General features: G+C 36.3%; 2 protein-coding genes and 2 non-coding genes across 15 annotated transcripts; 1 reads left to right on the forward strand and 3 right to left on the reverse strand.

Annotated features, from left to right (window-relative positions):
• Positions 1-5,786: 5,786 nt before the first annotated feature.
• LOC148563848 (small nucleolar RNA R71) lies at positions 5,787-5,894 on the reverse strand. Its single transcript, XR_015884158.1, has one exon. It is a non-coding gene; the product is annotated as a small nucleolar RNA R71 (small nucleolar RNA).
• A 9,000-nt stretch (positions 5,895-14,894) lies between these two features.
• LOC148563849 (small nucleolar RNA R71) lies at positions 14,895-15,002 on the reverse strand. Its single transcript, XR_015884160.1, has one exon. It is a non-coding gene; the product is annotated as a small nucleolar RNA R71 (small nucleolar RNA).
• A 12,848-nt stretch (positions 15,003-27,850) lies between these two features.
• LOC107640418 (pectate lyase) lies at positions 27,851-31,715 on the forward strand. The gene is made up of 4 exons (XM_016343940.3): positions 27,851-28,180; positions 28,526-29,186; positions 29,263-29,505; positions 31,386-31,715. The coding sequence occupies exons 1-4, from the start codon at positions 27,951-27,953 to the stop codon at positions 31,605-31,607; spliced, it is 1,356 nt and encodes a 451-aa protein (XP_016199426.2). The 5' UTR covers positions 27,851-27,950; the 3' UTR covers positions 31,608-31,715.
• Positions 31,716-31,991: 276 nt separating this feature from the next.
• On the reverse strand, positions 31,992-46,413 carry LOC107643409 (protein NRT1/ PTR FAMILY 4.6). Of its 12 annotated transcripts, none has more exons than XR_015883640.1 (6): positions 46,084-46,413; positions 45,882-45,990; positions 45,345-45,562; positions 34,294-35,583; positions 32,837-32,970; positions 31,992-32,475 (listed from the first exon to the last, which is right to left on the reverse strand). XR_015883640.1 is itself a non-coding variant. In XM_088488625.1 (6 exons), exons 1-5 carry the CDS (start codon positions 46,084-46,086, stop codon positions 32,874-32,876), a joined length of 531 nt encoding a protein of 176 aa, XP_088344751.1. In that variant the 5' UTR covers positions 46,087-46,412; the 3' UTR covers positions 31,992-32,475; positions 32,837-32,873. The 12 variants fall into 12 exon arrangements, 4 of the variants coding, with proteins under 4 accessions (XP_088344751.1, XP_088344750.1, XP_088344752.1 ...); XR_015883639.1 differs by having other exon boundaries at positions 32,837-32,976; XR_015883638.1 differs by having other exon boundaries at positions 33,114-35,583.
• Between the last annotated feature and the right edge of the window lie 25,676 nt (positions 46,414-72,089).

The raw sequence follows: 72,089 nt of genomic DNA on the forward strand, positions 1-72,089 counted from the left end.
AAGGTTGATAAGGATGGACCACTCTATAATGATGCATAGGATATTGTGGCAATCCTAGTTTCTTGGTTATGGCTGCACCTACAACTTCCGAAACTTCTATTCCTGGTGTGTTGGTCTTTTCTTTTAATGTTCCTTAAACTAGAGTGATCTCTTCAGTCTGAAAATAAATTAAAATTTTTAAATAATTACGATACAAAATTTAAAAAGGAAACTAGTAAGATAAACTAGAGTCAAGTATGTAAGACTTTCTCAAAGTTTTGATCTCACTCTCTTTTAATTTCAAAGTTTCACTTATGCTATTGGATTAAGACAATCTAAAGTCAAATAAGACTTTAATTTTCTTTTTTGAACACCCTAATATAAATTATTAGATATGTGATATGTTACCTTTTGTCAACCTTTTTTGCCATTTACTCTAACCTTCGATGTAGCTTTCAATTTAGATGCAAACTTCTTGCTTTCACTCCACTTGAATTTTTTGTTACAGAAAAAGAAGAAATAATATAAGCACTATGACACGTTTCTAATGACTGGTTTAGAATTTTCGAGAAATCAAAACTCAAGCTCGTCGTAATTATAGTTCCAAACTGGTAACTAGCACTATCAAAGTTTAGTTTGGTTGTTACAAGTTCAACCCAATTCAAATTAAAATAGCCGAGAGTATTACTCCCGGGTCATCTTTCCTAGGATGTGCAATTGTGTAAATCAAAGTTGGTTGAGATAATCGGGGTTGATAAGCATAAACAACAAATTAAACTAATGAAGCTAAATATGCGAGAAACTTAAATTGCAAGAAACTAAAGTAAGGATGATGGAATTATCAACTGAGCAATTATGGAGTTAACAAGGCAAGACATGAATTAAAATCAATTCTAAAAACTAATTAAACTAACTAGAGATAGGTAAAACAAAAAGTGATCAAAGAAGGTTTTTGGTTTTTAGTATAAGTGTAAAAGGCTCTCGGCTAAGGTATGGGAAAAAGGGGTCACCATCCTTGTCTAACAATCATGTAATGACAATTGTGAGGAATCAATCCCATTAAGTTTACCTCTATACTTGAGAAAAGTCAAATAGGATAGTCAACATCAATCCATAAATCCTAATCTAACTACTAATTGACTTAGTAGAAGATTAGTGTCAATGGGTGTCAATTTAACAAACAAGGACCCCACATTATCGATCCAATTAGACACAATGACTCAAGATCACCTAATTTCCTTAACCTAGGCCAAGAGTGTGAAAAATTACTCCATAATCAAATGAAATATTTCATCAAATACTTGGTGTGCACTAAATAAAGACATGTGTAAGTTGCAAAATAAATGGAAATTGAAACTGCCAACTACATATAATCACTATCAAAGGCTATACTAGACATGGAAGGAACATAAAACTCAAATCCAATTAAAGAGAACTCAATATTCACAATAATATCAAACTATGGTCATAAGTAACAAAAATGAGTAACTAACAAGTAAACTAGGTAATTGAGAGTGTAATGGATACAAAATTAAGAAGAGAACTAAAATTAAACAAGATCCAAACCACAATTCAGTGGCAAAGTATTGATAACCTTAAGAAAAACTAGAGAAAAGGAGAAATTTTTCTCCGAAAAAAAAAACTTAGAACAAAAACTAAAAGGTTTCCTATGTATGTGAGTGTGTGTGTGTGTGTGTATGTGTCTGATGAGCGGATAATTTATACGCTTTTTGACATTGTTTTTAGTATGTTTTTAGTAGGATCTAGTTACTTTTAGGGATGTTTTCATTATTTTTTATGTTAAATTCACATTTCTGGACTTTACTATGAGTTTGTGTGTTTTTCTATGATTTCAGGTATTTTCTGGCTGAAATTAAGGGACTTGAGCAGAAATCAGATTCAGAGGTTGAAAAAGGACTGCTGATGCTGTTGGATTCTGACCTCCCTGCACTCAAAGTGGATTTTCTGGAGCTACAGACCTCGAAATGGCGCGCTTCCAATTGCGTTGGAAAGTAGACATCCAGGGCTTTCCAGCAATATATAATAGTCCATACTTTGGCCAAGAATTGACGACGTAAACTGGCGTTCAACGCCAGCCTTCAGCCCAAATCTGGCGTCCAGCGCCAGAAAAGGATCCAAAACCAGAGTTGAACGCCCAAACTGGCACAGAAACTGGCGTTCAACTCCACAAATGGCCTCTGCACGTGCAACACTCAGGCTCAGCCCAAACACACACCAAGTGGGCCCAGGAAGTGGATTTATGCATCAATTACTTACTCATGTAAACCCTAGTGACTAGTTTATTATAAATAGGACCTTTTACTATTGTATTAAGCATCTTTGGATGCCTGGTTCTTAGATCAGAGGGGCTGGCCATCTCGGCCATGCCTGGACCTTCACTTATATATTTTCAACGGTAGAGTTTCTACACTCCATAGATTAAGGTGTGGAGCTCTGCTGTTCCTCAAAGATTAATGCAAAGTACTACTGTTTTCTATTCAATTCTTCTTATTTCGTTTCTAAGATATCCATTCGCACCCAAGAACGTAATGAAGGTGATGATTATGTGTGACGCTCATCACCATCTCCCCTATGAACGCGTGCCTGACAAACACTTCTGTTCTACATGAATTAAGCTAGAATGAGTATCTCTTAGATCTCCTAACCAAAATCTTCGTGGCGTAAGCTAGAATGATGGCGGCATTCAAGAGAATCCGAAAGGTCTAAACCTTGTCTGTGGTATTCTGAGTAGGATTCAATGATTGAATGACTGTGACGAGCTTCAAACTCGCGAGTGCTGGGCGTTAGTGACAGACGCAAAAGGAGGGTGAATCCTATTCCAGCATGATCGAGAACCGACAGATGAATAGCCGTGCCGTGACAGGGTGCGTGAGCATATTATTCACTGAGAGGAGGGGATGTAGCCACTGACAACGGTGATGCCCTTGCATACAGCCAGCCATGGAAAGGAGTAAGACTGATTGGATGAAGATAGCAGGAAAGCAGAGGTTCAGAGGAACGAAAGCAACTCCATTCGCTTATCTGAAATTCCTACCAATGAATTACATAAGTATCTCTATCCCTTTTATTGTTTATTTTAATCTAATAAAGTATCATGTTTAAATCAGCCTGACTGAGATTTGCAAGGTGACCATAGCTTGCTTCATACCAACAATCTCCGTGGGATTCGACCCTTACTCACGTAAGGTATTACTTGGACGACCCAGTGCACTTGCTGGTTAGTTGTATCGAAGTTGTGACAATTATGAATTAAGATCAAAGCACCAAGCTTTGGAGCCATTACCAGGGATTGTTCGAGCCTGGACATCACAATTTCGTGCATCAAGTTTTTGGCGCCGTTGCCGGGGATTGTTTGAGTTTGGACAACTGACGGCTCATCTTGTTGCTCAGATTAGGTAATTTTCTTTTTGTTTTCTTTTCAAAAAATTTTCAAAAATATTTTCAAAAAAATTTTCATCTGTTTTCGAAAAAAATAAAAATTTTTTCAAAAATTTATTCAAAATTTTTAAGAATGAATTCTAGTGTTTCATGAAGCATGTGAAGCCTGGCTGGCTGTAAAGCCATGTCTAAATTTATTTGGACTGAGGCTTGCAATTTGTTATCAAGAGCAAATTAGTTGTTGCTCATCCACCCGCTGCTGATCCATGATCACCTGCTGAAGCTTGGCTGGCCATTGGCCATGTCTAGTGTTTTGGACTGGAGCTTTCATTGAAAGCTTGGCTGGCTAATGAGCCATGTCTAATTCCTGGACTGAAGCTTTAGACTAACATGGCAAGATTCCTGGAATTCATATTAAAAATTTTGGAATCCTTATTTTTTTCTTTTTCATACTATTTTCGAAAAAAAAATCCAAAAAAAATTAGAAAATCATAAAAATCAAAAATATTTTGTGTTTCTTATTTGAGTCTTGAGTCATGTTATAAGTTTGGTGTCACTTGCATATGCATCTAGCATTTTTCGAAAATATCATGCATTCATAGTGTTCTTCATGATCTTCAAGTTGTTCTTGGTAAGTCTTCTTGTTTGATCTTGATGATTTTTTGTTTTGTGTCTTTTCATGTTTATCATATGCATTCTTGAATTCTTAGTGCGTAAGAATTAAAGAATTCTAAGTTTGGTGTCTTGCATGTTTTCTTTGCATTAAAAATTTTTCAAAATTATGTCTATGATGTTCATCTTGACATTCAAAGTGTTCTTGGTGTTCATCTTGACATTCATAGCATTCTTGCATGCATCACATGTTTTGATCTAAAAATTTCATGCATTGCATATTTTTCATGTTTTTCTTAAAAATTTCAAAAATAAAAAATATATATCTTTCCCTTTTTCTCTCATCAAATTCGAAAATTTGAGTTGACTTTTTCAAAAAATTTTAAAATCAAGTTGTTTCTCATGAGTCAAATCAAATTTTCAATTTGAAAATCTTATCTTTTTCAAAATCTTTTTCAAAAATCAAATCTTTTTCAAAATTCTTAGTTATTTTCGAAAATTTCAAAAATATTTTTCAAAAATTTTTTCTTATTTTTATACCAAATTTTCGAAAATAACAATAACAATTAATGTTTTGATTCAAAAAAATTTCAAGTTTGTTACTTGCTTGTTAAGAAAGATTCAAACTTTAAGTTCTAGAATCATATCTTATGATTTCTTGTGAATCAAGTCATTAATTGTGATTTTAAAAATTAAATCTTTTTCAAAACTAATTTCTATCATATCTTTTCAAAAATATCTTCTTATCTTATCTTTTTCAAAATTTGATTTCAAAATATCTTTTCTAACTTCCTAACTTCCTATCTTTTCAAAATTTGTTTCAACTAACTAACTAACTTTTTGTTTGTTTCTTAACTTTTTCAAAACCACCTAACTAACTCTCTCTCTCTCATTTTTCGAAAATATCTTCCCCCTTTTTTCAAAATTTCTTTTTAATTAATTAATTATTTTTAATTTTATTTTTAATTTAAAAAAAATTTCGAAAAAAAAAAACACTAACAATTTTCAAAAACTATTTTCAAAAATCACTAACTCTTTTTCAAAATAATTTTCGAAAATTATCCCTCCCTCATCTCATTCTATTTATTCATTCATATCCTAACATCTCATCTCACATCTCTTCCATTGGTACAGTTGTGTTTCTTCCTTTACATCACATCCTTTATCTCCCCCTCTTCTTCTACTTACAAAGGGATCCCTATACTGTGGTATAAAGGATTTTCATTATTATTATTATTTTTCTGTGCCTTCTTCTTTGTCATATGAGCAGGAGCAAGGATAAGAACATTCTTGTGGAAGCAGATCCAGAACCTGAAAGGACTCTGAAGAGAAAATTAAGAGAAGCTAAAATACAACAATCCAGAGATAACCTTTCAGAAATTTTCGAACAGGCAGAGGAGATGGCAGCTGAAAATAATAATAATGAAAGGAGGATGCTTGGTGACTTTACTGCACCTAATTCCAATTTACATGGAAGAAGCATCTCCATTCCTGCCATTGGAGCAAACAATTTTGAGCTGAAACCTCAATTAGTTTCTCTGATGCAGCAGAACTGCAAGTTTCATGGACTTCCATCTGAAGATCCTTTTCAGTTCTTAACTGAATTCTTGCAGATATGTGATACTGTTAAGACTAATGGAGTAGATCCTGAAGTCTACAGGCTCATGCTTTTCCCTTTTGCTGTAAGAGACAGAGCTAGATTATGGTTGGATTCTCAACCTAAAGACAGCCTGAACTCTTGGGATAAGCTGGTCACGGCTTTCTTAGCCAAGTACTTTCCTCCTCAAAAGCTGAGCAAGCTTAGAGCTGATGTTCAAACCTTCAGACAGAAAGAAGGTGAATCCCTCTATGAAGCTTGGGAAAGATACAAACAGTTGACCAAAAAGTGTCCTTCTGACATGCTTTCAGAATGGACCATCCTGGATATATTCTATGATGGTATGTCTGAGTTATCTAAGATGTCATTGGATACTTCTGCAGGTGGATCCATTCACCTAAAGAAAACGCCTGCAGAAGCTCAAGAACTCATTGACATGGTTGCTAATAACCAGTTCATGTACACTTCTGAAAGGAATCCTGTGAATAATGGGACGCCTATGAAGAAGGGAGTTCTTGAAGTTGATACTCTGAATGCCATATTGGCTCAGAATAAAATATTGACTCAGCAAGTCAATATGATCTCTCAGAGTCTGCATGGAATGCAAGCTGCATCCAACAGTACTCAAGAGGCATCTTCTGAAGAAGAAGCCTATGATCCTGAGAACCCTGCAATAGCAGAGGTAAATTACTTAGGTGAACCTTATGGAAACACCTATAACTCAACATGGAGAAATCATCCATATTTCTCATGGAAGGATCAAAAGCCCCAACAAGGCTTTAATAATGGTGGAAGAAACAGGTTTAGCAATAGCAAGCCTTTTCCATCATCAACTCAGCAACAGACAGAGAACTCTGAACAAAATGCTTCTAATTTAGCAAATCTAGTCTCTGATCTATCTAAGGCCACTGTAAGTTTCATGAATGAAACAAGGTCTTCCATTAGAAATCTGGAAGCACAAGTGGGCCAGCTGAGTAAAAGGATCACTGAAATCCCTCCTAGTACTCTCCCAAGCAATACAGAAGAGAACCCAAAAGGAGAGTGCAAGGCCATTGACATAAGCGCCATGGCCGAACCTGAGAGGAGAGGAGAGGACGTGAATCCCAAGGAGGAAGACCTCCTGGGACGTCTAGTGGTCAATAAGGAGCTTCCCTCTGAGGAACCAAAGGACTCTGAGGCTCATCTAGAGACCATAGAGATTCCATTGAACCTCCTTATGCCCTTCATGAGCTCGGCTGAGTATTCCTCTTCTGAAGAGAATGAGGATGTTACTGAAGAGCAAACTGCCAAGTTTCTTGGTGCAATCATGAAGCTGAATGCCAAATTATTTGGCATTGATACTTGGGAAGTTGAACCTCCCTTGTTCATCAATGAACTAAGTGATCTGGATCAACTGACATTGCCTCAGAAGAGACAGGATCCTGGAAAGTTCATAATACCCTGCACCTTAGGCACCATGATCTTTAAGGCTCTGTGTGACCTTGGTTCAGGGATAAACCTCATGCCCCTCTCTGTAATAGAGAAACTGGGAATCTATGGGGTGCAAGCTGCTAAAATCTCACTAGAGATGGCAGACAGCTCAAGAAAATAGGCTTATGGACAAGTAGAAGATGTATTAGTAAAGGTTGAGGGCCTTTACATACCTACTGATTTCATAGTCCTGGATACTGGAAAGGAAGAGGATGAATCCATCATCCTAGGAAGACCTTTCCTTGCCACAGCAAGAGCTGTGATTGATGTTGACAGAGGTGAAATAGTCCTTCAATGGAATGAGAACTCCCTTGTATTCAAAACTCAAGGATCTCCCTCTGCAACCATGGAGAGGAAGCAGGAAAAGCTTCTCTCCAAGCAGAGTCAACCAGAGCCCCCACAGTCAAACTCTAAGTTTGGTGTTGGAGAGTCTCAACAAAGCTCTGCACATCTGTGAGGCTCCCTGAGAGCCCACTGTCAAGCTATTGACATTAAAGAAGCGCTTGTTGGGAGGCAACCCAATGTTTATCTAATTCTTATTTTTATTGTTTTTCATGTTTTCTTAGGTTCATGATCATGTGGAGTCACAAAATAAACAAAAAAATCAAAAACGGAATCAAAAACAGCAGAAGAAAAATCACACCCTGGAGGAGCATCTGTCTGGCGTTCAAACGCCAGAACAGAGCATAGTTCTGGCGCTGAACGCTCAGAATGGGAGCATTCTGGCGCTGAACTCCCAGAACAAGCATGGTTCTGGCGTTCAACGCCAGAAATGGCAGCAAATGGGCGTTGAACGCCCAAAATGGGCACCAACCTGGCGCTGAACGCCCAGAGTTGTGTGCAAGGGCATTTTGCATGCCTAAATTGGTGCAGGGATGTAAATGACTTGACACCTCAGGATCTGTGGACCCCACAGGATCCACTCAGGATCTGTGGACCCCACAGGATCATCTCAGGATCTGTGGACCCCACAGGATCCCCACCTACCTCTACTCACCTCTTCTCACCACTCTCTTTCACACAACCCCATAAACACTCTTCCCAAAAACCCTTCACCAATCACCTCAATCTCTCTCCCCCACTAAACCTTCACCACTCACATCCATCCACTCTTCCCCATAAACCTACCTCATAAACTCCACCTACCTTCAAAATTCAAAACCAATTTCCCACCCAAACCCACCCATATGGCCGAACCAATACCCCCCCCCCTCCCTTCCCTATATAAAGACCTCCATTCTTCACCACATTCCCACAACACACCCCTCTACACTCTCCTTGGCCGAAACCACCTCTCCCTCTCCCTCTCCATATTTCTTCTTCTTCTTCTTCTTCTATTCTTTTGTTTATTGCTCGAGGGCGAGCAATATTCTAAGTTTGGTGTGGTAAAAGCATAGCTTTTTTGTTTTTCCATTACCATTGATGGCACCTAAGACCGGAGAATCCTCTAGAAGAGGGAAAGGGAAGATAAAAGCTTCCACATCCGAGTCATGGGAGATGGAAAGGTTCATTTCCAAAGCCCATCAAGACCACTTCTATGATGTTGTGGCCAAGAAGAAGGTGATCCCTGAGATCTCTTTTAAACTCAAAAGAAATGAGTATCCGGAGATCCGACATGAAATTCAAAGAAGAGGTTGGGAAGTTCTAACAAACCCCATCCAACAAGTCGGCATCTTAATGGTTCAAGAGTTCTATGCCAATGCATGGATCACCAAGAACCATGATCAAAGTAAGAACCCGGATCCAAAGAACTATGTTTCAATGGTTCGGGGAAAATACTTAGATTTTAGTCCGAAGAATGTGAGGTTGGCGTTCAACTTGCCATACATGGAAGAGAACGCACGCCCCTACACAAGGAGAGTCAACTTTGATCAAAGGTTGGACCAAGTCCTTATGGACATATGTGTAGAAGGAGCTCAATGGAAGATTGACTCCAAAGGCAAGCCGGTTCAACTAAGAAGATTGGACCTCAAGCCTATAGCTAGAGGATGGTTGGAGTTTATTCAATGCTCAATCATTCCCACTAGCAACCGGTCTGAAGTTACTATAGACCGGGCCATCATGATCCATAGCATCATAATTGGAGAAGAGGTGGAAGTTCATGAGATTATACCTCAAGAACTCTACAAGGTGGCTGACAAGTCCTCCACCATGGCAAGGTTAGCCTTTCCTCACCTCATTTGCCACCTATGCAATTCAGCTGGGATTGACATAGAGGGAGATATCCTCATCAAAGAGGACAAGCCCATCACTAAGAAAAAGATGGAGCAAGCAAGAGAGCCCAGTCATGGAGCTCAAGAGGCGCAAGAAGCTCACTTCCATGAGACTCCGGAAATGCCTCAAATGCACTTTCCTCCACAAAACTATTGGGAGCAAATCAACACCTCCCTAGGAGAATTGAGTTCCAATATGGGACAACTAAGGGTGGAACATCAAGAGCACTCCATCATGCTTCATGAAATAAGAGAAGATCAAAAAGCAATGAGGGAGGAGCAACAAAGACAAGGAAGAGACATAGAAGAGCTCAAGGACATCATTGGTTCCTCAAGAAGGAAACGCCACCATCACTAAGGTGGATTCATTCCTTGTTCTTGCTTTCTCTGTTTTTCGTTTCTATGTTATGTGCTTATCTATGTTTGTGTCTTCATTACATGATCATTAGTAGTTAGTAACTATGTCTTGAAGTTATAAATGTCCTATGAATCCATCACCTCTCTTAAATGAAAAAACTGTTTTAATTCAAAAGAACAAGAAGTACATGAGTTTCGAATTTATCCTTGAACTTAGTTTAATTATATTAATGTGGTGACAATGCTTCTTGTTTTCTGAATGAATGCTTGAACAGTGCATATGTCTTTTGAAGTTGTTGTTTAAGAATGTTAAATATATTGGCTCTTGAAAGAATGATGACTAGGAGACATGTTATTTGATAATCTGAAAAATCATAAAAATGATTCTTGAAGCAAGAAAAAGCAGCAAAGAACAAAGCTTGCAGAAAAAAAAAATAGAAAAAAAATAGGCGAAAAAAAAATAGAAAGAAAAAGAAAAAGCAAGCAGAAAAAGCCAAAAGCTCTTAAAACCAAGAGGCAAGAGCAAAAAGCCAATAACCCTTAAAACCAAAAGGCAAGGGTAAATAAAAAAAAGGATCCCAAGGCTTTGAGCATCAGTGGATAGGAGGGCCTAAAGGAATAAAATCCTGGTCTAAGCGGCTAAACCAAGCTGTCCCTAACCATGTGCTTGTGGCGTGTAGGTGTCAAGTGAAAACTTGAGACTGAGCGGTTAAAGTCAAGGTCCAAAGCAAAAACAAAGAGTGTGCTTAAGAACCCTGGACACCTCTAATTGGGGACTTTAGCAAAGCTGAGTCACAATCTGAAAAGGTTCACCCAATTATGTGTCTGTGGCATTTATGTATCCGGTGGTAATACTGGAAAACAAAGTGCTTAGGGCCACGGCCAAGACTCATAAAGAAGCTGTGTTCAAGAATCATCATACTGAACTAGGAGAGTCAATAACACTATTCGAAATCTGAAATTCCTATAGATGCCAATCATTCCAAACTTCAATGGATAGAGTGAGATGCCAAAACTATTCAAGAGGCAAAAAGCTATAAGTCCCGCTCATATGATTGAAGCTCTGTTTCATTGATAGTTTGGAATTTATAGTATATTCTCTTCTTTTTATCCTATTTGATTTTTAGTTGCTTGGGGACAAGCAACAATTTAAGTTTGGTGTTGTGATGAGCGGATAATTTATACGCTTTTTGACATTGTTTTTAGTATGTTTTTAGTAGGATCTAGTTACTTTTAGGGATGTTTTCATTAGTTTTTATGTTAAATTCACATTTTTGGACTTTACTATGAGTTTGTGTGTTTTTCTGTGATTTCAGGTATTTTCTGGCTAAAATTGAGGGACTTGAGCAGAAATCAGATTCAGAGGTTGAAAAAGGACTGCTGATGTTGTTGGATTCTGACCTCCCTGCACTCAAAGTGGATTTTCTGGAGCTACAGAACTCGAAATGGCGCGCTTCTAATTGCGTTGGAAAGTAGACATCCAGGGCTTTCCAGCAATATATAATAGTCCATACTTTGTCCATGAATTGACGACGTAAACTGGCGTTCAACGCCAGCCTTCTGCCCAAATCTGGCGTCCAGCGCCAGAAAAGGATCCAAAACCAGAGTTGAACGCCCAAACTGGCACAGAAACTGGCGTTCAACTCCACAAATGGCCTCTACACGTGCAACACTCAGGCTCAGCCCAAACACACACCAAGTGGGCCCAGGAAGTGGATTTTTGCATCAATTACTTACTCATGTAAACCCTAGTGACTAGTTTATTATAAATAGGACCTTTCACTATTGTATTAGGCATCTTTGGACGCCTGGTTCTTAGATCAGAGGGGCTGGCCATCTCGGCCATGCCTGGACCTTCACTTATGTATTTTCAACGGTAGAGTTTCTACACTCCATAGATTAAGGTGTGGAGCTCTGCTGTTCCTCAAAGATTAATGCAAAGTACTACTGTTTTCTATTCAATTCTTCTTATTTCGTTTCTAAGATATCCATTCGCACCCAAGAACGTAATGAAGGTGATGATTATGTGTGACGCTCATCACCATCTCCCCTATGAACGCGTGCCTGACAAACACTTCTGTTCTACATGAATTAAGCTAGAATGAGTATCTCTTAGATCTCCTAACTAGAATCTTCGTGGCGTAAGCTAGAATGATGGCGGCATTCAAGAGAATCCGGAAGGTCTAAACCTTGTCTGTGGTATTCTGAGTAGGATTCAATGATTGCATGACTGTGACGAGCTTCAAACTCGCGAGTGCTGGGCGTTAGTGGCAGACGCAAAAGGAGGGTGAATCCTATTCCAGCATGATCGAGAACCGACAGATGAATAGCCGTGCCGTGACAGGGTGCGTGAGCATATTATTCACTGAGAGGAGGGGATGTAGCCACTGACAACGGTGATGCCCTTGCATACAGCCAGCCATAGAAAGGAGTAAGACTGATTGGATGAAGATAGCAGGAAAGCAGAGGTTCAGAGGAACGAAAGCAACTCCATTCGCTTATCTGAAATTCCTACCAATGAATTACATAAGTATCTCTATCCCTTTTATTGTTTATTTTAATCTAATAAAGTATCATGTTTAAATCAGCCTGACTGAGATTTGCAAGGTGACCATAGCTTGCTTCATACCAACAATCTCCGTGGGATTCGACCCTTACTCACGTAAGGTATTACTTGGACGACACAGTGCACTTGCTGGTTAGTTGTATCGAAGTTGTGACAATTATGAATTAAGATCAAAGCACCAAGCTTTGGAGCCATTACCAGGGATTGTTCGAGCCTGGACATCACAATTTCGTGCATCAAGTTTTTGGCGCCGTTGCCGGGGATTGTTTGAGTTTGGACAACTGACGGCTCATCTTGTTGCTCAGATTAGGTAATTTTCTTTTTGTTTTCTTTTCAAAAAATTTTCTAAAATATTTTCAAAAAAATTTTCATCTGTTTTCGAAAAAAATAAAATTGTTTTCAAAAATTTATCCAAAATTTTTAAGAATGATTTCTAGTGTTTCATGAAGCATGTGAAGCCTGGCTGGCTGTAAAGCCATGTCTAAATTTATTTGGACTGAGGCTTGCAATTTGTTATCAAGAGCAAATTAGTTGTTGCTCATCCACCCGCTGCGGATCCATGATCACCTGCTGAAGCTTGGCTGGCCATTGGCCATGTCTAGTGTTTTGGACTGGAGCTTTCATTGAAAGCTTGGCTGGCTAGTGAGCCATGTCTAATTCCTGGACTGAAGCTTTAGACTAACATGGCAAGATTCCTGGAATTCATATTAAAAATTTTGGAATCCTTATTTTTTCTTTTTCATACTATTTTCGAAAAAAAAAATCCAAAAAAAATTAGAAAATCATAAAAATCAAAAATATTTTGTGTTTCTTATTTGAGTCTTGAGTCATGTTATAAGTTTGGTGTCACTTGCATATGCATCTAGCATTTTTCGAAAATATCATGCATTCATAGTGTTCTTCATGATCTTCAAGTTGTTCTTGGTAAGTCTTCTTGTTTGATCTTGATGATTTTTTGTTTTGTGTCTTTTCATGTTTATCATATGCATTCTTGAATTCTTAGTGCGTAAGCATTAAAGAATTCTAAGTTTGGTGTCTTGCATGTTTTCTTTGCATTAAAAATTTTTCAAAATTATGTCTATGATGTTCATCTTGACATTCAAAGTGTTCTTGGTGTTCATCTTGACATTCATAGCATTCTTGCATGCATCACATGTTTTGATCTAAAAATTTCATGCATTGCATATTTTTCATGTTTTTCATAAAAATTTCAAAAATAAAAAAAATATATCTTTCCCTTTTTCTCTCATCAAATTCGAAAATTTGAGTTGACTTTTTCAAAAAAATTTAAAATCAAGTTGTTTCTCATGAGTCAAATCAAATTTTCAATTTGAAAATCTTATCTTTTTCAAAATCTTTTTCAAAAATCAAATCTTTTTCAAAATTCTTAGTTATTTTCGAAAATTTCAAAAATATTTTTCAAAAATCTTTTTCTTATTTTTATACCAAATTTTCGAAAATAACAATAACAATTAATGTTTTGATTCAAAAAAATTTCAAGTTTGTTACTTGCTTGTTAAGAAAGATTCAAACTTTAAGTTCTAGAATCATATCTTATGATTTCTTGTGAATCAAGTCATTAATTGTGATTTTAAAAATTAAATCTTTTTCAAAACTAATTTCTATCATATCTTTTCAAAAATATCTTCTTATCTTATCTTTTTCAAAATTTGATTTCAAAATATCTTTTCTAACTTCCTAACTTCCTATCTTTTCAAAATTTGTTTCAACTAACTAACTAACTTTTTGTTTGTTTCTTAACTTTTTCAAAACCACCTAACTAACTCTCTCTCTCTCATTTTTCGAAAATATCTTCCCCCTTTTTTCAAAATTTCTTTTTAATTAATTAATTATTTTTAATTTTATTTTTAATTTAAAAAAATTTTCGAAAAAAAAAACACTAACAATTTTCAAAAACTATTTTCAAAAATCACTAACTCTTTTTCAAAATAATTTTCGAAAATTATCCCTCCCTCATCTCATTCTATTTATTCATTCATATCCTAACATCTCATCTCACATCTCTTCCATTGGTACAGTTGTGTTTCTTCCTTTACATCACATCCTTTATCTCCCCCTCTTCTTCTACTTACAAAGGGATCCCTATACTGTGGTATAAAGGATTTCCATTATTATTATTATTTTTCTGTGCCTTCTTCTTTGTCATATGAGCAGGAGCAAGGATAAGAACATTCTTGTGGAAGCAGATCCAGAACCTGAAAGGACTCTGAAGAGAAAATTAAGAGAAGCTAAAATACAACAATCCAGAGATAACCTTTCAGAAATTTTCGAACAGGCAGAGGAGATGGCAGCTGAAAATAATAATAATGAAAGGAGGATGCTTGGTGACTTTACTGCACCTAATTCCAATTTACATGGAAGAAGCATCTCCATTCCTGCCATTGGAGCAAACAATTTTGAGCTGAAACCTCAATTAGTTTCTCTGATGCAGCAGAACTGCAAGTTTCATGGACTTCCATCTGAAGATCCTTTTCAGTTCTTAACTGAATTCTTGCAGATATGTGATACTGTTAAGACTAATGGAGTAGATCCTGAAGTCTACAGGCTCATGCTTTTCCCTTTTGCTGTAAGAGACAGAGCTAGATTATGGTTGGATTCTCAACCTAAAGACAGCCTGAACTCTTGGGATAAGCTGGTCACGGCTTTCTTAGCCAAGTACTTTCCTCCTCAAAAACTGAGCAAGCTTAGAGCTGATGTTCAAACCTTCAGACAGAAAGAAGGTGAATCCCTCTATGAAGCTTGGGAAAGATACAAACAGTTGACCAAAAAGTGTCCTTCTGACATGCTTTCAGAATGGACCATCCTGGATATATTCTATGATGGTCTGTCTGAGTTATCTAAGATGTCATTGGATACTTCTGCAGGTGGATCCATTCACCTAAAGAAAACGCCTGCAGAAGCTCAAGAACTCATTGACATGGTTGCTAATAACCAGTTCATGTACACTTCTGAAAGGAATCCTGTGAATAATGGGACGCCTATGAAGAAGGGAGTTCTTGAAGTTGATACTCTGAATGCCATATTGGCTCAGAATAAAATATTGACTCAGCAAGTCAATATGATCTCTCAGAGTCTGCATGGAATGCAAGCTGCATCCAACAGTACTCAAGAGGCATCTTCTGAAGAAGAAGCCTATGATCCTGAGAACCCTGCAATAGCAGAGGTAAATTACTTAGGTGAACCTTATGGAAACACCTATAACTCAACATGGAGAAATCATCCATATTTCTCATGGAATGATCAAAAGCCCCAACAAGGCTTTAATAATGGTGGAAGAAACAGGTTTAGCAATAGCAAGCCTTTTCCATCATCAACTCAGCAACAGACAGAGAACTCTGAACAAAATGCTTCTAATTTAGCAAATCTAGTCTCTGATCTATCTAAGGCCACTGTAAGTTTCATGAATGAAACAAGGTCTTCCATTAGAAATCTGGAAGCACAAGTGGGCCAGCTGAGTAAAAGGATCACTGAAATCCCTCCTAGTACTCTCCCAAGCAATACAGAAGAGAACCCAAAAGGAGAGTGCAAGGCCATTGACATAAGCGCCATGGCCGAACCTGAGAGGAGAGGAGAGGACGTGAATCCCAAGGAGGAAGACCTCCTGGGACGTCCAGTGGTCAATAAGGAGCTTCCCTCTGAGGAACCAAAGGACTCTGAGGCTCATCTAGAGACCATAGAGATTCCATTGAACCTCCTTATGCCCTTCATGAGCTCGGCTGAGTATTCCTCTTCTGAAGAGAATGAGGATGTTACTGAAGAGCAAACTGCCAAGTTTCTTGGTGCAATCATGAAGCTGAATGCCAAATTATTTGGCATTGATACTTGGGAAGTTGAACCTCCCTTGTTCATCAATGAACTAAGTGATCTGGATCAACTGACATTGCCTCAGAAGAGACAGGATCCTGGAAAGTTCATAATACCCTGCACCTTAGGCACCATGATCTTTAAGGCTCTATGTGACCTTGGTTCAGGGATAAACCTCATGCCCCTCTCTGTAATAGAGAAACTGGGAATCTATGGGGTGCAAGCTGCTAAAATCTCACTAGAGATGGCAGACAGCTCAAGAAAACAGGCTTATGGACAAGTAGAAGATGTATTAGTAAAGGTTGAGGGCCTTTACATACCTACTGATTTCATAGTCCTGGATACTGGAAAGGAAGAGGATGAATCCATCATCCTAGGAAGACCTTTCCTTGCCACAGCAAGAGCTGTGATTGATGTTGACAGAGGTGAAATAGTCCTTCAATGGAATGAGAACTCCCTTGTATTCAAAACTCAAGGATCTCCCTCCGCAACCATGGAGAGGAAGCAGGAAAAGCTTCTCTCCAAGCAGAGTCAACCAGAGCCCCCACAGTCAAACTCTAAGTTTGGTGTTGGAGAGTCTCAACAAAGCTCTGCACATCTGTGAGGCTCCCTGAGAGCCCACTGTCAAGCTATTGACATTAAAGAAGCGCTTGTTGGGAGGAAACCCAATGTTTATCTAATTCTTATTTTTATTGTTTTTCATGTTTTCTTAGGTTCATGATCATGTGGAGTCACAAAATAAACAAAAAAATCAAAAACGGAATCAAAAACAGCAGAAGAAAAATCACACCCTGGAGGAGCATCTGTCTGGCGTTCAAACGCCAGAACAGAGCATAGTTCTGGCGCTGAACGCTCAGAATGGGAGCATTCTGGCGCTGAACTCCCAGAACAAGCATGGTTCTGGCGTTCAACGCCAAAAATGGCAGCAAATGGGCGTTGAACGCCCAAAATGGGCACCAACCTGGCGCTGAACGCCCAGAGTTGTGTGCAAGGGCATTTTGCATGCCTAAATTGGTGCAGGGATGTAAATGCCTTGACACCTCAGGATCTGTGGACCCCACAGGATCATCTCAGGATCTGTGGACCCCACAGGATCCCCACCTACCTCCACTCACCTCTTCTCACCACTCTCTTTCACACAACCCCATAAACACTCTTCCCAAAAACCCTTCACCAATCACCTCAATCTCTCTCCCCCACTAAACCTTCACCACTCACATCCATCCACTCTTCCCCATAAACCTACCTCATAAACTCCACCTACCTTCAAAATTCAAAACCAATTTCCCACCCAAACCCACCCATATGGCCGAACCAATACCCCCCCTCCCTTCCCTATATAAAGACCTCCATTCTTCACCACATTCCCACAACACACCCCTCTACACTCTCCTTGGCCGAAACCACCTCTCCCTCTCCCTCTCCATATTTCTTCTTCTTCTTCTTCTATTCTTTTGTTTATTGCTCGAGGGCGAGCAATATTCTAAGTTTGGTGTGGTAAAAGCATAGCTTTTTTGTTTTTCCATTACCATTGAGGGCACCTAAGACCGGAGAATCCTCTAGAAAAGGGAAAGGGAAGATAAAAGCTTCCACATCCGAGTCATGGGAGATGGAAAGGTTCATTTCCAAAGCCCATCAAGACCACTTCTATGATGTTGTGGCCAAGAAGAAGGTGATCCCTGAGATCCCTTTTAAACTCAAAAGAAATGAGTATCCGGAGATCCGACATGAAATTCAAAGAAGAGGTTGGGAAGTTCTAACAAACCCCATCCAACAAGTCGGCATCTTAATGGTTCAAGAGTTCTATGCCAATGCATGGATCACCAAGAACCATGATCAAAGTAAGAACCCGGATCCAAAGAACTATGTTACAATGGTTCGGGGGAAATACTTAGATTTTAGTCCGGAGAATGTGAGGTTGGCGTTCAACTTGCCATACATGGAAGAGAACGCACGCCCCTACACAAGGAGAGTCAACTTTGATCAAAGGTTGGACCAAGTCCTTATGGACATATGTGTAGAAGGAGCTCAATGGAAGATTGACTCCAAAGGCAAGCCGGTTCAACTAAGAAGATTGGACCTCAAGCCTATAGCTAGAGGATGGTTGGAGTTTATTCAATGCTCAATCATTCCCACTAGCAACCGGTCTGAAGTTACTATAGACCGGGCCATCATGATCCATAGCATCATAATTGGAGAAGAGGTGGAAGTTCATGAGATTATACCTCAAGAACTCTACAAGGTGGCTGACAAGTCCTCCACCATGGCAAGGTTAGCCTTTCCTCACCTCATTTGCCACCTATGCAATTCAGCTGGGATTGACATAGAGGGAGATATCCTCATCAAAGAGGACAAGCCCATCACTAAGAAAAAGATAGAGCAAGCAAGAGAGCCCAGTCATGGAGCTCAAGAGGCGCAAGAAGCTCACTTCCATGAGACTCCGGAAATGCCTCAAATGCACTTTCCTCCACAAAACTATTGGGAGCAAATCAACACCTCCCTAGGAGAATTGAGTTCCAATATGGGACAACTAAGGGTGGAACATCAAGAGCACTCCATCATGCTTCATGAAATAAGAGAAGATCAAAAAGCAATGAGGGAGGAGCAACAAAGACAAGGAAGAGACATAGAAGAACTCAAGGACATCATTGGTTCCTCAAGAAGGAAACGCCACCATCACTAAGGTGGATTCATTCCTTGTTCTTGCTTTCTCTGTTTTTCGTTTTCTATGTTATGTGCTTATCTATGTTTGTGTCTTCATTACATGATCATTAGTAGTTAGTAACTATGTCTTGAAGTTATAAATGTCCTATGAATCCATCACCTCTCTTAAATGAAAAAACTGTTTTAATTCAAAAGAACAAGAAGTACATGAGTTTCGAATTTATCCTTGAACTTAGTTTAATTATATTAATGTGGTGACAATGCTTCTTGTTTTCTGAATGAATGCTTGAACAGTGCATATGTCTTTTGAAGTTGTTGTTTAAGAATGTTAAATATGTTGGCTCTTGAAAGAATGATGACTAGGAGACATGTTATTTGATAATCTGAAAAATCATAAAAATGATTCTTGAAGCAAGAAAAAGCAGCAAAGAACAAAGCTTGCAGAAAAAAAAATAGAAAAAAAAAATAGGCGAAAAAAAATAGAAAGAAAAAGAAAAAGCAAGCAGAAAAAGCCAAAAGCTCTTAAAACCAAGAGGCAAGAGCAAAAAGCCAATAACCCTTAAAACCAAAAGGCAAGGGTAAATAAAAAAAAGGATCCCAAGGCTTTGAGCATCAGTGGATAGGAGGGCCTAAAGGAATAAAATCCTGGTCTAAGCGGCTAAACCAAGCTGTCCCTAACCATGTGCTTGTGGCGTGTAGGTGTCAAGTGAAAACTTGAGACTGAGCGGTTAAAGTCAAGGTCCAAAGCAAAAACAAAGAGTGTGCTTAAGAACCCTGGACACCTCTAATTGGGGACTTTAGCAAAGCTGAGTCACAATCTGAAAAGGTTCACCCAATTATGTGTCTGTGGCATTTATGTATCCGGTGGTAATACTGGAAAACAAAGTGCTTAGGGCCACGGCCAAGACTCATAAAGAAGCTGTGTTCAAGAATCATCATACTGAACTAGGAGAGTCAATAACACTATTCGAAATCTGAAATTCCTATAGATGCCAATCATTCCAAACTTCAATGGATAGAGTGAGATGCCAAAACTATTCAAGAGGCAAAAAGCTATAAGTCCCGCTCATATGATTGAAGCTCTGTTTCATTGATAGTTTGGAATTTATAGTATATTCTCTTCTTTTTATCCTATTTGATTTTTAGTTGCTTGGGGACAAGCAACAATTTAAGTTTGGTGTTGTGATGAGCGGATAATTTATACGCTTTTTGACATTGTTTTTAGTATGTTTTTAGTAGGATCTAGTTACTTTTAGGGATGTTTTCATTAGTTTTTATGTTAAATTCACATTTCTGGACTTTACTATGAGTTTGTGTATTTTTCTGTGATTTCAGGTATTTTCTGGCTGAAATTGAGGGACTTGAGCAGAAATCAGATTCAGAGGTTGAAAAAGGACTGCTGATGCTGTTGGATTCTGACCTCTCTGCACTCAAAGTGGATTTTCTGGAGCTACATAACTCAAAATGGCGCGCTTCTAATTGCGTTGGAATGTAGACATCCAGTGCTTTCCAGAAATATATAATAGTCCATACTTTGGCCAAGAATTGACGACGTAAACTGGCGTTCAACGCCAGCCTTCTGCCCAAATCTGGCGTCTAGCGCCAGAAAAGGATCCAAAACCAGAGTTGAACGCCCAAACTGGCACAGAAACTGGCGTTCAACTCCACAAATGGCCTCTGCACGTGCAACACTCAGGCTCAGCCCAAACACACACCAAGTGGGCCCAGGAAGTGGATTTTTGCATCAATTACTTACTCATGTAAACCCTAGTGACTAGTTTATTATAAATAGGACCTTTTACTATTGTATTAGGCATCTTTGGACGCCTGGTTCTTAGATCAGAGGGGCTGGCCATCTCGGCCATGCCTGGACCTTCACTTATGTATTTTCAACGGTAGAGTTTCTACACTCCATAGATTAAGGTGTGGAGCTCTGCTGTTCCTCAAAGATTAATGCAAAGTACTACTGTTTTCTATTCAATTCTTCTTATTTCGTTTCTAAGATATCCATTCGCACCCAAGAACGTAATGAAGGTGATGATTATGTGTGACGCTCATCACCATCTCCCCTATGAACGCGTGCCTGACAAACACTTCTGTTCTACATGAATTAAGCTAGAATGAGTATCTCTTAGATCTCCTAACCAAAATCTTCGTGGCGTAAGCTAGAATGATGGCGGCATTCAAGAGAATCCGGAAGGTCTAAACCTTGTCTGTGGTATTCTGAGTAGGATTCAATGATTGAATGACTGTGATGAGCTTCAAACTCGCGAGTGCTGGGCGTTAGTGACAGACGCAAAAGGAGGGTGAATCCTATTCCAGCATGATCGAGAACCGACAGATGAATAGCCGTGCCGTGACAGGGTGCGTGAGCATATTATTCACTGAGAGGAGGGGATGTAGCCACTGACAACGGTGATGCCCTTGCATACAGCCAGCCATGGAAAGGAGTAAGACTGATTGGATGAAGATAGCAGGAAAGCAGAGGTTCAGAGGAACGAAAGCAACTCCATTCGCTTATCTGAAATTCCTACCAATGAATTACATAAGTATCTCTATCCCTTTTATTGTTTATTTTAATCTAATAAAGTATCATGTTTAAATCAGCCTGACTGAGATTTGCAAGGTGACCATAGCTTGCTTCATACCAACAATCTCCGTGGGATTCGACCCTTACTCACGTAAGGTATTACTTGGACGACCCAGTGCACTTGCTGGTTAGTTGTATCGAAGTTGTGACAATTATGAATTAAGATCAAAGCACCAAGCTTTGGAGCCATTACCAGGGATTGTTCGAGCCTGGACATCACAATTTCGTACACCAGTGTCCATCTCCTTCCATATCCCAGTCAATTAGCTTCAGCTTGGGCTTGAAAATGGGTCCAAAGAGCTCCAGAAATCGCCACTCACGTGTTCCTTTAATGAGGCACACTTTTGGTGTTCTGCACACGCAGCAGAGGTCTGCGTGTGCGAGATTACCAAAATTCACATCATGCATACGTGGCGATATCTCACATACACGAGACTACTAAAACTCCCAAACTTCAAATCTTCATGATTCCTTGCTTTTGCATGCCCTCTTCTTCACTTTTCCAAACCATCCTTGTCCTATAGGTCCTAAAACACTTGAACATACATATAAGGCATCGAATGGAGTCAAAAGTGAAATAAATTAATCAGTTAAAGGCCTCAAAAAGTATGCTTTAGTCATTTAAGTACAATTAAAAAGAAATTATAAAAACATACAATTTCAATGAATAAACGTGAGAGAAGTCGACGAATAATCTACTGCAAATTTGGATTGAAATGATGATAAAATTGATACATGGTATAACATAGACAAGTGCTTACTTTAAAATTGTTGTTATTGTGCATCCATGAATTTTTAACTGATTTTGTGTCCTGAGAATGAGTCTGTTTACTAGTCTCACATTCCTCAACTTGCCAAAAAAAGAAAAAATTGCTCAAAATATAGCATTATTTGATAGTTCTACAAAAGACACTAAAATAATAGATAAGAATAAAGTAACTAATAAAAAAAAGCATTAACGTAATATCATTAGTTCATCTTCTGTATTTGAGTATTTAGTAGGTGAGTCCTCACTGAAAAGTAATGGATATTCCTAATGAAATACCTTTTCTTGACTAACAATGTACATATCTTCGCCTCTTTTAGCCTTTCAGAACCTTCCTTGGAGCACCTTATGACTTCACAACAGCTAGATCACCTATTAGCGTTGACGTGGGGGAAAGACTCGCTTGTGCATCACTTTTTTTTTACGCACCTTTGAAATTAGCTTAAGTAACTCACTTGAGGTTTTTCTATAGTCGACTGAATTTTTTGAAGAAATATCACAAAGCTTCCAACAAATTGAAGCCATTGCACCGCATCTAAGTGTGTGCACTATATCATCAGCAGAGTCTTGCTCTCCAATTGAGCATATAAAACTACTATTTCCATCTCTTGTCCATCTTTTCAAGATAAGAGATCTAGGGGCGTACTTTACATTGTGATGCTTTAAAACCCCAAAGATGTGGGAGCATAGTAATCCACGAGTCTCAAATAGCTTGCACTCACATGCAAATAGGTCCTTGTATTTATTATAAGATACTTTAAATAGTCAATTGTTGATTAAAATACTCACTCGTGTTGCACTCATCAATATCTCCATTGTTTGGGCATTCAGTCACATTTAAGACACCTGCTGCTTCTATCTCATCTTTTACAAGTTTGAAAATATTTCTAGTATAAACTTCAGTAGCTTGTTTCTTAAAACTTTTCAAGCACGTAGCCAAAACATGACACTTATAAAAGGTATCAAAGTCAGTAGTAAGATGGTTATTTCGGTAATGTCTTAGTACTTCACTGAATTTATGCATGAATTCAAGGAGACTGGTTTTACTATCAACATAATTCTTCAATAATGAATGAATTTCCTTACACTGTGATGTAGTTCTTATGCGGCCAAAGAAGTGCTCTGTCAAATATGTGGTAGCCCACTTCATTTTGTCATTATAAATGTCCTGGACCCATTCATTCTTAGCAAGTCCATATTTCTATATGATATTGCTCCATTTCTTTTCAAATATTTTTGTAGTAATCTGTCCATACAATAATACATTAAAGCCATCCCCAAGACGCTTGTTTTTTATATTCTGTACCGCATTATTATGGAGATGCCATGCACAAAGGCGGTGTGGTATAACAAAAAAACTTCTAAGATGACCTCTTTCATAGCGCGGTCCCCGTCTGTCACAACGCCTCCGGGTAGTTTTCCTGACATGATTTCCAAAAATTCTTTCAGTGCCCACTTAAAAGTTTCAGACCTTTCATCCAAAAGTAAGGCGCATCCAAAGATAGTTGTTTAGCCATGGTGGTTGGTCCCTGAAAATATGAGTAAGGGCATGTTGTAGACATTTTTCTTGTAAGTGGTGTCAAAAGCCAGTACATCGCCAAAACATTCGTAATCAACAACGCTTTCTCCATCAGTCCATACTAAATTATAGAGATGCCATGTACAAAGGCGGTGTGGTATAACAAAAGAAACTTCTAAGATGACCTCTTTCAGAGCGCGGTCCCCGTCTGTCACAACGCCTCTGGGTAGTTTGCCTGACATGATTTTCAAAGATAGTTGTTTGGCCATGGTGGTTGGTCCCTGAAAATATGACTAAGGGCATATTGTAGACATTTTTCTTGTAAGTGGTGTCAAAAACCAGTACATCGCCAAAACATTCATAATCAACAACGCTTTCTCCATCAGTCCATACCAAATTATCCAACTTACCATCTTTTAAGGTGAATTTTCCTAAAAACTATGGGTCACTGTTTGTGTTGGACAATAGATAAGCCAATGCAGCAAATGCATCACCATCTTTCACTTTGTCACGCCTAGTCTTACTAATGTGGTTATTTAGATCTTTGCTGGTAAAACCTACTTTATCGTATTCACCCTTTTGGAAAATCATGTAACCCATTATGTGACAGGTTTTAATACCACATGCTCACAAGCTATCTGCTTGTGTTTTATCGGTGTCATTAAGCCCACGATTCGCAACAATAAGATGTCTATACTTAGGTGGACATAGTGGATGATTGTATTCACTCTCAAAGACACTGATTTTCCACTTACTCGACCTATAGTGACGAATGAAACGAATCCTAGCCTTGCAATTGACACGAGTAATTGTCCTAAGCTCCCTTTGCCGATTGTCCTTTTAAAGGTGCTTCCAATGTCTTTCTCCTACTTTATTACAAACTAATTATCTTGTATTAATGTTTCCATTAGCATCTACTGTCTTCAAGTCTTTTTGGGATACAAATCTATAGCACTTGGCATAAAACTCACAAACTTGAGATTCTGTATCAAACACCAATCACCATATATTTTCGATGGTCAAATCAGTTATCAACTTTTTAAAACTATCAATATTAATTGTATCTACCTCTGCCTTATCTATAGTTACATCCATTATATCATCATTTTCATCGGATCTATACTCATACTCAAAATTTAAATATTCAGAGTGATTACCATCCTTATACGACTCTTTGCCATCATTCTCCATGACTGAACTTACAATTATAACATGTTAATTAGCTACTAAATAGATGCTAGAAGAATGGAATAAGCAAAATGAACTCAGTCTTTTATGACTAAAATTATTGGCCAATCAAATTCTACGAAAACTAAGAGTTATTAGTGTATAAGAATGTTATTTTTATGATAACCAAGAGTTACGAAAACAAATTCTCTGACTTATTAGCTATCTACGTTCTTTCTTTTGAAAACAAGAATACAACGCATTCAAATAAAAATGATCTGACGTATTAGTAAGGAGCATCATCTTTATCTATATATCTAGGAGCATTATCTTTATATATATATATATATGTGCCTAATAAAGAAACAATTAATAGTCTACTCATGGTTTCCAGTATATTAGAATATACATGAATGTGCAATCTTAATGTACATAATACTAACTTGCTGATAAGAAAGAGGGTGTATTACTGTCCCACTTAAACGAAATAATCAGGAATAATAAATTATAAATCTTGCACCTGAGATTAACATATTAAAAAAAAGGAGAAAATTAGCATATAATTAAGGAATAAATTGACTTTAACCAATTCAAATTCAAATTGAACCTCTATTCAGTCACCCAATTATACATACTTTTGCTTTTCAAGAAGCTATCCACTCCCTCTGCACATATTTCGGCCAAAACGGAAACTTATAATTTCTTAACTTCTTAATTATTAAAACTTTGATTTGCTTCTACAGTTTTTTAATACAAAGAACATTGAAAATTTTAGTGTTTTCATATAAGGAAATTTAGTCCTTAGCAAAATGCTTATTCTAAACGAATTCGTAGGGAGCAGAGAATATGTGCAAAACTCTTTAGCACATCCATTTGTACTTTACTTTATTCAGTTATCCAAATTAGAGAATGTTAAAATTGCATATGTAAAATAATTCAGACGGATGTATATAAACTAGAATTCAAAGGAGTGTCCTGCAATTATTTTCTTGCATTACTATTATTATCACCGAACTATGTGTTACTCTATTGTAAAACTTTTAAAGCAGTAGATGTAATATTCAAACACTTACAAAACCTATTCTAGATAAATCTGAATAATAAACCAAAACACCCTAAATAGACATATGTTTTATACACGTATAAAAGTATTTCACTGTCCCAACAGGAGCATGATTTGGATTCAAAAGCACAAAATCATAAAAAAGTTTGATAGTATTGACCACCAATTTTCTAAATGCTAATTTATTGTTGGATTTTTCAATAAAGTCAATCATTCATAGCACACAAAAGTATAACGACAGTGAGTTTAGATTAATGTATAGAATTAAGGTCATCAATAAAAGTTATTATCAAGCAATTCAATAAAGTGGATCAGTAAAATATCATAAGGTGAATAGAGAGAGAGAGAGAGAGAGGAGAACCTTGTTGAGTGCAATGGGAACAATTTTGGAGCCATCACACAGGCGAGGGGTCGACCGTAGAAACCTGGCAGAGCAGGCTTGGGCGTCGCCTTCGTTGAAGCAAAAGAGGCCGAGGTTCTTGTCAGTGGAGACTCCAGCAACCAGCAAGAACTCCTCCCATGGGTTGAGCGCGTACACGGGGAGGTCGTGGAGGAACAAAAAATTGACACGGAAATCGTGGAGAAACTGTGTTCTTCTTCTTTGCTAGAGACAAATAGGCATAGAGAGGAGCCGATTCAAATAGATCTTCGTCTTCTTCTTGGCCAGAAACGAGACGAACAGAGCTTGAGAGAAAGAAGAACAGAGTGGAGCCGAGACGAAGAAAGCTTCGAAGAAAGAAGAGCATAGAGGAGACGAAGACACTTTCTTTTTCTTTGCACAGAGAGAAAGAACACTGAACCCTAAACAAGATAAAAAAATGTTTTTAATTTTTTTATTTTTCATATATGTTTTTGTTTTGAACTTTTGATTTTTAAATTGTTTCAAATTTAAAAATATAAAATTAAAATTAATTGAATTTTGTCTAAATTAAAAGGGATAGAGTAGTTTTTGTCTAATATAAAAACATATTTAAGTCTTTTTGTAAAATTAAATAAAAAATATTTTTATTTTTATTGAAGTATAAGGGTGATTTAGTAAAAGTATTAATATGATATACATTTTTAAAAAAATTAATTATTGACGTGAAAAATAGAATCCACGTATCATGTTCTAATTTATCTACATTTTTATCGTATCGGTACATATAAATTTATCATCGTATCAAAACAAATACCAAATAAAATCTACATACTTATAGACTCAAATTATACTTATTTAGTTTCTATATCAATAGACTTTTTAACATAGGAAGGGACACCTTATGTTCTTAAAATGCACATATTTACGTGATGAAAATACATAATGCTTAAAGTATGTGCAATATTTGTATGTATTTTTTTCCACAATTGTTTTTTTTTTTTTTTTGTCTGGCGGACTAAATATTAATTTATTATGGATGTGAATTTTATTTACAATTTTGATTAACTTAAATTGTTGCATATACAATTTAAACTTTTGATATTTACTTAAATGATTGAGTGAACTGATGATTAGATCAAATTAATTAAATAGGTGCAATATAAAGACATTCTAGGAGATCACCCATTTTAGTTATTTTGGTATGCATTTATTAAGCCATATATTTTAGAGTATACGTAATGTGCCGCATAAGACTTAGTATATGGGTGATTAATGTTATTTATGATCGTATGTTGGGGAACAGAAAAACTGGGAGGAGATAAAAATATAAAAAGAAAGGGAGGGAAGGTAGAAAATAAACCACGGTCGAGTAGATGACGCGTGCAGAGGCCAAAAAGATAAGAACGAGAAAACTATTACTTGGATACCTAGTTGGCTAAACGTTATTGTACAAAAAAGAGACATTTTGTTTGTTCTAATAATATTCAAGAGCTTTTTAGTTGATATATTTTTAGGATATAGAGTTTTATAGTAAAATAAATTTAATAATAGGTAGGTTTCAGCCTAAATCGCTTCAACGGCAAAAAGAGATCAACCATTATTATGTATTTGTCCAACTTGGCATTCCTTTTTGGTCAAGATTTGTAATCTTGCCATGTATATAACCTGCATACTTTCCTCAATATGATTGAGGGAACCCTTCTAGGGTAAGGAACCCTTTCGTATTCCTCAAGGATTCTTTCTTTTAATTTAGATTAGGCTTAACGCTAGGCCCTTAGGTCTTAAATCAATAGACGAATATAATGATGAAAGCATACAATTTATTCATTTCACTATCTCTTCTTCTCATTTTGCCAACCTTAAATGGCAATTCGTTAGAGAATACTACATATTTGAAAGATGATTTCCAAGTTTCAGACATAGAAGAAAAACTTTGGCAGGAAATGGAAGCAAGAGCTGAAAAGACCAACCGAGAAGCATATTTTACAAACCCATATGAAGTCTCTAAAAACTTCACTTCTATCATTGCGGAGTGAGTATTCCTATATTAAACAATTGTTTCTAAAAAATTATAAATTTCATGTCGTCTTATTACCATTTTACACATGCATACATTTTTTTTTACACTAAAATTAGCCACCAATATATCTGCGTATAAATATATGTGTGGTTTAATTTATTTTTAATGTGTATTTATATTTCAACATATATTTTATATTGGTAGCTGATTTTAGTGTACACGTAGCATAACTCATAAATTTATTTGGTTTATGGGTGATATTATCATTTCCAATTAATATATTTCTTATGAAAATAGAAAACAATAAAATTGAAAATAAAATCTAAACTTTTTATTTTTCCATTCTTGGATGTATAGAGACGTAGAAGGGCACAATAACACAAGGAGAAGCTTGAAAGGGAAAAGGGCAGGGCTTCCATGCACGGCAACGAACCCCATTGATAGATGTTGGAGATGTGATCCTAACTGGGAAAAAGATCGCCAAAAACTTGCAACTTGTGTTCTGGGTTTTGGAAAAAATACTATTGGTGGAAAAGGTGGTGAGTTTTATACGGTTACCGATCCTTCGGACGACGACATTGTTAATCCAAAACCAGGTACCCTGCGATATGCAGTGACTAGGGATAGACCCTTGTGGATAATCTTTTCACGTAACATGAACATTAAGCTAACCCAGGAGCTCTTGGTGTCAAGTGACAAGACCATTGACGGAAGAGGAGTTGATGTTCACATTAGTAAGGGATGTGGCATCACTATTAACTACGCCCAAAATGTAATCATCCATGGGATCAAGGTATATGACATTAAACCCGGTGTTGGTGGACGTATTAGGTACGGTGAGGGAGAGAAGACTCATATTAGGACACGTAGTGATGGTGATGGAATTAGCATTTATGCTTCTAGCAATGTTTGGATTGACCATGTTTCCATGAGAAATTGCACTGATGGTCTCATTGATGCTATTAGAGGTTCCACTGCAATTACCATCTCCAATTGCCATTTTACAGACCATAATAAGGTATCAATTCACTTTCATTAAATTTCACTTCAACATTCAATTTTTGTTTATTGTGTTACATTGATCAATTTTGTAGGTGATGCTTTTTGGTGCTAATGATTTTTCTCCCGATGATAAAATAATGCAAATCACAGTGGCCTTTAACCACTTTGGTAAAAGATTAGTGCAAAGAATGCCAAGGTGTAGATTTGGATTTTTCCATTTGGTAAATAATGACTATACTCATTGGGAAATGTATGCTATTGGGGGTAGCATGCATCCTATCATTATTAGTGAGGGTAATCGATTTATGGCTTCTAATGACAGCACTGCTAAAGAGGTATGCAACTATATGAGTATTTTATATATTAATTTACACCAATTTTAGGTCAAGATATTCTTTTTCAACCAAATCCCCAACTAAGTCATCGATCACCCATATTCACCTTATTAAGCTTTTTCTTTCATTCTTCCTTCGTCCTCCTTATTCTCCTGCATCGTCTTCTCTTTATTCTGTTTTTGTTGGTCTTCTTCTTTTGCAGTTTTCTTCATTCCTCTTCTTCCTTTCTTTCCCTGCTTCCTCCTATTTCCTTCTTTTATTCTCTCTCAACACTTTTCTTCTTCTCCTACATCTTCTTCCTTTTGCCACTTTTCTACTTATTTCTTCACTTCATATTATATATGTTACGTTATTTGTACAAGATTTCAATTGTTTCATTATAATTTTCACATTATTTTCCAAAAATTTGTGTTGGTTTTAAGAACTTTTAGTGTTAGTTTTGACAAAATTTTTGTGTTGTTTATGAAAATTTTTTATATTAGGCTAAGATTGAAAAAAAATAGATAAAAGATTTTTTTCATTTAAAAAAAATAGTATTGAGAAAGCACTTAGGATCCATTTGAATTTGCTTTTGAAAAAAATATTTATTTTTATTATTTTTTTTAAAAAAATTCTTTTGATAAGAAAACCTATGTCACATTTTATTCGATTTTCAAAAAGAATTTTTAAATATTAAAAATAGTTTTTGTTTCATTGGGATGAATAGGAAAGAACATTTTTTAATTAGTTAAATTACATAAAAAAAACATGTTAAAAAAATTCTCTTAGTCAATGTTTTCTCTCAGCTTTTTTTTGTTTTTTGTCTTTTCTTACTTTCATAAGCTTGTAAAGTGTAAACAGTATTCACTTTCTTTGTGATAGACTTTATCATGAACATGTGAAAAATGTACAATATTTTTTATTTCAAATAAAGAAAAATCAATTGAAAAATATAGTTCAATTATATGTGTTTGCGTCATTGTACTTGGAAGATGTGTTACCAGTGGAACGTAGCTTGTTTTTATCCTAAATTAAAATGTTGATAAACGTAAAAAATCTTGGGGGAATATATTATATAAATATAAATGTGAAGGAAAATTAAGATTTGAAGAAAAAAAATATTTTAAAAAAATAGGATTATGGGTATAATTGTAATTATCTACTATAATCAAGGATATTTTAGTAAAAACTAGTTAAAAAAATTTTTTGCTTCTACTTTTTAAAAAAGTAAGATATTTTTAACTTTTAAAAAAAATAAATAATTTGTTTTTTTATAAAAATACTTTTTTTAAAATATGTATTCAGCATGCATAAAATTTTATAAAAGTATTTTATTTAAAAAAAAACAAATAAATACTTATTTTGCTAGTATTACACATACTTTCTCTATCTCTCTCTTAAATCGCATACTAAATGTAGTTTTATGAATAATTTAATGTTATACAAGCATTTGTATTAAGTAGTTTACTCTTGCTGCCTATTCCAATTATTAATTTATAACAATTTATTTTTAAAATATCAACCTTTTGAATACTCTCATAACAAGGTGTAAATTCGTAAATACTTTCATAATTAATTATATTTATAAATAAAATATTCAATTATTTATTTTAAAAAAACTGTTAGTTAACATGTTTCAAATAAGAAAAGGAGAGAAGTTGAAGCAGCTTTATTATTGAAAAATGTTAGGAGACTAATATTTTTTATTAATATTAGTTAATATTTAAACCAACATTTTATTTTATATTGTTAAGAATAGAATTTATAATTTAAGATGTAAAATTTAATACTTAAAATTTAAAATATTAATAAAAAATAATAAATTTTATTAGTCATATACACTAATCACATATTTGATTTTTTACTACATAACAAAACATTTTGTTGGATAATTGATGAAGGTAACAAAGAGGAACGGACTAGTTGGACTAAATTTATGGCAATGGAAATCAATCAACGATGAATTTATTAATGGAGCATTTTTTAAGGAATCTGGACCTGATCTAGTGCTAAGCCACCTATTCAAACCTGAAGACATATTGAAAGCAATACCTGGCAGATTTGTGAGTTCCCTAACAGAATTTGCTGGGGCACTTAGATGTAGGTATGGTCGACCTTGTTAACCTTACCATCTGTGAAAATCATGTATTCAGATGATGCTCCATTTTAACTTTCTTGTATGCTTCATCATAAATTTGGAAAACAACAATAAAGGCTTCAGAGCTAGCTTCATTTTATTTTTGGTTCTTCGTCTCCAAATTATTTTAACAATAATTAAATATAATCCTACTGTTAATCAAATTAGTTTCGCTTCGGACATCCAAAAAAAAAAAAAAAAACTTGCGCTTCAAAAAGCATATGCCATATGCTGGAATTTCTATTGCTATCGTCGCTCATTGACTTAAATACGAGATACATGCAATAAGAAATTCAAATCAGCGTAATTCTTCTAAAATAGTAAAAAGTATCTTAAAGTAGTTACGAGTAGAATTTAGGATAGTATAATAATCTATATAATAAATCTTTTAAAATTTCAGTGATTATTAAGGATGGATAAATCAAACATGAATATCATGAATATTTAAATATATTTAAATTGAAATTCATACTACTATTGAAACTTAAAAGTTCTGAATAAGAAAAAATAAAAATTAAGAAAAGTCAGAGGATTTATGAAAGTTCTTTTGCAGCAGCAACTTCTTTGGTGATACCAAATTCCTTGTATATCTTTTCTGTTAGAGCACTTGCTCCAAAACGGTCAATGCCTATGGCTTTTTTCTGTCTGCCAACCAAATGTTGATTCGACTTCTATGCTAAATCTAGCCATTATAGCAGCAGGAAGAACACTCTTTTGAGCTCAATTCATATTTTGCATCTTCTAGCTCTTTATTCATGGCTTTAACTCAACTCCTTCAATAGAAATTTCTAGAAGTTGAGATTCTGCTGAGACAAGTTTCTGGTAGCATCAGCAAAGCTTTCTGGAATGTATGTCTGAAAGGTGAAATCAAATGGGAAGCATGATCAATATTCCAGGCACTATTTGATTGAAGTAAGAATGTGAAATGTGAGAATGAACATGCTATTAACTGCTTCACACACTATTCTATATGCTAATTATTAGTTACATAACATTTCAATGGATTACCAATTCCCAGTTCCCTTGCATAGCTTCTACCTCAGTAATTAGTAAAAAGAAACAATGCCCTTTTACACAAAATTAGTAAAAAGAAACAATTCACAACAATAATGAACTTCACTTACCATATAAGAATTTCCATTTTTCAAATATCAAATCAAAATATATAACAAAAGAAACTTTATTAAACAAAAATTTAGAAAAGGGGGTAAGCACCTGTTTGCGTTTCCTGAACCTAGCAGCAGACTCTTGATCATGTGTCTCTACTTCTGAAGAGTGGCCTTGTCCACTGGTTCCTCCACCGCCCTTCTCTTCCCCTTTGCCATCGCAGCTGCCTCTCCTGATTATTACTATTTCTTTTTCAAAATTAACACAGTTAGATCAAAGTACTTACAAGCTTAATCGCACCCTCTTCATTTGTCTGAATATTGGTACCCACACAAAAATTATTAAAATAAATTAATCTGAAAAATCCTAAAAAGAGAAAGCTCACCGAGATAGATATCTCCAAAGGATCCGCCACAGATTTTTCGACCGATACGGAACTTGTTCCCAACTGGAGGCTCCATTAAAGGTCATCCTCTTTTGACTAAAACCCTAAAAAGGTTTGGGAAATTTGAGAAGAAAGACAACACACGAGCAACAGAGTTTGAGCCATGATTTGAAGAAGTAGGTCATGGAGTCGTTGTGGAAGAAGACAGAGGACAGTGGGTAGAGAAAGAAGCATAGGGACACCACGAAGAGGAAGAAAGCAGACGGAAAGGGAGTAGAAGAAAAAAAGAAAGTTCATCGTGATGTGAAAAAGGCAGAGGATAGTGGGTGGAGGAAGAAGCGGAGGGACGACGCGAAGAGGAAGAAGGCAGACGGAAAGAAGGTAGAAGAAAAAACGGAGGTTCATCGTTTGACGAAGAAGACAGAGGAAGTAGGAGGAGGAAGAGGTTGGGGGCACATCACTGTAGCAAGCAGGGTTTAATTCTAAAATTTTATAGTGGGCAATTGTAAAATATTAAAACAATTATTATGTTTAAGTGTAATTTTTAATAAATTAATAATAATTTAAATATAAACCATTAGATCGTTTGTAAATCTAATCTAACGCTTTAAATTTAATGGTGCATCAGATAAGCTCATAAGAGGTGGGCTGATTTTAGACAATCCCATGAGGAGTTATTCCTCCCTGACTAACCATTTGTATTCAGCTAAAAGTAAGTGAAAGAAAGCATGTAATTTACCTTGGTTCCTGCACATTCAGTGTCACATCAATATTATATATATTATCATCAACATACATTTTGGATCTATTCCCTCACTGTTGATAGCTCACGGGTATTCAATAATCAATTAGATCTAAATCCAACTAACAATTTTCACATCACCGTAACAGAGTCAATAAAAGATTGATCTTTTGTACCAACTTTCACAACTAGATACTAGAATGACGAACTCAAGAAGCTACAACAAGAAATTTAAAGTTATAGAGATAAGATTGAAAAATATCAACTTTAATTCAGTTCCTGTTCCTTCCAACTCAACAATTATAGCCCACAATAGTGAGATTTCCAGGAATAGTAAACCTCACTTACCACATAAGAGTCTCCATTTTTTAAACATCAAATAAAAATATATAAAAAATGAAACTTTATTAATAAAAATTTAAAAAAGGGGGTAAGTACCTGTTGCATTCCCTGGACCTAGCAGCAAACTCACTATTCTTGATCATGTGTCTCTGCTTCTGAAAAGTGGCCTTGTCCACTGGTTCCTCCACCGCCCTTCTCTTTTCCTTTGCCACCGTAGCTGCCCCTCTTCCTCCACCACCACTGCCTCCTCTTGATAATAACGAGAGTGTTGGGACTCCACTTGCCACCGTAGCATCCCATTGGCAAAAGGATCAGCTGTGGAGGACGATGAGCCTTCAATGGCGGGCACCTACGAAAACTGATGAGAAATCGGATGATGATTATGAAGAGGAGCAACAGCGGTGACGCGTCGTCATCAGTAACGGTAGCGTTTTTTTAGAAGAAAGCCTCAAGGGTCATTTTCTCGAACGGGTGGTGATTATGGTGAGGTAAGTCTCTGTGAGGGTGGGTTAGGATCATATCTTTCCAGACATCATCGACAGTTTTAGGCGAAGGAGGAAGGGATGAAGAAGGATTTGAGGGATGAGAGGTAGAGGGTCATCACGAAGAGGAAGAAGGCAACATGCAGTTAGGTTTAGTTCTCAAATTTTATAGGAGGGCAATTTTAAAATATAAAAAATTTTGTATCTTTTATTGTAATTTTTAATAAATTATAAATAAATTAAATCTAAACCATTAGACCATTTATTAATTTAATCCAATGCTTTAAATTTCATGGTGTATCAGATAAGCTCAAAAGACTTTAGCTGATTTTAGACAGACCCTTAAAAAAGGATATGTAACAAAAATAATGGAGATCTCCTAAAACACTCAAACATGAGTAAATGAACATGACATAATTAAGAAGAAGAAAATTGAGTTTTCATTAGGCAGTGCAAAGCCTAGTTCCTGGATAAGCTTGAACGAGGGTGCTATTATGACTTCAAGTGTTGTCGACTCTTATTGGAAAATGGAGTTGTTGCAAGCTTTCCACAGGTTCTAGCTGAGAACAGCGAAAAAAAGCTGAGAGTATGCACCATCTAACTAAAAGTTGAAGACTAACTTGGTATGATTCTAAACTTGAAAGAAGTTTTATTGATTGGACCTAATATTAATGTCCTGGAGATTAGCTTTTCTCCAAACTTCAGTTAAATTTGAGTAGAGGAAGAAGCCATGATGTATTAATTCCACTTCACTTCGACGCTTTGGGTTAGTTCGGATGGATGTGAGAGATGCGTTGGTGAAGCATTTGGAAAACAGGGAGTTTTTTATGAGTGGCCCACCAAATGAAGAACAAGATCCTTGGGGGAAGCTAAAGTCTCCAAAGTTCCTTCCACAAAGCTTGGTCTTAAAGCAAATCAAAACAAAATTCAATTAGATCATCGAAAAAATAGTAAGCTATTTTGTACCCACCAGCAACATCATACTTTTCAAACTTATTATGCACCCAAATAATTTCATCTTTCCCTCTCCCAATCTTTTTTGACAAAATTCTCTAATTAATACCATTTGGGAAAATGGATTGCACTTAGCGGAATCTGAAAAATGTGAAGGGATGGAAACCGAGGATAAGACTTTGATAGTGTTTGCAATCGCAATCTTTTAAGTCAAACATTTTTTAATAATTTTGCACCCCTCCAATATACTCTTCTAGTCCCACATGAAGGTGAGTTTTCTACCTTAGAATTTAGAGTATTTGTATATCTGAAGTATTTATCTTTAAGCATTCTAGCTACTGGAAAGTTTGGTTTAGTATTGAGTCTCCAAAATTGTTTGGCCAATAAGACTATATTCCGAGCGTGAAGATCCTTAAAATCCAAACCTCTTTTAGTTATAGGCCTTGACATTGTTTCTCAACTAACCCACACCATCTTTTGTTCAGCTCCTTTTTGTTTCAACCAAAATTGAGCAATAATACCGTGAATTTCTCTAATTAAAATGTCAGACAATAAGAAACAAGATAGATAGTATATAGGTATGATTTCACCAAACACTTTGATTAAGATATGCTTTACCGTAGTGGAGAGAAGACGTCTTTCCACCTTTGAACCTTATTCTTCACTTTCTCTTTAATCAATGCAAAAGTAGCCTTTTTTGAAACGATGAATAATAGAAGATAATCCTAAATATTTATCCTGTGCTCTAATATACCTAATGTTAAGAATTGCAGCAAGGGATAACTGTGTGTTAGAAGGAGAATTGTTGCTGAAAAATAATGTTGATTTATCTAGGTTCACTTTTTGGCTACTGTAGCTTTCATAAGAATCAAGCAGATTAAAAATATTGTCACAACTATCATTATTAGCTTTATAAAAGAGGATTGAATCGTCTGTGAATAGTAGGTGGTTTATTATGGGGATTCTTCTGTTGATCTGAATACCATTGATGAGTTTGTTTTGTTTTGTTTTATAAAACAAAATTGATAAACTTTTTGCACAAAAGAGAGAAAACGTAAGGGGATAGAGGGTCGTCATGTTTGATACTTCTACTTAGTATAAAAAGCCTAAATGGTTGACCTTTTACAATCACAAAGCAAGAAATAGTGGTCACCATTATTTTATATATCCACCTGGGAATAAAACTCATCTTTTCCAGCATAAACCAAAGAAAACTTCGTTCAATCCTATCATACACTTTGCTTATATTTATCTTGATTTCTCCAATCCACTTTTTTAATTTCATATCTTGCATGCATTCATGAGCAATTAGGATGTTATCGGAAATGAGTCTTTTTTTTGAGAAACGTGCTCTAGTTTGGGCTAATAATCAGCTTACCAACAATACCTTTGGAATGATTTTGGAGATAACCTTGTACACAACTAAAATGAGGTTGATTGGTCTTATTTGAGATATGTTTGTAACGTCAGGTACTTTTGGAATGAGGAAAATCTGAGTGTGGTTAAAATTTTTAAACATTCTTCCACTAGTAAAGAAGCTATGCACTGCCTTTCCACTAGTAAAGAAGCTCTGCACTGCCTTACAAACATCGCCACCAATTAGGTTCCGAAAGAGTTGAAAGATTTTGCTAAAAACCATCTTCTAGGACACTTTGAGGATGAACACTGGAAATTTGTTTTTAATTTCCTCCAATGAGTTTGGTTTCAATAGTAGGGGAAAACAATATGAAGGAGAGTGCCTTTCCACCTTCTCCACATCTATATTATGACAAGAGAAAGAATCCTTCATCCTCAACTTGCCAAATTCGTGAGCGGGACAAGACCACCGTCCTTACAATATCAATCATACTCATATATTAATCATCCTTAAAAATCATAATCACTTTATAGGATAATGAGCTAACTTCTATAATTCTCCATTTAAAATTCATTCTTAAATTTCAAACATTCCCACAAAAGTTCAGAAACCATTCCATTTTGTTAAATCAAATTTGAATACTTTTAAATTCACTAAAACTCCTCCAAAACATACTCCTTTCTTTAGTAAAACCAAAATCAAGTAAAATAATTCTTTAATCAAATTAAACAAAACAAAACTTCCAATTTCTCATAAAATTTCGGTAGCATTTTCTCTAAAACTCAGACTTTTGCCACCCTTCTCGCGTCCCATCTAAACCATTTCTCAAACTCTTTTCAAATCATTTCCAAATCTTAATTCACTACCAGTAAAATCAAATCAGTTCCAGTAAATCACAATCTAAACCAACTTCAACATAATCAATTAAGAATCTTAATTTCTAGCCACCATAACCAATCAATAATTCAATCAAACAAATGATTAGAGTCATCCAAAATAATTCAATTCAAACCATAAGAGTTACGAAAATCATAAAAATACTTTTTTCGCATTAATATCGATTTGTAACAATTCTTGATAGTAAATTGAGTTTAAGAGATCGCCTATAACTTAACTCGTCGAAACTCACAAAACCAAACGCATCAAAACCCCTTTCTACTGGCCTGCAGCAGCGGCAGCCGCAATTCCAGCTCCATACCCTTTCTGCAACAACCGCAACAACTCTAGTTGCTACATGCAACCTCGAAAGCTCAACCAGTACAAAGAAGGAACCTAGTACTGAGTAGCCGCAACTCCAACCGTTGACTTTGGTGACCAGAGCGGCAGCGTGGAGCTCGGCGATGGTGGCTGGCCCCAGCAGTGACGGCAGGAACGGACCTAGCTCCTCCTCATCGCATCCTCTCTCCCTGAGCCATCTTTCTCTCTCTACGAAGTCCACACCACCATCACGACGGTGTCACGGGATTCGGAGATAGCGGCGGACGGAGCCTCAGTGACAACGGTCTCGTCCTTTACGGCACAGTTTCTCTGTCATGGCGTCTCTTCTCTCAATGGCGCTCTCTCCCATGGCGCGACACGACGACGATGAAACAGAAAGCTCCTTGCATGCGACAGTCCAGTGGCTTGAACAGCGACGATGGTGGTTGGGCGTGACAACGACTCCTCCGACAGTGAGCTCGTAGCAGCTCCCTCTGGATCTCTCTCTCTCTCTCTCTCTCTCCTCGATTCTCTCTGACAATGGTGGCGCGGCGGGAGGACGCGGTGCAGTCCCCCTCTCCCTTCCCGATCTCCCTTCTCCTTCCGACCCCCCTATTCTTTTCTTTCTTTCTTCGCTTCTTTCTTTCTTTCCCTTTCTGCCGTGTGGAGGTGTAACAAAGGGGATATGGCAGTGGCTAGGAAGGGAAATTAGGGTTATAGTTGTGTGTGTTGAGTTTTAGGGTTAGGGTTTTGGTAGTTTAGGTAATTTTAATAAAATTAGGGATAATAGAGTAATTAAAAACTAATTTTAATCCAATAATAATATTTATAAAAATAATATTTAACTATCAACTTAAAATTTATTTTCAAATAAATATTCTAATTCAATAATTAGAGATAATTAAATTAATTTTTTATTCATAAAATAAAGTTAAATATTTAAATTAAAATATATAAAATTCTCGTTTTTTTAATTATTAAAACTCTAAATAATAAATAAGAAATCGTCCAACTTATATATAAAAATATCTGAAAATATAATTTTAAATAGATATAATAAGCCATAAGTAACTTATTATTTAATTTTCAAAGATATTGGTTCTTACAAAAATTCCTTTCCTTTGTTAATAAAAGTAAAACTTCAACATATTTTATACTATAGTAATTGACAATGCAAATATTAATAGACCTTTGTAAGGGACCCAAATCAGCTTAAGGGATTTTAGATTCTACAAAGATCTTAACAAAGTGATCATCTCTTAGCACTTCTTCACTTTCATATTCTTACTCTGCTTCTAAGATCATATGAGTAGTTTGGGAACTTCATAAGTCTCAAATTGAACCTTTTTAGCTTTTGTAATTGTCCTTTATATTCAATTTACCCTTTCTTGAATATACTTATACTTATTGACTAACATATTCATCACATGCAAGCATAAACATTACTATTTTTCTAGGAGTAAACTACCATTTATATCCACGAAAGTTGAAAACGCTAACATATCTACCCATAGAAAAAGAAAATTACCATTTCTACCCATGAAATATGGGTTACGCACAACAAAATTATCCAAAAACTAAAAAATTACCTAAAATCCCTAAATTATCCTTATTTTCACCACCACACCACCTCCTTCACCCAATCACTTTTCTAACCCTAATCCTCTTCACCCTGCTACCACCCCTCTTTTCCTTTCTAATATCAAATTCCACCACCACTCCCTTCACCCACCACCACCCCTCAACCTCTTCACTCAATGGTGGCTCCCGCTACCCTCTGCAACCGTCACCGGAACCCTCGCTATCGTTCACGGATTTACCGGCGAATCCAGCTGGTTCCTCCAGCTCACCGCCATCTACTTCGCCAAGGCCGGATTCGCCACCTGCGCCATTGACCATCAGGGCCACGGCTTCTCCGACGGCCTCATCACCCACATCCCTGACATCAACCTCGTCGTCGACGACTGCATCGCCTTCTTCGACGAATTCCGCTCTCGCTTCGATCCTTCTCTTCCTTCCTTTCTCTACTCCGAATCCCTCGGCAGCACAATCGCGCTATTAATCACTCTCCAATACCGCGACTCACTGGAAAATGTCTCATCCGTGAACCGAGCGTGAACTCTGATTATGGTATCATCCTCTTCGGGGGTGAAGGCCTGATGCTCCACCTGCGGGGAGACACCATCGGAACCTGCAAAAAATGGGTTGGTTCATGAACCTGTAATGAAGAACAAAGCAAAAGAAAATCAGGGAAAAGGTAGATATAACAACGGTAGGGATTAGGCAACGATGGTGGTGGTTCTACGACGTAGAAAGAGGTGAAGAGGGTTGGCTATGGCGGCGATAAGGTAGCGTGAAGAGGAGGGTCTCTGACGCAGTAGGCTCTGGTTCGAGGCCGATGGTAATGGTGGTGAGGAGAAGCTGGCGCGGTGCTCCTGGGCTCGGCGTAGGTCTGCGACGTTGCTGGCGGAGAAGGGGGTGAATAGTGATAAGGAGGGTGATATGGTGGTATGTGGTTGATGTTGGAATTGGGTGGCTGAGAAAAATGAGAGAGAGAGAGAGAGAGAGAGAGAGAGAGAAAGAAGGGAGGAGATGATAGTGGTGGAGAGAATGGTAGTTTAAGAATTTTATTTAATTTTTTAGGGTTTGGATAATTTTGCTTACAAAAAATTATTTTTTTTATGGATACAAATGGTACTTTTCATCTTCTATGGGTAGATATGTCAGCGTTTTCAACTTTCGTGGATGGAAATGGTAGTTTACTCTTTTTCTAGAGTTGAACACATGACTTAACACATTTAGACATGAATGATCTACTTGATGGTTATGCTAAAACGTGATCTTGGATGATGATGAGAGTTCAAATATGGTGAGAATGGCTATTGCTCCTTCTTGAGTTTCCTCTCACTCATCACTCTCCATTTAGCTTCTTGGAGAAAATGGAAGAAATAAAGGAAAGAAAAAAGATGAGTATGTGTGCACACAAGAGGGAGGAAAAACTTCACCCTTGGATATTTTGTATCGTATTTTGCTTTTTTTAACAAAGTCTCTTCTACTATGCCTAAAATTTATTTGTAAGATTCAAAAATAAAGGGGTGAGTCTCACCTTATTCCAATACTACTTTTAGACAAATTTAGCAGAAGTTCTATCGGCATCAAAAAGTTCTCCTTTCAACAAACCGAATTGTCTAATTCGAATTTGAATTCGTATAATGAACTAAGCCAATTTTTTCTTATTTTATCTTCACTTAATTTTAATCATCAAGCATGAAGTAGCAATTATTTGAAATTATAACATAAGCTGATCTATTTATAATTTATAAAAAATTTCGAAGGTCGAAAGTACAATTATTTTTCTTCTATTTATATCAGATTAAGCTTAATATTTTCCTCCAATGAAATAAAAAATATTTTTAACTAGAATAAATAAATACTAAATTTATATTAAAATTATTATTTCTTAAAATTTGAGATGTTATATAATACATTAGAAAGTGGCCCAATGATGAAATTATCCATACTTTCAAACAAGTTGAACTATATGTATAATTATCACTATTATACAGTACATTTCGAAAAGTTTTCTTTTGTGTACAATAGAAATTGGCCCCTCTTGCTCACATTTCTTAAGGATTCTTTCTTTCACTTTTTTCATATTCTTGGTCATGTTTAAGTATATAGTAATTACAAGTATTACATATTCTACAAATTTTATTCTGCTAAGGATGCATACAACAATCGTAATTAGTGCAAAAATTAATTTAAGAATGGGGTGAAGGGTAGTGTCATGCACCTTTATTATTGGATGTGTCTGGTGTAATACCAAATTATTGTGCTGCAAAACACCATTAAGAAAATCGAACCATGCGTTTTCTTTTTCCAAAAAATAAGACTGTCTGATTTCTTCTCTCATACCTGCATCTCTCCTTCAATTACTCTCACCTCTCACTTTCATTTTCATTCCTCACAAAACAGACCACTATTTCTTATTTTTCAAATTTTAAAAGATGCTAACCTTTAATTTAAATTGTTCGAATTAGATTTTTTCCAATATTTGTGTATAACACCAAAGCCGGTATTACTTTTGAGATTCATACAATTTTTTGTAATATAGAAAAAAAGGGGTTAAGTACGATTTTGGTCCCTAAGTATTAGTGGGGCCCACAAAAAAAAGAAGAAAAGAAGTGGCATAAAGCCACGAGGGAGAGAGAACGAGAGTAAGGCTCTCTTCTTTGAAAAAGAAAAAAAAAGAAACAATAAGGGGAGAGAATGGGTTTTCAACACCGAAGAGAAGAAGAAAATTGGGGGAAAAGAGTAATGCCATTTTGATCCGATTAAACTGGTAAACTTACTCCATTTCTTATGAAATTTTAATATGTTATTCCTAGTGTAGAGATGAACATTAGAATATAACTTGCTAGTTGTATTGCCTTCTCTTTTGGCTGATTTGAGATACCCACAATATGTTGATTCCATTAGTTTTGATGATGTATTTTGTTGATTGTTGAGATGCCCTAGTGTCACTAGGAAGACTGTTTGTGTACCCATTATTCTGATAGTGGAAGATTTTACTAGACTAGGTCCCGTTAGTCTTTTGTCCCTCTTTTGGGGGTTTTCCCACGTTAAAATTTTGATGTCTGATTATTTAATTTCAGTCATTATATTTGTTGTTTGGAGTATCTTTGGTATTGCCCATTTAATTGCACAGGTTGTGAAAAAATTATTTTTGGTACTTTCGCTATTAGATATGTTCTTGTTTGAACCTTTGTTGAGTTTTTCCAACAAAGTAGTATCTATAGCTTTGGTTGTTTATCTCTGTGCTGATTAAATGGAGGAAAATACTCATGGATCGAATATGGTCAAATTGGATTCCCAAAATTATTCAATTTGAAAGACTCTCATGGAAGATATGTTGTATAGCAAGGACTTGTATAAATCAAAATCCTCAAACAAATGTTATTTTGTCCTATATGTTCATGTAGTGTTATAATACAGTGATCGGTTCAGAGGGTTGACTTGCCAACTGTACTTTTTCGTTCGATCTCTTTTGAAAAAGTCCCTATAATTATTTTAATAGTAATTTCATAGAAAGCAAACAACTTTTAAGACTGTGATATAATACTAAAAGGAAAATCATAGATGTCTTTTATATTTATCTTATTTTTATTTTTCTTCCACTAATAAAAAAGAGTAATTCTTTTAACATTTCCCATAATAGAAAGCTATTATTTATGTGGAAGTTAAGTGTCTAATTAAAAAATTAAGGAGGGAAAAAGTATACATAAGAGACAAACTAACTAAAAGGGAGAATTATTGAGGAGCCAAAACAATGAAAAAAGTTTTGATGCATCAAATAAATAGTAATGAGTTGTATAAATATAGTTAGAGTTGTTTTTACATATTCAACGATTCATCACATGTGTTGTATTGTAGTTTGACTAAAAAAATGATTTATCTTTAAGGAGCGGTACTGTTGCAATATAAAAGTAAAAATCAATTTAGTCTAATTTTCAATTGAACGGTTTTTTTTTTGTTTTTATTAAACCACAACATGAGGTCCTAGGCATTGAGCAAATTATTAAATAACGTTGCATGTATAAATAAAAATGTGGGTCCTCCTTAATTTGATCAATTAATTGATTCTTGATTCTCTATTATGTTTAATAATTTCTCTCTCTCACTTCTTGTGTTTCATGTATGTAACATGCACAAAGAAAACCCTATATATTGCATGAAAATAAAAATAAATAAATAAAATCTCCCTCCACGAACAACATATATATATATATATATATATATATATATATATATATATATATATATATATATATATATATATATTATTTTAGGTCATCCACCACTCCATTAAGCAAAAGGATTAAGTCGTCGGAAATTAAGAGCCATATTATGTGCCCTTCCCATTTAAATGATGTTGCTAGATGCTGACCACACAAGATAATATCAACATATATAGTTTATACTTTATATATATGCAATTAATTATTAATTATGTGAATCATGAATCACTTTACTGTCTCTATGAAAAAACCCCTCCTTTTTCTTCCCTGCCCCAGTGACCACCACTAATATTTAAGATTGTGTAGTTCAAGTTTAATTAATAAAATATACTGATAATTAATGTATATTATAATCTTAATATTCTATGATTATCCTTTTATGGTTAGATTAATTAATTGACTTGGCTGTTGGAGTATGTTAGTGGCCATTCTTTCATGAAATTCATGAGGATTTGTAATGAGGCCAACTGGCCAAGTGGAAGAGGGAATGCTATGCAAAGGAGATGGAATCATATATGTGTATTGAAGGGAAGATAGAAATGGATATATATCAGAAAAAGTAGAAATTCACGTACAATTATTATGTGAAGTTGAAATTTAAAAATTATTAAATAATTTAATATATTTAATTAAATTATTATTAAATAATTTTTAATTATTAATTTTATATAAAAACAATAACTACATATAAATTTTACTATCAGATACTAAGAACTTTCTTAATATCATCATATTTCACCATTTCTTTCTTTTAATTTGATTTGGTTGCATTATTTTATTCAACCTCACTCTTAATCTCCAAGTTGTTAAACTTTTTGCAACTTACTTTGATTCTGACTATTATTATTATTATTATTATTATTATTATTAAAATATCATGCTCTTTGCAAGACACGTGTTCTTGAAGATACCCAATAATATTCAAGTCCTTCTTATATGCCCTCATACTTTGATATATTCAAGCAAATTTTTGTGAGAATTTCTTTGATATATTAATTTTCCTTTTTAAAATTTCCAAAACAAAATTATATTAATTTAATTTTAAAAAACATATGCAAAATGCTTTATTTATTACTGAATTGACAGAGAACTTTTTACTCTTGAATTATATAGAAAGGAGCATTTTTTTTTAACTATGGAAACTGCAAAATTGCATATAGTAGTAGTATGGGGGTAAGTTGGAAAGAGAGAAAAAGAAGGGGAAGAATGACAAGTGCAAAAAGTATAAGTGTGAAGTGAGAGAAAGTCACATAATTAAAGGGAGAGATAAGATATGATGATGATGATATCACATGGATAGAAAGGAACGCATAGACATATGTAGTATGTGACTGAAAGTAATAATAAATAGTTAATTACCAGGAACTCAATAAGTGCGCTTATGATGTAGATATGATAAGTTGTGAAGAAAGCGTCGCTTAAGAAACCGCCGAGAAGTGCGAGGAGGAAGGCAGTTCCCATGAAATTAGTTACATTGTTAGCGGATCTAGATGGAGACATATGCATGTACTCTCTCAGGTACAACACCAAGTTGCTTGCATTCGCCAAATACGCTAGGTTCTCCAATATCTCCACCACTACATACGCACATTTAAACAAAAAAATAACTTCATCCATACTTCTTGGATTCAGTGCTTGCTACATCATACATACATCATCTTGTACGTACTACTATATACTACATAGTACGCAGAGATATAAGCAATTTTGTATTATTAGGCTGATGATATATAGCTGAAAAAATAAATTAATTAATTAATTAATTAAAATAAACTAAATTAGTCCCATGTCCCATGTGATTCAACTTTGTTAATGTGAGGAAGATAATTAAAAAGGAAATGAAAGTCTTTGGTTGTGTTTGAGTGTTGTTTTAATTGGAGGAAAAGAATTACATACCGAGAACGAAGGAAGCAGCAAGCATGCCACCGTGGCGGGTTCTGAGAGCGGGACGGTTTCTCCAATCAACATAGCCTTCCCATGTATTGGATTGCTGTGCTTCTAGTTCCTGCAACCACAATAACAATTTCTACTTGTCAAGATTCATGACAAAACCAGTGTTTCTATTAACATAATAATGTATTTGTGATGAGTTAGTTACCATGGGTGGCTAGAAAGAGATAGAGAGGAAGAGAATATTAAGTTTGGAGGGTTGGTGGTTTCTTTGTGGTTGGGAGAGAAGGGATATATATATAAGGTGGGAGGAGAAAGAAGGAACCAAGAAATGAAGAAAGAAAGAAAGGGTAAGGAAGAAGCTAAGATGGGAACTATACGGTGGTCTCTCTCTCTACACGCACTAGGTATTAAGTAACACTGCTAACAATCAACAATTTGACTTTCTAAATCTTCATCCGTTTCACATTACCTAGCTAACAGTATTTCCATTATTTTAATTTGTTAGCTCTGCCCCTGTGCCTCCGTCATTAAGTGTTTATATTATATTCCACAACACTAGATATTTTTCTCTATTATGGTTGGGAGTATATATATATATATATATATATATATATATATATATATATATATATATATATATATATATATATATGGTCATCTGGGAGGTTCGAATAATGCCTTAAATTAGGCATTAAATAATTTGATTTATTCTTGTATGGGAAGTGCTAGGTAAATAATGACTTTTTTGAATAACATAAATAACTACCAATCAAATAAAAATATATTATATCTCCAAATTACCTACCTAAATGTTAATATTAAAATAACTATTCGTATACCTAATAAAATAAATATCCGATATATTTATTGTTCACATTATTTAGTATTTTCATTGTTTCTATATTTTTTTTCTTGTATTGCTTCATTTTTCAGGGACCCAAACCCAATTGAAGATGATATAATTAAATCTGAAAAAAAAATAAACATGATATGGATAACTAATTAGTTGATTAAAAAAATCACTCTGAAAATATTACTAAAATAATAAAATAAAAAATTAATTATTATTAAATTTATAATTTTTTTATATATAAATTTTATTAATTTAATTTAAAAATAATTAATTTCTCATTTTATTATTTTATTAATTTTTTTATTTTAGAAAAGTTGCTCCAATTGACTCAACACTAGTGAAGTAATAAGTTTGAAAGTTAAATTAATAAAGTATTATCAAATTTAAAATATAGAAATAAAACTCCATGAATAATATACAAATGAATATAATATTATTATATTAAAATGAATTTTAATATTATTTTTTTATTTTATCAGAGAATCGTAAGTTCTTGACGACAATTGAATAAAATCAGAGTAGGGATATAGTACCAAAAAAAGAGTAGAGATATTTGTAAAAAATAATTCAACACTCAAATCAATTTGTATAGAGTATTATCATGCATGTCAAATAATGGGCATCATATGCTTATTTTATTATGCTTCTTTTTTGGTTTCCTATATTACTCCAAATTTAGTAGATTTTGGATTAATTTATCACAAATCTAAATTTTATTTAAAAGCTTGTGTTAGCCAATAAATTATTGTAATTGTTGATAATTTTTTTAGTAAACAAATAAATTGAGACCAATCAAATTGATTCTTATTTTATTATTAATGGTCGTTGGTTTAAATTTAAAAGAAAACATATATGAATGATAAGAAAATATAGTGAAAGTGTAAAGAAATTGAGAAAAATTATAAGCAACATTATAAGTCAAAATTATTCCATAGTTTACATTCTGATACTATATATAGCAAGTGGATCGGATGAGTAACAAAAACAATTAAAAAATAACTGTATTCTCTTATTAGTACTAACTTCTTATACTTAAGAACACTTTTTAAGATAATAAAGTGATCTTATATTAATCTTGATCAATTTGTTTATCTACTCTATTAGCCTTCCTCAAATTTAATGTCACTTTTTTAGAAGTTATTTTAAGATTATATTTGAATTTATCAAACGACTTCATATACTACAAGAAATATGTCGAGTACTATCGAATTTAGCGTCTCAAGTTACCGTCAACTTTATCAATAGATTTATGAAAGGTTTTGTGATAAAATTTATTACGTCAAAGAGTTACCGGTGGATTGACTTTTTTTACGGTAAATTTGTGGGTAATACTTGGTGAAAAATGGGAGAGAACTTTAGCGTCGGATTTACTGTTGGTAAAATCTGACGATAAGCTATTTAAGTTAAACGTTGCGTTTTGGTGACATGCAAGGAGTTACCGTCGGATTTATTCGACAGTAATAGCCCTAATTCATTTCGAAAAGCCTCTCTCTCTCTCTCTCTCTCTCTCTCTCTCTCTCTCAAGCCATCTTCTTCGTTTCTCTCTGTACCCGTTCCCGCCGTCGCCGCTCTAGCCCTGGTCTCTCACCGCCGCCTCTCCCTCTCACAGAAATCAGCCAGTTTCCCGTCGTCGCACCACACCGTCGTCGTCGTCCAACAACGCACCGCCGCCGCTGCATCTCCCTCGGTTGCCATCAAGTTTCATGAATCTCCCTCTTATATAAATTATAATTTAAAATTTATTTACATGTTAATTTAGGGATTAGTTATATGTTAATTTAGGAATTTAGAATTTGATTATTATATGCTAATTTAGGATTTAGGGTTAACTTAACGTAAGATTTACATTTTGGTTATCAAATGATAATTTAGGTTTTATCCGTATTTGTTCTTAGTTATTAGTTATTATAAAATATGATTTGTGTTGATTATGTTAGATTTGTGTTGATTATTCTTGTTATTAAAATTGGTTTAATGAGAAGAAATTAAAATAAATTATATGATTTAGTGTTTGTTTATTTTACAAAGTTAGATTGCTTTGAATATCTATTAAATATACTGTGTATTTGAGTGATTAGTAAAAATGATTGAAGCTTCTTGGTGGGTAGATTAGGATTCCAACCCTTGTATGTTGGTTTGGATGGATATTTTGTTTGGATGGAACCCTTAAGGGGGTGGAGAAATTCGAATTTTTTAGGAGACTCAGTCGAATTTTTTTATAAGATTTTGAGTGAAATTGAAAAATTAAAATTGTGAGATTGGAAGTCTTAGAATTATGTTTAAGGTTGATACATATTTGTGTTAATTGTGACATGAATTGGTTCCTCCTTAAAATTCTTATTTTAAGTGTTTTGGGTTATTTGTTATTCATACATTTTCTCATATTTGTTATAATTATTTATTATTTCTTGAGTTTTTTCTTATGTTATTATTTATTGGTGTTTGTCATGTTATTAATATGTTTACTGTATTGAGTGTATTAATATATTTAGAGTTGGTGAATTTAATTATGTTTTCATTAGTGTTAGTAATATATTCGCTATGCAGACTTGACGACAGGTAACAGAGGTAGGTCCAGTAGGTCACTTGGTCGTGATGGGCTTCCACCGAATTTTTAAGGACTGCCCAGTCATTGCCATCTATCCTGACTACCCCGTTGACCCTATGACATCACAGGCGGATCCATCGGATCAACATTTCATCATGGTTCCAAACTCGAATTACGTACCTCCTTTTGCTACTCTCCCTGCAGATCCAGCAATGACAGGGCCCGCGGTGGGTGATTCCTCCAGTGCCCCACAGCAGAATGCCCCTCCACAACCGCCCGTCTTTCAGTTGAGGATTTGGCCTGATGGCATGTAGGGTTGAGTACATACAATTTTTTAATCTTACGTTTGTTAATCTTAACTTTATGCATTTCTATGTGTTTGTTAATGTTAGGTTTTTTCTCTGCTATGTTACACCAAATCCCAATGCTTGCACACAAGAGATCTCCAACATTATTAAGTCGATGTATGACCACCCGTGGCCAACCTACACGCAAATTCTGGCTGAGACCAGAGATCGATGATTTTAGAAGTGGGTGGTAAGAACCCAATAATCTTGAATTAATTAACTATATTTGATCTATATTTTATTCTAACTAATGTTGCTGAATCACTTTGCGTAGTTAAAATTTATATGGGATGCGGAGTATAATCTCATGATCAGGAAGATCTACGACCACCCGACAGGTAAACGTTTTTAGTAGATGAAGAGCGATGTTCGTAAGGGGCGCAACCACCTAACGTCGTGGATCCGTCCAGCCATCAAGAAGGAACTGAAGGCCTATTTTACTCATAATGAGGGGCTCAAGCTTTGCCGTCTAACGAATGTCGCTAACAGGGCTTCGCCCAGGTCGTCAAAGTCTACGGGTGGGTCAGCGACCTTCATGAAGACGAAGAGCAGACTAGTAAGAATTTTGTCATTGTTTAATATTTTAGTAGTTACTTGCATTAGTTGTTTAATTTGTTCATTTATTTTATTCTTTGATATATTAATTTGAAGTCTAAGTCATTAGACTGTGAGGCAAGACCTTCAATTATACCCATACATTGAAGGCCAGGAGAGATTTGCCGACGAGCGGTTAGTGGCCCATTATGTGAGTTTAAATTAATTAACTATTATTCTAATCACGACGCGTGTGACACAGGAGGATTACATGCAGAGGTTGGAGGCCGCGACCCATCAATTTCAGCCGCCTATTGGGAGAGATGAAGTTGGCTTTGAGACCTCAGTGGTAGATCCTGATTAGATTTAGCGTGAGACCATCTTTGAGCCCCACAAGAATCACCGCTTTGGATTGGGGTCATTCTTCTCCAGCGGCCTCCGCCTCCGTGTTGGCGGCTTCCTCTACCTCTGCCACTGGCCCTGCCGATCCCCAGGAAGTTGTCGACTTAAGGGAGGAGTTGCAGAAGCTGACACAGGTGCTTTGCCAGCAAGCACAACAGTCTGAGCACAGGTACAATGACCTTCTTGCACGTGTGGGAGGAGTCGTTGCCATCAGCTCGGACCTAACGAAGAAGGTGGAGCAACTTTATCGATTGCGAGAGTAGATGGAAGAGTACACCCAGCAGATACGAGCTGGAGCCAGCAGCATTGGAGGCAACAACACTACTGGTTCCAACGAGAATGATGCTGGTGGGGATCAGCACTTACTCCGCCACCTCAGCAGGAGGACCACGATGACAACCACGATTGCCGGGATCCGTAGGGGTTTCATTTTCTTGTTTATCTACTTCATTGTATTCTTTTTTTGTGACATTTTATTATATTCAGACCATTTATTTGTAATAAGTTAATTTGTTCATTTCTGCTAATTTTAGATTTTTGCTAACAATTTTATTAACAAGAGTTTTAATTTGACTACTAATTGTGGCTTAACTATGCCAAAAAAATAAAAATACCATAGGATTTACCATTAGATTGGCGCCTAAACACGTGAAATGGTGCCAACGTTACCATCGAATTAATCCGACGGCAATCATCAACTCAGTCTTGACAAATTTATTAAAAAACTGACAAAAAATCCGCCGTAATTAGCGTCGGATGAAAAAAATCCGCCAGTAAGTAACTTTCGGTGATGTTTATACCGTCAACTCTAGGATAACGGTAAATTTGGCGATAACTTTATTTCCAACAGATTTATTTTATGAATCCGACAGTGAATCCCACAGTACTCGGAGTTTTTCTTATAGTATAGACAATGCTTTTGTAAAAATATCAGCAGCCTGCTCAGTGGATCTAATGTGAATAACATGCAACTTTTGTTGATTAACTCTATCTTAAACAGAGTGAAAATCAAGTTTGAAATGCTTGGTACGACTATGAAGAATAGGATTGGATACTAAGAGTACTGCACTGATGTTATCACAGTAAAGACTTGGAGCTGTTGATTGATAAACTTTCAATTCTTGAAGCAGATTTTATATCCAAATAACCTCAGAATTAGCTACAGCTAAGCCCCTGTATTCAGCCTTTGTACTTTGATTTGCTCATTGAAAAATTGTTTTTGACTAGACCATGAAACCCGCTTCGATTCAAATTAAATGTGAAAGTCAACAGTAGATCTCCTATCATCAACATCGGAACTCCAATCTGAATTAGTAAAGCCAAATAATATGAAATTAGTGCTTGGTTGAAAAATCAAACCTTTAATTGTTGTCCCTGTCAAGTACCTTAGAATCCTCTTAACACACTTCCAATGAGATGTTAAAGGATTCTTCATGTACTAACTAACCTTATTCATAGAATGAGCAATCTCAGGGCTAGTGAAAGTTGCATATTATAAGAACCAACAATAAATCTATATAATTTTGGGTTTTCGAAAATATCTACTCCCTCTTTTAACAATTTTACTATTGTAACCATTGGATTTGGAACTCCTTTAGCTTCAGTCATCCTAGCCTTGATTAGTAAGTCTTTGACATACTTAGTTTCAGAGAGATGGTATGCTACTGATGGTAGTTTTTCAGCCTCAATGCCAAAGAAATATGTAAATTCACCTAAATCTTTCAATGATAAAACATTATATAAATTATCAATGGTGGATTGAATAGCTTTTGGATCAGTACTAGTTATTAATATATCATCAATATAGACAAGTATGTATAATTTTAAATCACAAGTATGATTTATAAAAAGACAATGATTAGACTTAGCTTTACGAAAGCCAAACTCAACAAGTGTATTAGTCAATTTAATAAACAAAGCTCTAAGAGATTGCTTAAGGCTATAAAAGATTTATGCAATTTACAAACCTAATTTAACTCACCCGAATGGAAGCTTAGTGATTGTTTCATGAGAACCAATTCACTCAAATCCCCATTGAAAAAGACATTATTAAAATCGAATTGCCTAATTTACCATTTAAAGGAAAGAGCTAAGGTAATAATAACTTGAATGGTTATAAATTTTAGAACTAGAGCAAAGACTTGATCAAAGTCCACTCCTTTAATTTGATGGTTTCTTTAGCCACAAGCCGAGCCTTGTATTTTATAAAGGTATCATTCAGGTGCCTTTTGATTGTAAAGATCCATCTACAGCTAATGACCTTAGCATCTAATTTTAGTTCAACAATAGACCAAGTTTGAGTTTTACAATCTAATTTTAGTTCAAAAACACTGTAAGAAATTTCATTAATTAAATCAGAATTTGGTGCAACAATAGTGTTTAAGGCTTTTGGTTTAGTGATCCCAAGTTTTGATCTAGTGATCATGGGATACTTGTTACTAGTTAAAGAGGTGGTGGGATTGGATCCAAATTGGATTTGTATCCCTAAGAGGGGAATAAGATTTGGATAATCAAGATCAGATTTAGTATGAGTGGTAGGATTAGATGGTTGAGAAAAAGAATGATTAGGATTAGGTTTAGAATTATGAGTGTGAATGAAAGATTGTGTCTGAGTAGAAAGATTCATGTGAAAATTATTGTTTTTGAGAAGGTTTGTCATTGAGAAAGGGGTTTTTGTATGAAAATTTCTTTTCATCAAAGAAAATATACCTGGTTATGATAATTTTACCTGATATAGTGAGGCATTTATAACCTTTGTAGTTAGGAGAATAGCCAAAAAATACACAAAGATTAGACTTAAAATCAAATTTATTTGAAGAATATGGATTAAGACATGGATATATAGCATATCCAAACACGCAAGGAAGGAATAGTCTGGAGAGTGTTTGTGCATGAGTTCAAAAGATGAAAATATATTTATAATATAGGTTGTAACATCCTACCACGCAGAGCTTTACGCTTAAGTTCATAAATCAAAAGTGGTGAGGTATTACGACCTCTAAAAGTCAAAATATGTACATATATATATATGAAAAGAAGCTTAACTAGGAGCCTTGAACAAAGGATAAACAAAACAAACAGAAATTGCGTCGCTGATGAGCGGATATTTTATACGCTTTTTGGGGTTAATTTCATATAGTTTTGAGTATGTTCTAGTTAGTTTTTAGTCTATTTTCATTAGTTTTTAGGAAAAAATCATATTTCTGGACTTTACTATGAGTTGTGTGTTTTTCTGTAATTTCAGGTATTTTTCTGGCTGAAATTGAGGGAGCTGAGCAAAAATCTGATTCAGGCTGAAAAAGGACTGCTGATGCTGTTGGATTCTGACCTCCCTGCACTCAAAGTAGATTTTATGGAGCTACAGAACTTGAAATGGCATGCTTCCAATTGCGTTGGAAAGTAGACATCCAGGGCTTTCCAGCAATATATAATAGTCCATACTTTGCACAAGGATAGATGACGTAAACTGGCGTTCAACGCCAGTTCTCTGCCCAATTCTGGCGTTCAGCGCCAGAAAAGGATCAAAAGCTGGAGTTGAACGCCCAAACTGGCACAAAAACTGGCGTTCAACTCCACAAATGGCCTCTACACGTGACTCACTTAAATCTCAGCCCCAGCACACACCAAGTGGGCCCCAGAAGTGGATCTCTGCATCATCCATCATAGTCTACTCATTTTTTGTAAACCTAGGCTACTAGTTTAGTATTTAAACAACCTTTAGAGACTTATTTTGTATCTCATGACATTTTTAGATCTAAACTTTATATTCTCTGACGGCATGAGTCTCTAAACCCCATTGTTGGGGGTGAGGAGCTCTGCTGTGTCTCGATGAATTAATGCAAGTATTTCTGTTTTCCATTCAAACACGCTTGTTCCTATCTAAGATGTTCATTCGCGCTTAACTGTGATGAAGGTGATGATCCGTGACATTCATCACCTTCCTCAAACCATGAACGTGTGCCTGACAACCACCTCCGCTCTATATCCGATTGAATGAGTATCTCTTGGATTCTTTAATCAGAATCTCCGTGGTATAAGCTAGAACTGATGGCGGCATTCATGAGAATCCGGAAAGTCTAAACCTTGTCTGTGGTATTCCGAGTAGGATTCAAGGATTGAATGACTATGACGAGCTTCAAACTCCTGAAGGCTGGGCGTTAGTGACAGACGCAAAAGGATAGTAAATCCTATTCCAACCGGATCGAGAACCAACCGGTGATTAGCCGTGCTGTGACAGAGCGCGTGAGCGTAGTTTTCACTGGAAGGAAGGAAGGTAGCCATTGACAACGGTGATCCACCAACACACAGCTTGCCATAGGAGGACGTGCGTGCGTGAACAAGAAGACAGAGGAAAGCAGAGATTCAGAAGACAAAGCATCTCCAAAACTCCAACATATTCTCCATTACTGCATAACAAGTAACCTTTGATCCATGCTCTATTGTTTATTTGCAATTCAACTGATAAACATAATTGACTTCCTGACTAAGATTTACAAGATAACCATAGATTGCTTCAAACCAACAATCTCCGTGGGATTCGACCCTTACTCACGTAAGGTATTACTTGGACGACCCAGTGCACTTGCTGGTCAGTGGTACGAGTTGTGAAAAGTGTGATTCACAATTCGTGCACCAAGTTTTTGGTGCCGTTGCTGGGGATTGTTCGTGTTTGAACAACTGACGGTTTATTTTGTTGCTTAGATTAGGAAAATTTTTCTTTTTGGTTTAGAGTCTCTTATTATTGTTCTTAGTTAAAAATATCCTTCTTCAAAACAAGTGTTACATTTACTGCCTAATTGGCTAGAGCGTTGGTCTAAGTCCGTGGCAGTTTGGTACACTCTTTTTAAAATCTTTTTCAAAATAATATTTTATCTATTAAATTTTGTGCCAAACTTTAAGTTTGGTGTTTTCTTGTTGATTTCCCTTTGATTTTTGAAAATTTTAGTTGATTTTCTAAAAATTTTAAGTTTGGTGTTCTTGTGAGTCTTCAAAGTGTTCTTGAGTTTTCCTTGTGTCTTGATCTTAAAATTTTTAAGTTTGGTGTTCCTTGGTGTTTTCTCTAAAAATTTTCAAAAATAAGGAGCATTAGATCTAAAAATTTTAAGTCTTGTGCTATTTTATTGTTTTTCCCTTTCCTCACTAAATTCAAAAATATCTTTTCTCTCTAATTTTAAAACAAATTTTCGAAAATTATTTTTAAAAATTCAAATTTTTTTTAAAAAATTTAAAATCTTTTCCAAATCATATCTTTTTCAAAACTTCCTTACCACTTTCTCTCCCCTCATTTTTTCGAAAATCTTCACCTATTTTTATTTATTTTATTTTAATTTATTTTATTTTCGAAATAAATAAATAAATAAAAATAAAAATATTTTTTTTACATCATCTCCCTCTCTCCATCATGGATCTAAGTGGAAATGAACAGTCCAGGAGGACTCTGGGGTCATATGCTAACCCCTCTACTGCTTCATATGGGAGTAGTATCTGCATACCCTCCATTAGAGTCAGTAGCTTTGAGTTGAATCCTCAGCTCATTATCATGGTGCAGCAAAATTGCCAGTATTCCGGTCTTCCACAGGAAGAACCTACAGAGTTTCTGGCACAGTTTTTACAAATTGCTGACGCAGTACTTGATAAGGAAATAGATCAGGATGTCTACAGACTATTACTGTTTCCATTTGCTGTGAAAGATCAAGCTAAGAGGTGGTTAAATAACCAACCTAAGGCCAGCATAAGGACATGGAAACAACTGACAGAAAAATTCCTGAATCAATACTTTCCCCCAAAACGGATGACACAGCTAAGGCTGGACATCCAAGGCTTTAAACAAGGAGATAAGGAATCTCTTTATGATGCCTGGGAGAGATACAGAGAGATGCTACGAAAATGCCCCTCTGAAATGTTTTCAGAGTGGGTTCAGTTAGACATCTTCTATTATGGGCTTGCAGAAGGAGCTCAGATGTCTCTAGATTACTCATCTGGTGGATCTATCCACATGAGAAAGACAATTGAAGAGGCTCAAGAGCTCATTGATACAGTTGCCAGGAATCAGCATCTGTACCTAAGCAGTGACCCTTCCATGAAAGAAGAGGTTAAAACAATAACTGTTGAACTCAGCCCTGTAGAACAAGCTGCTGAATTCAATCAGCAACTGGACTTCCTAACAAAGCAGTTAGCCGAATTCAAAGATAGACTACAAGAGACAAGGATGGCTAATATACATATGGAAGAACAGTTTAAGCAAACAAAGCAGCAGCTGTCAAGGCAAATAACAGAAGAATGCCAAGCAGTTCAATTAAGAAGTGGGAAAACATTAAATACCCCACCTCAAGGCAGCAAGAAGCTAAGAAATGAGCAAACCACCTAAAATTCACCTGAAGACAGTAAGATCCCAAGGAAAAGTAATTCTGGAACCAAAACGCCAGAAATTTGGTGGAAGGCTGGCGCTGAACGCCCAGACCATGCTCAAGACTGGCGTTCAACGCCAGAAACAAGGCAAAACTGGCGTTCAATGCCAGAAATGGGCAAGGATCTGGCGTTGAACGCCCAAATTGGGCAAGATCTGGCGCTGAACGCCCAAAATGGGCACAGTTCTGGCGTTCAGACGCCAGGAACAGACAAGGAGATGGCGTCCAATTTCACTTCTAACCCTGGCACTCAATTGCCAGTGAGGGATCAGACACACACAAATGCTGATAATAACCCTTCTAAAAAGGCTTCTTCAACCACTTCTGTAGGCAATAAACCTGCAGCAACTAAGGTTGAGGAATATAAAGCCAAGATACCTTATCCTCAAAAACTCTGGAAAGAGGAGCAGGATAAGCAATTTGCTCGCTTTGCAGATTATCTCAGGACTCTTGAAATAAAGATTCTATTTGCAGAAGCAGTTGAACAAATACCTTCTTATGCCAAGTTCATTAAAGAGATCTTGAGTCATAAAAAGGATTGGAGAGAAACAGAAAGCGTTCTCCTCACTGAAGAATGTAGTGCAGTCATTCTGAAGAACTTTCCTGAAAAGCTTAAAGACCCTGGGAGTTTTCTGATACCATGCACATTAGAAGATAATTGTACCAAGACAGCTTTATGCGATCTTGGGGCAAGCATCAACCTAATACCTGCATCCACTGTCAGAAAGCTTGGCTTAACTGACGAAGCTAAACCAACCCGGATATGTCTCCAACTTGCTGATGGCTCCACTAAATACCCATCAGGCGTGATTGAAGACATGATTGTCAGAGTTGGGCCATTCGCCTTTCCCACTAACTTTGTTGTGCTGGAAATGGAGGAACACAAGAGTGCTACTCTCATTTTAGGAAGACCCTTCCTAGCAACTGGACGATCCCTCATTGACGTCCAACAGGGGGAAATAACCCTGAGAGTCAACGATGATGAGTTCAAGTTAAACGCTGTCAAAGCCATGCAGCATCCAGACACATCAACAGACTGCATGAAAGTTGATCTTATTGACTCTTTGGTAGAAGAGATCAACATGGCTGAGAGTCTCGAATCAGAGTTGGAAGACATCTTTAAAGATGTTCAGCCTGATTTGGAGGATTCAGGGGACATGAAAGAGCCTCTGAACTTTCTTCTGAAAGAGGAAAAACCTCCTAAACCCGAGCTCAAGCCATTACCACCATCCTTGAAATATGCATTTCTGGGAGAAGGTGACACTTTTCCAGTGATCATAAGCTCTGCTTTAAATTCACAGGAAGAGGAAGTACTTATTCAAGTGCTAAGGACACACAAGACAGCTCTTGGGTGGTCCATAGGTGACCTTAAGGGCATAAGCCCAGCTAGATGCATGCACAAAATCTTATTGGAGGATAATGCCAAACCAGTGGTCCAACCACAGAGGCGGCTAAATCCAGCCATGAAAGAAGTGGTGCAGAAAGAGGTCACCAAATTACTAGAGGCTGAGATTATTTATCCTATTTCTGATAGCCCCTGGGTGAGCCCTGTTCAAGTCATCCCAAAAAAGGGAGGCATGACAGTGATTCATAATGAAAAAAATGAACTGGTTCCTACAAGAACAGTTACGGGGTGGCGCATGTGTATTGACTACAGAAGGCTCAATACAGCCACCAGAAAGGATCATTTTCCTTTGCCATTCATAGACCAGATGCTAGAAAGACTAGCAGGTCATGATTATTACTGCTTTTTGGATGGCTACTCAGGCTATAACCAGATTGCAGTAGATCTCCAGGATCAAGAGAAAACAGCATTCACATGTCCATCTGGAGTGTTTGCTTATAGAAGGATGCCATTTGGGCTATGTAATGCGCCTGCAACCTTCCAGAGATGCATGCTCTCTATTTTCTTTGATATGGTGGAAAAATTTCTGGAAGTCTTCATGGATGACTTCTCAGTATATGGAGACTCATTCAGCTCCTGTCTTGATCACTTGAAAATTGTTCTGAAAAGATGCCAAGAGACCAACCTAGTTTTAAACTGGGAAAAGTGTCACTTCATGGTGACTGAAGGAATTGTTCTTGGGCATAAAATCTCAAACAAGGGAATAGAGGTGGATCAAGCAAAAATAGAGGTAATTGAAAAATTACCACCACCTGCCAATGTTAAGGCAATCAGAAGCTTTCTGGGGCATGCAGGATTCTATAGGAGGTTTATAAAGGATTTTTCAAAAATCGCAAAACCTCTAAGCAATCTGCTAGCTGCTGACACGCCATTTGTGTTTGACACAGAGTGCCTGCAGGCGTTTGAAACGCTGAAAGCTAAGCTGGTCACAGCACCAGTCATTTCTGCACCAGACTGGACGTTACCATTTGAGCTAATGTGTGATGCCAGTGATCATGCCATTGGTGCAGTATTGGGACAGAGACATGACAAGCTTCTGCATGTCATTTATTATGCCAGTCGCGTTCTAAATGATGCCCAGAAAAATTACACAACCACAAAAAAAGAATTACTTGCAGTGGTTTACGCCATTGACAAGTTCAGATCATACTTAGTAGGATCAAAAGTGATTGTGTATACTGACCATGTTGCTCTTAAATATCTACTCACAAAGCAAGATTCAAAACCCAGGCTCATCAGATGGGTATTGCTTCTGCAAGAGTTTGATATAGAAATAAGAGACAGAAAAGGGACAAAGAACCAAGTGGCTGATCATCTGTCTCGGATAGAGCCAGTGGAAGGGACGTCCCTCCCCTTTCTTGAGATCTCTGAGACGTTTCCTGATGAGCATTTATTCGCCATTCAGGAAGCACCATGGTTTGCCGATATTGCAAACTATAAAGCTGCAAGGTTCATACCCAAGGAGTACAACAGGATACAAAAGAAGAAATTAATTACTGATGCAAAGTACTACTTGTGGGATGAACCTTATCTCTTTAAGAGATGTGCAGACGGAATTATCCGTAGGTGTGTGCCTAGAGAAGAAGCACAGAGGATCCTGTGGCATTGCCACGGATCTCAATATGGAGGCCATTTCAGAGGTGAGCGAACAGCCACCAAGGTCCTCCAATGTGGCTTCTATTGGCCCACACTCTATAAAGATTCCCGAGAGTTTGTACGTAATTGTGACAGTTGCCAAAGAGCTGGTAATCTGCCTCATGGTTACGCCATGCCTCAATAAGGAATCTTGGAAATTGAGTTGTTTGACGTATGGGGAATTGACTTCATGGGACCTTTCCCACCATCATATTCAAACACTTATATTCTGGTGGCAGTTGACTATGTATCAAAATGGGTTGAGGCGATTGCCACACCCACCAATGATACTAAAATAGTGCTGAAGTTCCTCCAGAAATATATCTTTAGCAGGTTTGGTGTCCCTAGAATACTAATCAGTGATGGGGGCACTCACTTCTGCAATAAACAGCTTTACTCTACCATGGTTCGGTATGGAATTCGCCACAAGGTGGCCACTCCATATCATCCACAAACCAATGGGCAAGCTGAAGTCTCTAACAGAGAATTAAAGAGAATCCTGGAACGGACAGTAAATACCCGTAGAAAGGATTGGGCACGGAGCTTGGATGATGCTCTGTGGGCTTACAGAACAGCATTCAAGACCCCTATAGGGACCTCTCCATACCAACTCGTGTATGGTAAGGCATGTCACCTGCCCGTGGAACTGGAACATAAAGCCTACTGGGCAACCAGATTCCTAAACTTTGATGCCAAATTAGCAGGAGAAAAACAATTGCTCCAGCTAAATGAGCTAGAGGAATTCAAATTCATAGCTTTCGAAAATGCCAAGCTTTATAAAGAAAAATAAAAAAATGGCATGACAGAAAGCTGTCATCTAGAATCTTTGAACCAAGACAGAAGGTCCTGTTGTTTATCTCTAGACTCAGGCTATTCCCCGGGAAACTGAAATCCCAGTGGAGGGGACCATACGTGATTACAAGTGTATCACCATATGGTTATGTGGAGCTTCAAGATATTGATTCTGATAAGAAGTTCATTGTCAATGGACAGAGAATCAAGCATTATCTTGAAGGCAACATTGAGCAAGAATGCTCAAGGCTGAAGCTAGATTAAAAGCTCAGCAAGGTCCAGCTAAAGACAATAAAGAAGCACTTGCTGGGAGGCAACCCAGCCATGGGGCAACAATCCTCTAAGCATTTTGCCCTATTTCTATTTTTATTCTTATTTGTTTTGGCAACAAGGTAAAGAATCATTTACAGAAGACCTCGGCACACAAAATAGAGAAAAAGAGCTCACTGGCAAGAAAACGCCAGTAAAAGTATATTTTGGGCGTTCAACGCCCAAAATGGGCATCCACTGGGCGTTGAATGCCAGTAATGGTAGCAATATGGGCGTTCAACGCCAGAAAGGGGCACCCACTGGGCGTTGAACGCCAGTAATGGCAGCAGCTGGGCGTTGAACGCCCAGGAGAGCAGCATTTGGGCGCTGAATGCCCAAAACAGGCAGTGTTTGGGCGTTCAAACGCCAGGACAGCAGGGAGGAGCCAAATTCATTTTTCCACACGTATTTCCATTTTAATTTCAAATTTTATGTTTCAATGCATGATTTTTACATGAACATGTTAAGAACCCTAATTTCTAAAATCCTTAATTTCTAAAAATCCCTCTTTCCAAATTCAATCCAAACTCTTTTCAAAACTTTTCTGAAAACAAATCTTTTTCACTCAAAAATCTTTTCAACTAATCCATATCTTTTTCAAATCTCCATATTATCTTTTTCAAAATTCAGATTTATCTTTTTCAAAAATCTATCATATCTTTTCAAAATTAAACTATATCTTCTATCTTATCTTTTTTAACTCAATCTTTTATCTTATCTTTTCCAATTTTTCGAAAACCCACCCCCCATCCCTTTAAATTTGGGTTCGGCCTCCCTCCTCCTCCATCAACAATTGCACCTAGCTCTCCTTCTATCCCTCTCCTTTCTTTTCTTTTGCTTGAGGACAAGCAAACCTCTAAGTTTGGTGTGTTTATCCGAGATCACTAAGATCATGGCTCCTAAAGGAAAACAACCCACTCCAAGAGGCAAGAAAGAGAGCGTTCCAAAACCACTTTGGAATCAAGGGAAGTTCTTATCTAAAGAACATTCAGACCATTATCTTAAAGTAATGGGTCTGAGATCAGTGATCCCGGAAGTTAGATTCGATCTGAAAGAAGATGAATATCCGGAGATCCAGGAGCAAATTTGAATTAGGAACTGGGAAGTCCTAGCTAATCCTGAAACGAAAGTAGGAAGGAACATGGTCCAGGAGTTCTATGCTAATATGTGGCAGACTGACAAGCAAAAACTATCTAGAACTGCCTTCTATGAATTTCGGACCATGGTCAGAGGGAAGATTGTTCATACCACCCCTGACAAGATCAGAGAGATCTTAAAGCTACCTCAGCTAAAGGATGATCCAGACTCCTTCAACAGGAGGATGATGAGAGCAGACATTGACCTGGATAAGATTCTAGAGGACATATGTATCCCTGGAGCCAGGTGGACCACCAACACAAAGGGTGTCCCAAATCAACTCAAGAGAGAGGATCTCAAACCAGTCGCCAGAGGATGGCTGGACTTCATTGGGCGTTCTCTGTTGCCTACTAGCAACCGTTCTGAAGTCACAGTTAAAAGAGCAGTGATGATCCATTGCATCATGATGGGAAAGGAAGTGGAGGTTCATCAGCTGATTTCAACTGAACTCTACAAAATTGCTAACAAAAATTCAAAAGAGGCCAGGTTGGCTTATCCAAACGTGATTTCTCTGCTCTACAAGGACGCTGGAGTAAGGATGGGAATAACTGAGTATATCCTAATTGAAAAGCCAATCACCAAAGCATCAATGGAAAAACAACAAGCACAGGAGGATCCCATCAAGAAGAGAGCACAGGAATTCCTCCCAGAGATCCCTCAAGCTGAATACTAGGAGTATCTTGAGACATCCGTTACCAGGATACGGGAAGCCATGGAGCAAATAATAAAAGAACAGAAGGAACACAGTCAAATGCTGACCTATATGTTTAAAGAACAAGAGGAGCAAGGGCGTGACTTAAGGGAATTGAAGCGCCAAAAGTCTTCTCTTGTAGGACCAAGCACCCCAAGGATCAGAGGAACCCCCGTTTCCCCAGAATAAAGGTTGTTAATTTCCAATTTCTGCCTTAAGTCTGTGACAGTGTCCTTATAGAAGTTTACCTTAGGAGTCATATAGTAGTAATTAGTATCTATTTTGATTTTATCTCCAATTAAGCTATAGTTTATTTTTCTCATCATCAGCAAACATGAATAAAGTAGTAGATCTTTTGAATAAGAGGCAATAAAATTTCGAGTTTTAATAAGAGAAATTCTAATTAGTTAAATGTGGTGGCAATACTTTCTGTCTTCTGAATGAATGCTTGAACAGTGCATATGTCTTTTGAATTTGTTGCTTAAGACTGTTAAATATGTTGGCTCTTGAAAGAATGATGAACATGAGACATGTTATTGATAATCTGAAAAATCAAAAAAATGATTCTTGAAGCAAGAAAAAGCAGCAAAGAACAAAGCTTGCAGAAAAAAAAAAGAGAAAAAAAATATATAGAAAGAAAAAGAAAAAGCAAGCAGAAAAAGCCAAAAGCTCTTAAAACCAAGAGGCAAGAGCAAAGAGCCAATAGCCCTTAAAACCAAAAGGCAAGGGTAATGAAAAGGATCCCAAGGCTTTGAGCATCAGTGGATAGGAGGGCCACGAAGGAATAAAATCCTGGCCTAAGCGGCTAAACCAAGCTGTCCCTAACCATATGCTTGTGGCGTGAAGGTGTCAAGTGAAAACTTGAGACTGAGCGGTTAAAGTCAAGGTCCAAGCAAAAAGAAGAGTGTGCTTAAGAACCCTGGACACCTCTAACTGGGGACTTTAGCAAAGCTGAGTCACAATCTGAGAAGGTTCACCCAATTATATGTCTGTGGCATTTATCTATCCGGTGGTAATACTGGAAAACAAAGTGCTTAGGGCCACGGCCAAGACTCATAAAGAAGCTGTGTTCAAGAATCATCACGCTGAACTAAGAGAATCAATAACACTATCTGAATTCTGAGTTCCTATAGATGCCAATCACTCTGAGCTTCAATGGATAAAGTGAGATGCCAAAACTGTTCAGAAGCAAAAAGCTACTAGCCCCGCTCATCTAATTAGAATCTGAGCTTCAATCAAAAACTCTGAGATATTATTGCTTTTCAACCTATTAGTCTTCTATTTTATTTGTCTAGTTGCTTGAGGACAAGCAACAGTTTAAGTTTGGTGTTGTGATGAGCGGATATTTTATACGCTTTTTGGGGTTAATTTCATATAGTTTTGAGTATGTTCTAGTTAGTTTTTAGTCTATTTTCATTAGTTTTTAGGAAAAATTCATATTTATGGACTTTACTATGAGTTGTGTGTTTTTTTGTAATTTCAGGTATTTTTCTGGCTGAAATTGAGGGAACTGAGCAAAAATCTGATTCAGGCTGAAAAAGGACTGCTGATGCTGTTGGATTCTGACCTCCCTGCACTCAAAGTGGATTTTCTGGAGCTACAGAACTCGAAATGGTATGCTTCCAATTGCATTGGAAAGTAGACATCCAGGGATTTCCAGCAATATATAATAGTCCATACTTTGCACAAGGATAGATGACGTAAAATGGTTTTCAACGCCAGTTCTCTGCCCAATTCTGGAGTTCAGCGCCAGAAAAGGATCAAAAGTTGGAGTTGAACGCCCAAACTGGCACAAAAACTGGCGTTCAACTCCACAAATGGCCTCTGCATGTGACTCACTTAAATCTCAGCCCCAGCACACACCAAGTGGGCCCCAGAAATGGATCTCTGCATCATCCATCATAGTCTACTCATTTTTTGTAAACCTAGGCTACTAGTTTAGTATTTAAACAACCTTTAGAGACTTATTTTGTATCTCATGACATTTTTAGATCTAAACTTTATATTCTCTGACGGCATGAGTCTCTAAACCCCATTGTTGGGGGTTAGGAGCTCTGCTGTGTCTCGATGAATTAATGCAAGTATTTCTGTTTTCCATTCAAACACGCTTGTTCCTATCTAAGATGTTCATTCGCGCTTAACTGTGATGAAGGTGATGATCCGTGACATTCATCACCTTCCTCAAACCATGAACGTGTGTCTGACAACCACCTCCACTCTATATCCGATTGAATGAGTATCTCTTGGATTCTTTAATCAGAATCTCCGTGGTATAAGCTAGAACTGATGGCGGCATTCATGAGAATCCGGAAAGTCTAAACCTTGTCTGTGGTATTCCGAGTAGGATTCAAGGATTGAATGACTGTGACGAGCTTCAAACTCCTGAAGGCTGAGCGTTAGTGACAGACGCAAAAGGATAGTAAATCCTATTCCAACCGGATCGAGAACCAACCGGTGATTAGCCGTGCTGTGACAGAGCGCGTGAGCGTAGTTTTCACTGGAAGGAAGGAAGGTAGCCATTGACAACGGTGATCCACCAACACACAGCTTGCCATAGGAGGACGTGCGTGCGTGAACAAGAAGACAGAGGAAAGCAGAGATTCAGAAGACAAAGCATCTCCAAAACTCCAACATATTCTCCATTACTGCATAACAAGTAACCTTTGATCCATGCTCTATTGTTTATTTACAATTCAACTGATAAACATAATTGACTTCCTGACTAAGATTTACAAGATAACCATAGATTGCTTCAAACCAACAATCTCCGTGGGATTCGACCCTTACTCACGTAAGGTATTACTTGGACGACCCAGTGCACTTGCTGGTCAGTGGTACGAGTTGTGAAAAGTGTGATTCACAATTCGTGCACCAGTCGCACTCGAAACGTGAAGAATATAAAGCAAAGCAAAGGCCGGGTATAGAATATATATAACAAATTCTAAACTCGAACTGCAAAGCAAAGGCCAGGTATAGAATATATATATATATATATATATATATATATATATATATATATATATATATATATATATATATATATATAGACACACACACACACACACATAATACAAAACATACTATCCTTAAAAGTAGATCTTCGCTTCAACAGAGTCTCCAACACGCTTAGTGAGTTGCCTCATGATGACAAGTCATCTTAGCCTAGTTTCACTAGCCTTTTTCTTTTGTTTTCATTTAGTTTTATGTACTTTCTTGCATTATAAATTAGCCATTTGAATTGGAATTGCTTGGTTTCCTTAAATCAATCAACCACCTTTTAATTGATACAAATCATGAGGTTCAAGCCAACTTTAGTTGATAATTAATTAATTTATAAACCTTGTGAATTTTGTGATACTTTGATTGGTTGTTTTGATTACTTGTAGGTAAAGAAAGGAAACAAGAGGTGTGCCAACATTATGGAAGAAGGTTGCAAGAATGGGTTTGAGAAAATGGAATTCACGTTTGAGCTAACGTTTGCCTCAAACGTCAACTCAAACGTGAGTAGCAGTTGAAGAACACCCTGGGGAAAAGCCAACGTTTGTGCCAACGTTTGCCTCAAACGTTGAGGTCAAGCGTTGGCTGAAGAATGAAGCTCCTGGAAAGCAACGTTTGAGCCAATGTTTGCCTCAAACGTGAGGTCAAACGTTGGCTCCAAAAGAGAAGAGAATTGAAGCTCCTGGGAAGGCAACGTTTGCGCCAACGTTTGCCTCAAACGTGAGGTCAAACGTTGGCGCCAAAGAGAAGAGAAATGGCATCCCTGGAGGCAGCAACGTTTGAGCCAACGTTTGCCTCAAACGTGAGGTCAAACGTTGGCTCCAAAAAGAAGAAATTTGGAGCTCCTGGGCACAGCAACGTTTGAGCCAACGTTTGACTCAAACGTGAGGTCAAACGTTGGCACCAAACAGCATGAAGGGGCATACTTCAAACAAGAATAACTTGAGTTGTAGATGTCCAATTGAGGTGATTCTAAGTGGGTTAGAAAGCTGACATTCAGAGCTTTCCAACCATATATAATAGTATCTATTGAGCACAAAATTGGCAACACGACAAGAGGACAAAGTAGCCCCCAAGAAGCATACAAAAAGGGAGGTCCACGTTTGAGCTCACGTTTGACCTCAAACGTTGAGCCAAACGTGGAAGACAGCACACAGCCTAGCTGCATAATGCCTCACTCAAGTAACGTTTGAGTCAACGTTTGCCTCAAACGTTGGCTCAAACGTGAATGGTTCATGGCCTGGTTCACTAATGGATTTCCTCCCAACACCAAGAGCAATCAACAGAGGCCACTATCAACCCAATTCCATCAAGGCTAAAGGCCCAATTCAAGGCTTAATGATCATTTGAAGAAAGTGTATAAATAGCTTAGGATTTGAAGTTTTTGGAGAGCTTCCCTTTTCGTTTTTCAGAATAGCTTTCTTTTCAGTTCTGCTGAGAGGTCACTTTATTTTTCTTAGCATTGTTGTTTAATTCAAGAGAATTTGGGAGGAGAATTGATCTCTCTTCTTCCTTGTTCTTGCCCAGCACTCTTTACTTTTCTTGTCTTGGATTTTGGGTGGAGAATTGAAGAAATTCTGTTTCAATCTCACCTTGGGATCTTGTTTGATTTTCTGCTTAATTGAGTTTCAGTTTCGGTTTATTGCTTTTCATCTACTTTCTTTGCAATTTACAATTTCCTTTGCAATTGTTCTTGCTGGATCTAGGAAGGCATTGAGATCTAGACTTGGTTTTCTAGTCTCTTGGGTCCTGAGGTCAGAATTTCCCATTTCCCATTCCCTGTTTTGCTCATTTACAATTCTGTTTCTAGATCTGATTCAATCCAAGTGTTCTTCTATTCCTCTGCTTGTTGCAATTTTACATTTTCTTGTTTAATTTTTGGAAATCCAATTCCCACTCCCCTTTATAATTCAAGCCATTTACATTCCTTGCAATTTAAGATTCTTGCAATTTACATTTCTTGCGTTCTAAGTTTCTGCCAATTTAATTCCTTGTCCTTTAAGATTCAGCACTTTTATTTTCCGTTCTCTTTAATTTTCTGCAATCTACCCCTCTCCCTTTACTTTTCATGCAATTTAATTTCTGTTAATCACAAATCACTCAACCAACACTTGATTCGCTTGACTAAATCAACCACTAAACTAAAATTGCTCAATCCTTCAATCCCTGTGGGATCGACCTCACTCACGTGAGTTATTATTACTTGATGTGACCCGGTGCACTTGCCGGTGAGTTTTGTGTCGGATCGTTTTTCCGCACATCACCTCACGTCCTGGATCTGAAAAATAACAGAATATGATAGAATGAGAACTGAGGTCTTAGTATGGTAAAGATGCCCACATAGATAATAAATAATGTCTCGTAAAGCCAAAGGCATCCCAAAACTCCAACAACCCATATTCATATCCTAAAGTTTTCACTAAACCAGAAATATGGTGACTATATCTAAGGATTCTAATCTAGCTCTTTGTCTTCAGTTCTCTGCAAACCTCCAAATCACCAAGTGGAACAACCCTCAGCGTCTCCTCCATTAGCATGAGGGATCTCTCAAAAAACAAACACAAACAAGAAAAACACAAATAGAGAAATAGATGCAGCAAATAGATCAAGTAGTAATTAATTACAATTAAGCAAATAGGCAATCCAAAATAAATGCCTACTCAAATAAAACATACAAGTGAATATGATGCATGTCTGCCCTATGGCTGATGAGTCTCATCTGTCGATGATATAGCCAAAACCTGACATGTCAGGTACCTAACCCAGACATTGTCTCACTGTTGCGCACTAACACCTTAGCACATCGGCTGGCCATTAGAGGGATAGTGCCCTGTCACCATTAGAGGAAAAACGTGCCCTGTCACCATTAGAGAGAATACGTGCCCTGTCATATGCAACCAACAAGAAATCATAAACAAACGGATCGACCACTGTCATGGCCACACTTATCACATTCATTGTCTTTTTATCCATTTCATTCTTAATCTTATCTCACTCTTTACATAGTCACTATCATAATCAATCAATATCATCATTGCCATCAATCATCTCTCAAAGTCTCATCATTCATAAATATATTTATTTACATGATTCACATCCTCTTCATTATCATCTCGCAATACCATACATCATAATCTTTACTCTTCAATTTGCTATCTCAACCCATTAAATCTTATCCCTAACCCTTTTACCCTCTAGTACACTAGCTTTAGACTTATAACAGGGTTTAAAAAGGGTACATGAATGATTGAAAGCACACAAATTTCATTTCAGCCAAAACAGGGTGTCACATACACGAACCAGTGCCGGGTACGTGAGATTTCAAAACTTGTCATTCTCCCATACGCATGCTCTCCGCGTACGCATGAATGTGAATTTCTCCAAAAAGTTGTTAAGTTCAAAAAATTAATTTTTTACCAAAAGTTCAAATCTTCTAGTTTTCCAAAATTCACAATTATTAAAACCAAACCATTCACAACTAAATCAATATCAACCATACCAAATTCAACCTTTCAACACCTAACAAGTATTATTTTCAAATTATCAACCCATTCAACCCAAACCTAAACTCTCACTTTCAAACCAATTCAATTCACCATTCAAATTCCAACCAAATTTTCTATCAATCATCATTAAAAATCAAATTCATCATTGTTCAATAACATCACAATTATTATTCATCACATCCAATTTTACTTTATCAACTTCAATCAATAATTTCACTCACAAAATCGCCAACTTCATAATTTATACATTCAACACTAAATTCAACAATTTTCATTCATCAATTAACTAATTCATATAGTTCAAACCTATCCTAAGACAACTAACCTGAGTTTTCATGCAACATTAAATATTAACTATAGAGAACTAAAACCATACCTTGGCCGATTTTATCCAAACTCAATAACCACCTCAATTCAAGCTTCCAAGATTTCCAATCAAATCCAATAAGTTCCAGCCACCAAAACTTTATTCCAAGTACTCTAATTCACCACTTTAACTTTAATTCACATGTATTCAATCGAATTTCATATAATGTACCAAAATCAAACACTAGGGTTTACTAATTCATCAATTCACATGGGTTTAGCAATTCTTTACCTTACTCCATGCAACCATAGGCTGAAACCTCAATAGTACTCAAGGTTGGACTTTCCTTAAACATCAAAAATCAAAATCTTTCAACACCCAAATCCCAAAATGCGAAATAAAAGAGAATGACAAACTGGAAATGAAATTGAAATTTTCTTACCAAAATATTTAGTTAGAATTAAAGAGAATTCCAAGACGAACGCATGTCCACAAATGGCTCATCAATCGAAGTTTCAAATTGAAAGTTACGAGCGATTTATGGTGGTGGTCAATAGTAAACCCTCACTTCTCCTCTCTTCAATCTCACCGTGTCTCACTCTCTCCTTCACTATGAAATGAATTGTGTGGTGAATTAAGGTGAGGGTGGAGCTTATATGGGTTGGGCTTGCGCCCAATATGAGTCCAGTTCAACCGGTTTATTAGCTCAAGTTTAGGGTAAAATCTTTAAAATTAGTGTTTTAATTCGTATTCTAAATATTTTTACTTCTTCAAATTATAAAATTTAATTTTCTAATCCCCTTGACTCATAATTAATTTATTAGTTAATTATTTATTAATTTATCAAATTTCACATAGGTAGTAGATAAAACATATCATCTCAGTGTATTAATGGGAGAGAGGCTGCAACAAGCATAAAGAGAGTAGTTTCAATGATATGTATATGCTTTTTCCTTATCCTCCCATTTTGTTGATGGGTATATGGTCAAGAGAAGCGATGAGTGATACTTTGTGATGTAAGATATTGAGAGAAAGTGTGAGAAAGATATTCTTTACTATGATCTGTTTGGAGAGCTTTGATCTTTAAATCAGTGTGTTTTTCTATATTAGCTTGAAATTGGAGAAATTTTTGAAAAGTTTGACTTTATAATAAAATAAGAAAATAGGAGTGAATCTAGTGAAAGCATATATAAATGATATGTAGTAATAAAAACCATGATAAGATTGCATAGGTGTAGGGCCCATACGTCAGAATATATCATGTTTAAGGGTGCATTAAAATGTAAGAATCAAGAGAGAAAGGTAAGTAATGCATCTTAGCTTTGAAATAAGAATCACATAAATGACATTTTATTGAATTAATACTATTAGGTAGATTACATTTATTCAGAATTGAAATAACAATCATAGAGGCACAATGGCCAAGTCTATGGTGCCAAAGATCATAAGAATCAGATTGAGCATTAAAGGCATTAAGAACATGTTATTTGAATGAATTATGTGAGTAATAGATTTTGCACTGGTAATTGGAGTTGATTTTAGCACAGCAACATTATCAAATTCATAAACTCCATTCTTAGATATTCCTTGGAGTAGAATCTCCTTGGTGACATTAGATTTGACAATATAAGCATGAGTATGGAATTCAAAAAAACATAAATTGTCTTGAGCAAATTTTTGAACACCTACTAAATTTCTTACAATTGCTAGTGCATAGAATAAATATTTAAAATAAATTGCTCATGTGAATCAAGATTTATCAAGCAAATTTTACTAAGTGAAGAAATACTACTCTATGTATCGTTACCTAATAGAATTTGATTAGAACCTTGATAAATTGATGGTTGAATTTGATTATTTGAATTATATGTAATATCACTACTAGAAATAGAGTTTTTTTAGACAAAAATTTCAGACGAAATTTATTCCATCTGAATGTCTTTTTAATTTTGGACAAATTTGAGATAAATTTTAAACAATTTTTAGTGGAGGTTTTGAAAGAATATATTCTGTCATAAATTTGTCTAAATTTTGTCCCAAATTTTGGCGCTAAACTTTTTTTGGATGGTGCCAAAATTTTCATACAGTTTAGCAACACATTTTGGACAAAAACTAAAATTTGTCCGAATTTCATCTAAATGTGCGCAATAACTTCAAACGAATTTGGGACGCATCTTGAAAAATGTTAATTTTATTCCAAATTTGTCTATAATTAGTCTTAAATACTTTTAGTATAGCTTACCCTTCGAAGTAGTCAGAATTTTTTCCCACAAATTTAGAACGAAAATAACATCATTTGTAAATTCCATATGAAAGTGCATTAGTTTTTAAACGAATTTCA

The sequence above is a fragment of the Arachis ipaensis genome, chromosome B5 (assembly GCF_059453495.1).
Source record: "Arachis ipaensis isolate K30076 ecotype BB chromosome B5, ASM5945349v1, whole genome shotgun sequence".
In the NCBI taxonomy this organism is placed as follows: Eukaryota; Viridiplantae; Streptophyta; class Magnoliopsida; order Fabales; family Fabaceae; genus Arachis; species Arachis ipaensis.

Bases quoted from the DNA above. Each gene is read 5' to 3' on its own strand.
- LOC107643409 (XM_088488624.1), bottom strand. The intron at 33,218-45,344 runs GTAATTAACTAT...AAACCTTTTTAG, and splicing joins GCGCACTTATTGAGTTCCTG to GGTTTTAGTCAAAAGAGGAT. The intron at 32,977-33,113 runs GTGAGCTTTCTC...ATTTTGAAAAAG, and splicing joins CTTTGGAGATATCTATCTCG to AAATAGTAATAATCAGGAGA.
- LOC107640418 (XM_016343940.3), top strand. From the start codon at position 27,951: ATGATGAAAGCATACAATTTATTCATTTCACTATCTCTTCTTCTCATT. The intron at 28,181-28,525 runs GTGAGTATTCCT...TTGGATGTATAG, and splicing joins TTCACTTCTATCATTGCGGA to AGACGTAGAAGGGCACAATA. The intron at 29,506-31,385 runs GTATGCAACTAT...TAATTGATGAAG, and splicing joins ATGACAGCACTGCTAAAGAG to GTAACAAAGAGGAACGGACT.